Source organism: Haematobia irritans, chromosome 3, assembly GCF_050003625.1.
Source record: "Haematobia irritans isolate KBUSLIRL chromosome 3, ASM5000362v1, whole genome shotgun sequence".
Lineage (NCBI taxonomy): Eukaryota > Metazoa > Arthropoda > Insecta > Diptera > Muscidae > Haematobia > Haematobia irritans.
Window position 1 is genome coordinate 78832289 of NC_134399.1, and position 72089 is coordinate 78904377.

The 72089-nt window shown below is 33.8% G+C and overlaps 4 protein-coding genes and 1 long non-coding RNA gene across 5 annotated transcripts in view; 2 read left to right on the forward strand and 3 right to left on the reverse strand.

Moving 5' to 3' along the window:
* Positions 1-2325: 2325 nt before the first annotated feature.
* Positions 2326-8936, forward strand: LOC142231007 (uncharacterized). Its single transcript, XM_075301626.1, has 4 exons — positions 2326-2490; positions 2586-2826; positions 2894-3660; positions 8806-8936. Exons 3-4 carry the CDS (start codon positions 3063-3065, stop codon positions 8934-8936), a joined length of 729 nt encoding a protein of 242 aa, XP_075157741.1. The 5' UTR covers positions 2326-2490; positions 2586-2826; positions 2894-3062.
* Positions 8937-17162: 8226 nt separating this feature from the next.
* Positions 17163-29447, reverse strand: obst-A (obstructor-A). Its single transcript, XM_075298972.1, has 4 exons — positions 29241-29447; positions 18310-18504; positions 18040-18243; positions 17163-17965 (listed from the first exon to the last, which is right to left on the reverse strand). The coding sequence occupies exons 1-4, from the start codon at positions 29293-29295 to the stop codon at positions 17703-17705; spliced, it is 717 nt and encodes a 238-aa protein (XP_075155087.1). The 5' UTR covers positions 29296-29447; the 3' UTR covers positions 17163-17702.
* Positions 29448-55646: 26199 nt separating this feature from the next.
* LOC142228149 (uncharacterized) lies at positions 55647-56122 on the forward strand. Its single transcript, XR_012720081.1, has 2 exons — positions 55647-55864; positions 55927-56122. It is a non-coding gene; the product is annotated as an uncharacterized LOC142228149 (long non-coding RNA).
* Positions 56123-65249: 9127 nt separating this feature from the next.
* Positions 65250-66465, reverse strand: LOC142229013 (succinate dehydrogenase [ubiquinone] iron-sulfur subunit-like). The gene has a single exon (XM_075299546.1). It carries the CDS (start codon positions 66417-66419, stop codon positions 65502-65504), a length of 918 nt encoding a protein of 305 aa, XP_075155661.1. The 5' UTR covers positions 66420-66465; the 3' UTR covers positions 65250-65501.
* Positions 66466-71387: 4922 nt separating this feature from the next.
* The window catches only part of mmm (missing minor mitochondria), a 22719-nt gene continuing 22017 nt past the window's right edge, over positions 71388-72089 (reverse strand). The window contains exon 9 of the mRNA XM_075301303.1: positions 71388-72089. This exon is cut by the window's right edge and continues 11 nt beyond it. Within this exon, the coding sequence (XP_075157418.1) occupies positions 71452-72089 (638 nt within the window). The 3' untranslated portion in view covers positions 71388-71451.

Consider the following 72089-nt stretch of genomic DNA (forward strand, 5'->3'; position numbering starts at 1 on the left):
AATTGTACTTTTTCACCGGGAACATGTAATAAATTTCAGACAAGCAATTCGACAATTGCCTCTATTATTGCTATTTGCTTTTAAAAAAAAGATTTTCCGCTTCAAAATAAAATTGGAACGTAGCAAAAAAACCGTGTCGATCCAGCAATGTCCGTCCGTCTGTTGAAATCACACTAATTTCCGAACAAAACAAGCTATCAACTTGAAACCTGGTACAAGTGGTTGTCATTGATATAGGTCGGATGGTATTGCAAATGGGTCATATCGGAGTACTTTTAGGTATAGCTACCATATAAACCGATCCCCAAATTAGACTTGAACGGTTGAAATTTGGCACGTTATATTAGTACATTCCCTCTAACAACCATGCAAAAAATGCTCCACATCGATTTATAATTATATATAGCCCCCATATAAACCGATCCCCAGATTTTACCTATTGGAGGAGAGAATTTCATCCGAAAAGGTTGAAATTCAAGACGTTTAAGATGTTTGTATATGCTCTCTAACCACCATGCATGGGTCATATTGGGTTATATATAGCCCCCATATAAACCGATCCCCAGATTTCTCTTCAGTAGCCTCTTGGAGGAGCAAATTTCAGATCGGAAGAAAATAGCTCCTCCAAGAGGCTTTGCAAGCCAAATATGGGGATCTGTTTGTATGCGGGCTACATATAATTGTGGACCGATATGGACCAACTTTTGCAGGGTTATTACAAGCCACAGAGTAACACTACGTACCAAATTTCAACCGGTTCGGATGCAATTTGTTTCTCCAAGAGATCCGCAAACAAAATTTGGTGATCGGTTTTTATGGCGGCTAGATATAATTATAGACCGATATGGACCAATTTAAGCATGGGTGTTAGAGGTCATATACGAGTAACACCGCATACTTAATTTAAACCGGATCGTACTATATTTGCTCCTCTAAATGGCTCCGCAAGCCAAATCTGGGAGTCGGTGCGCGCCGCAAGCTATGCTTTATTAATATAACTTATATGGATAGTTAGCTATTCATGACAATAACAGCTACGTAGCTCAGTGGATAGTGTGCTGGCTTACAAATTGTATGGTCCGCGGTTCGATTCTCCGTCCAGGCGAGAGGTAAAATTTTAAAAATTTATAAAATCGTATAATTTCTTCTATACGCAAAGAAAAAAAAACGTTTTGAAAACGTGTACCGAAAACGTTTTTCTTTTGTTAGAGTTTTTTGAATTGCTTCGAAAATTTTAAACTTTTATCACCAAAAAAATTCGTTTGTTACAGAATTTTTATTTTTTCAATAAAAAAAGTTATTTTTGAAACAACAACACAGTCCATTTCGTTTATATCAAACACTGTTCTTGTCTGACTTTAGGTCTTTAATAAGACACATTTTACAGTTCAAAATTTAATATACTACAATGCAATGTTGAACATTTTTTCGGAATCTTCCGAACATATTTGGAATATATGTACAAAAAAAAACTTTGGTCGAAGCAGGGATCGAACTCACGACCCTTCACACAAAAAATTGTCACCAACATTTTTTCAATTAAACACTTAATTGAATTTGGAAACGGATTCAATTAAAATGTTAATTGATTCAATTAAATATTTAATCAAATCCGAATAAAAAACAATTAAAAAATGATTGATATTTGTTACGTTTCCAATTAAAATATTAATTGATTCAATCAATTTGTTAATCAATTCGGAAATAATTTTCAATTACAAACGTGATTGAAAATTTTTCCGTTTCCAATTACACATGTGATTGATCCAATCATCTTTGTGATTGAAATTGAATAATTTTGAGCTATGGAAAGAGCGAAAAGAGAACAAGAGAATGGGTATTTATTCACATTGTTGAATGATGGAGAGATCAGTCTGTGGAAGTAACTCGTAGCGAACGGTTGGGTTTTTCTTTTTCGCGTAAATTGAAAAACATGATTGGCGACATTCTGTCTGCTGCGTGCGAAATGTGTGCATAAATGCATTGAACGCAACAACAAATCATAGCAAAGGGTTGAAATAAATAAAGTGTGCAACAACAAATGGCCACGTGGTAAAGGTTTGAAAAAATATATGGCAGAACGCATTTGAAATTACCTGTGTGGTATTGTAAAAATGGAAAACAATCTACGGTTATTGAAGGTAAGCAATTGTGAAATGTGAATACCATTTTCTATTTAAGTCTGTTTACATTAAACGGACTAAAATAATATATTTTTATTCATTTCTTTTAACATAGTAAGCAATTTTATTTCGTGAAATTGACCAATCAACACCATCGTTTTATCAAATATGTAAGAATATAAGAATATGTTTGCAATCAAAGGAACTTTTAAAATTGTATGGGTTTGTTGGAAGATTCACCTTGATGTTGCGAAGTAGCGTTTGGATTAAATTGCAGTTTTGTTTTACCTGCCTTTTTCAGTTTGTACCCAAGTAGAGAGCAGTATACCTATCTGGTATATAAACTAATGAGCTCAATTATATAATGGTAAAAAGTTCTCTTTTGGATTTAAAAATATGAAAAATATCCGAAAATAATAAAAATATGTATTTTCCATTTATATATTTTTTTTCTATTTCCAGAATTTCAAAGTATCATCAATATAATACCAAATATTACATTGCTTTCCTATTATTTTTGTCTTTGATTGATTCAAATTTTAATAGACGATTTCAATATGTGGACATTTTGCAAAGGAATTGTTACTAAAATTAAATTACCGAGCTCCTTAATACACCTTTTTATGCTAAAAAACTACAACTCCAAAGGAAGATTATAAATCTGCAACCTGGAACTAAGAATTGAACTTGATATTCTATGCAGGTAATGTTAAACAAAATTAACTTTTAATTGAACAAAATTAAATTCGAATTATTCTGTTTACTTTCAGAAAAACTAATTTAGCTTACAGGCTGCTGATTTATTGCGCATCTAAATATGTTATTAAAGGGTGATTCTTTTGAGGTTAGGATTTTCATGCATTAGTATTTGACAGATCACGTGGGATTTCAGACATGGTGTCAAAGAGAAAGATGCTCAGTATGCTTTGACATTTCATCATGAATAGACTTACTAACGAGCAACGCTTGCAAATCATTGAATTTTATTACCAAAATCAGTGTTCGGTTCGAAATGTGTTTCGCGCTTTACGTCCGATTTATGGTCTACATAATCGACCAAGTGAGCAAACAATTAATGCGATTGTGACCAAGTTTCGCACTCAGTTTACTTTATTGGACATTAAACCAACCACACGAATGCGTACAGTGCGTACAGAAGAGAATATTGCGTCTGTTTCTGAGAGTGTTGCTGAAGACCGTGAAATGTCGATTCGTCGCCGTTCGCAGCAATTGGGTTTGTGTTATTCGACCACATGGAAGATTTTACGCAAAGATCTTGGTGTAAAACCGTATAAAATACAGCTCGTGCAAGAACTGAAGCCGAACGATCTGCCACAACGTCGAATTTTCAGTGAATGGGCCCTAGAAAAGTTGGCAGAAAATCCGCTTTTTTATCGACAAATTTTGTTCAGCGATGAGGCTCATTTCTGGTTGAATGGCTACGTAAATAAGCAAAATTGCCGCATTTGGAGTGAAGAGCAACCAGAAGCCGTTCAAGAACTGCCCATGCATCCCGAAAAATGCACTGTTTGGTGTGGTTTGTACGCTGGTGGAATCATTGGACCGTATTTTTTCAAAGATGCTGTTGGACGCAACGTTACGGTGAATGGCGATCGCTATCGTTCGATGCTAACAAACTTTTTGTTGCCAAAAATGGAAGAACTGAACTTGGTTGACATGTGGTTTCAACAAGATGGCGCTACATGCCACACAGCTCGCGATTCTATGGCCATTTTGAGGGAAAACTTCGGAGAACAATTCATCTCAAGAAATGGACCGGTAAGTTGGCCACCAAGATCATGCGATTTGACGCCTTTAGACTATTTTTTGTGGGGCTACGTCAAGTCTAAAGTCTACAGAAATAAGCCAGCAACTATTCCAGCTTTGGAAGACAACATTTCCGAATAAATTCGGGCTATTCCGGCCGAAATGCTCGAAAAAGTTGCCCAAAATTGGACTTTCCGAATGGACCACCTAAGACGCAGCCGCGGTCAACATTTAAATGAAATTATCTTCAAAAAGTAAATGTCATGGACCAATCTAACGTTTCAAATAAAGAACCGATGAGATTTTGCAAATTTTATGCGTTTTTTTAAAAAAAAAGTTATCAAGCTCTTAACAAATCACCCTTTAGAAGGAACATTCTGACATGGTTATTATGATAAGGAAGATATTGATTTATATATTTTATTTTTTCACCCTTTAGTTGTATTGATAGTAATTGTATGTGTTATGTTAGAACAAAACACACAAATAACAAGAACCAAATTTATTTGTCTATTGCGTAATCCAAAAAATAATAAAATATTAAATATGTTTTATAAGAAACACATATTTTCTTTTGTTTCAAATAAAACTAAATACGATTTGCAATATATAAATTTTTTTATTGAAATTTATAGCCAATTTCAATTAATTATTTAATTGAATGAATCAAATAGTTGATTGATTTTTGTCGCGAAATTAATTAAAACTTTAATTGATTCAATTAAAACTGTGATTGAATTTTATGTTAAAAATCAATCACGTTTTTAATTGATTCAATCACACATTTAATTGATTCCGTGACAAAAGTCAATTAAATTTTTAATTGAAAATCGTGTTGGTTTTCAATCAAAATGGGTGATTGATACTATCATTTTCGTGATTGAAGACATTTCAATTAAAAAAATGATTGAATCCGCGATTTTCGTGATTGAAATCAAAAATTTTTTTTTTGTGTGTTGGCATGCACGTCGGACGTAGCAACCACTGATCCACGGTGCCAAACTAAATGTTTGTTTCTGTTAAATAAACTTTGTTTATTCGGTTCGTGGGCGCCGCAAGCTATGCTATATAAATATAACTTATATGGATATTTATCTATTGATGACCATAACAGGTACATAGCTCAGTGGATAGTGTGTTGGCGTACAAAGTGCATGGTCCGCGGTTCGATTCTCCGTCCAGGCGAAAGGTAAAAAAAAATTGAAAAATAATAAAATCGTATAATTTCTTCTACATTTTTGGTATTACAGGAAATGGTGTTAAGAACTAAAAAAACACGTGGATATGAGAAAGATGTGAGGGAAAATGCAATTAGCAAGAAAACAATGTTCTTTTTTTTTGAGTTTGTCTTTATGAAATTGTTTTTGCATCCTGGAAAAGAATAAACGTTTATCACAAAAAGTATATACTTTTCTTCCAAATACACTTCCTTACAGCGAAAAGCAAATGAGAAACGAACTTTGTTTGTCTAAAATTTCGTTTGGGAATAAAGAATTATTTTCGAATAGTTTCGATAGCTTGTTTCGTTTGGAAGTTAGTGTAATTTCAGTAAAAGGATGGATATCGCCAGATCGACACAGAATTTCACAACGACCCCGTTGCGGATCTTTACCAATTCGCATTCGTATTTTAAGGACAAGAAATGTGTGCTTAAGACAATAGTTTCTTCAGCGTACCTCCATGATATGGTGAATGATATAAAGTACAATAATATTAACAGACTTATACTATGATTGCCTTTTATTTTTACGGATTAGAGAACAAAAACAAATATTAATAATTGAAAATCGTTTTATTCTTTTTCAAAATATTCCCCATTAAGACACTTTGAATGCGTTTGAACCAATTGTCAAAGCACTTTTGTCATGATCGAGGTATTTCCAAAATATACATTCTGAACGCATCAACCGCTTCTTCGGGTGTGAAAAACGTTAGGTTAGGTTAGGTTAGGTTAGGTGGCAGCCCGATGTATCAGGCTCACTTAGACTATTCCGTCCATTGTGATACCACACTGGTGAACTTCTCTCTTATCACTGAGTGCTGCCCGATTCCATGTTAAGCTCAATGACAAGGGACCTCCTTTTTATAGCCGAGTCCGAACGGCGTTCCACATTGCAGTGAAACCACTTAGAGAAGCTTTGAAACCCTCAGAAATGTCACCAGCATTACTGAGGTGGGATAATCCACCGCTGAAAAACTTTTTGGTGTTCGGTCGAAGCAGGAATCGAACCCACGACCTTGTGTATGCAAGGCGGGCATGCTAACCATTGCACCACGGTGGCTCCCAAACGTTAACCTCTCATTCTATTTTTAACGTACAGGAATAAATAGAAGTCATTCAGGCCAAGTCAAGACTATACGGCGGATGACCCATCAAATCAACGTTTTGAGTCAGTGATGTCATGTGTAGAGAAAAATCCTCCTGAGTCGATCTAGCCCTTGGTGTCCGTCCGTCCGTCGTCAGTCCGTCCATGTATTTGGTGTCCGCAGGATTCCGGTCGCATTTATTAACCGATTTTGATGAAATTTGGTACACGTTGTTGTTTTGACACAAGGACGAACACAGAGATGAACGAATCAAATTTAGATATGGCTCCCATATATATGTATCGACAAATGGGGTCACATGGCGCTGGTTTACTAACCGATCGTCGTCAAATTTGGCACAAAGTAATCTAATGTACCACCCTTTAAATGTGCAAAATTTCATCGAAATCGGTTCAGATTTAGATATAGCTCCCATATATATGTATTGCCCGATTTTCCCAAATTTGGGCTTAAACCCCTTATTTATTAACCAATCGTACTCAAAGTTGGCTTGCTATAATCTCCTGTAGTACTAACTATATGCGCAATCGGTTCAGATTTAGATATAGCTCCCATATGTATGTATTATATGTATTATGTATTATAAGAAATTGAATTCAATATAAAATATTTGTAATTTTCTTGCCATATTTGTTAGCATTTAGTCATTTTTTTAACCGTAGGGAATGTTGGGCGTAGGGAAAAAAGGAAGTTTTTAGGAGCCGCGTAGGTAATTTTGAAAAAAACTTCTTGGCATCACCGTTTTGAGTGCTCAACAATGTAGTTTTTTAAGCCCATAGATAACTAACATCTAGATGATTCATGGGTGTCAAACACAGTTTGACAATTCCCAAAATGAAGAATATACGAAAAAATATGGGGAATTCAACATTCTTTTTATACCCTGCACCATAGGATGGGGGTATATTAACTTTGTTATTCCGTTTGTAACACATCGAAATATTGCTCTAGGACCCCATAAAGTATATATATTCTGGTTTTGAGTCGATCTGAGCATGTCCGTCAGTCCGTCCGTCCGTCCGTCTGTTGAAATCACGCTAACTTCCGAACGAAACAAGCTATCGACTTGAAACTTGGCACAAGTAGTTGTTATTGATGTAGGTCGGATGGTATTGCAACTGGCCATATCGGTCCACTTTTACGTATAGCCCCCATATAAACGGACCCCCAAATTTGGCTTGCAGACCCTCTAAGAGAAGCAAATTTCATCCGATCCGGCTGAAATTTGGTACATGGTGTTAGTATAGGGTCTCTAACAACCATGCAAAAATTGGTCCACATCGGTCCATAATTATATATAACCCCCATATAAACCGATCCCCCGATTTGGCTTTCGGATCCTCTAAGAGAAGCAAATTTCATCCCATCCGGCTGAAATTTGGTACATGGTGTAAGTATATGGTCTATAACAACCATGCAAAAATTAGTCCACATCGGTCCATAATTATATATAGCCCCCATATAAACCGATCCCCAGATTTGGCTTGCGGAGCCTCTAAGAGAAGCAAATTTCATCCGATCCGGCTGAAATTTGGTACATGGTGTAAGTATATGGTCTCTAACAACTATGCAAAAATTGTTCGAAATCGGTCCATAATTATATATAGCCCCCATATAAACCGATCCCCAGATTTGACCTCCGGAGCCCCTTGGAAGAGCAAAATTCATCCGATTCGGTTGAAATTTGGTTCGTGATGTTAGTATATGGTATCCAACAACCATGCAGGAATTGGTTCATATCAGTCCATAATTATATATAGCCCCATATAAACCCATCCCGAGATTTGGTTTTGGAGCCTCATGGAGAAGCAAAATTCATCCGATCTGGTTGAAATTTGGTACGTGGTGTTAGTATATGATATTTAACAACCATGCCAAAAGTGGTCCATATCAGTCCATAATCATATATAGCCCCCATATAAACCGATCCCGAGATTTGGTTTTGGAGCCCCTTGGAGGAGCAAAGTTCATCCGCGTCAGTTGAAATTTGGTACATTGTGCTAGTATATGGCAGTTAAAAACCATACCACATCGGTCTATAGTTATATATAGCCCTCAGATAAATCGATCCACAATCACACAAAAATTGGTCCATATCAAGTTCATAATTGTAGCCCCCATATAAGCGACCCCCATATTTCAATTCTGGGTCTCCACGTACCGTGCAAAATCCATATCGATTCGTAATTATTTGTAGAATTACCTATACATACCTTTTTTGTCTAATATATACCACGTATGGACTAACTCACAATTTAGAAAACGATGTTAAGAAGTTTTAAGACCACACAACCCAAGTAATTCGACTGTGGATGACAGTCTTTCGTAGAAGTTTCTACGCAATCCATGGTGGAGGGTACATAAGATTCGGCCTGGCCGAACTTACGGCCGTATATACTTGTTTTATTTTTATTTTACATCATTTAATCACAAAACTGAGTGGTTAACTGCAAAATTATTACAGGAAAAAAATTATTTATATACCATTATTTATATATATGTGTATAAGATAAATGCTATAAATAAATAAATGTGATTTTGTAATAATTAGATGGATATTTAGGTGTATTTTCTATTATCAATTTAGATTGTCAAAATTGCATAAACAATTATGTTACAGATTCCTCTGTGATATCCCTACTCATCAGTCCAGTAGGACGAATTACATTATGCAACATTTACGGAAAGTCTAACCAGCCATGGTCACTATACAATTAGTGTACAATGTAGTAAAAAAAATGTCTTTGATCCGCATGAAACTGTGTCTCCGTCTATCTAATTTTGTTCACACGATGAAGATCGTAGATTTTATTACTAGATTTAAATATGATTTGCAATTTCTCGGCATATTTTATTTTTATATTATATTATAAATAGTATGTACAAAGGTTTAAAACAAGAACAGAGCAATTTAGAGAGGAAGAGGACAACAAAAATATATATAATTAATTCTTGGGAAAATATTACAAATACTGAATGACAAAATCACCTCCTGAGTCTAACACATGGTAGTATGTAATTCTTAACCGAAGGGAAATGGCTAGATAGTCCAGAATTTCATCACGATGAAGAACATTTCATTTATTGAAAAAGAAACTAAACATTAAAATTATTGAAAAGTAAACGACAAATTAATAAAATAAAACGAAAAAACATGGGAAAATCGAGAAGAAAGGCAAAAAAGAAAGCGAAGGTATAGAAAAAAACAATGGAAATATAGAAAAGAAAATTAAAAAAATGAAAAGAAAAAGAAAAAGATATAAAATAAGAGAAATGAAAAACTAAATAAAACCAAAAGAAATAGAAGTAGCGGAGATAATAAAAGAGGGGGAAAACTAGAATGAATTGATATTAATTTTTAACCAACGAAAATAGATAGATCGACTTTCACTAGGATAAAAAATGTTAATACAGTAGGTAACGGATATAAGCACATCTCATATAAGAAACTAATGCATATAAGAAAGTCATTAAAAACACCATACCCTCTTTTTCTTGTGAAAAATAATTGCCTATAAGAAAAAAAACGCATATAAGAAACAAAAACTGCGTATTTTAAAATGAAAATCTAAGAAAATTAAATTAATTTAAAAAAAAACGAAAAAGAGCAGAACAAAGAAGAAATGTGAAGAGAAAAGGAAATATAACGGAAGAGTTAAGAAACGAAATGAAAAGTAAAAAAAGAACAGAAATCAAAAGAAAAGAAACGAGAAAAAATAATGTAAAGGAAAGGAAAGTGAAGTGAAGGAAAAAGTATTATAAGTAAGACATAATAAAAGTTAAAGAAAAGGATAATAATTAAGAGAGGTGAAGAAGAAGGCAAATTTATATTAAATTAAAGGAGAGGAATGGCGTGACAAGGAATTGAAAGGAAACAAGTATATACGGCCGTTAGTTCGGCCAGGCCGAAGCTTATGTACCTTCCACCAAGAATTGCGTAGAAACTTCTTCTAAACACTGTCATCCACAATCGAATTACTTGGGTTGCGGTAACGCTTGCTGATGGCAAGGTATCTTAAAACCTCCTAACACGTCTTCTAAATTATAAGTAAGTCCATTCGTGGTATATATTAAATTAAAAAAGACCGCTTAAATACGTTTGACAAAATTTTCTATAGAAATAAAATTTTAACAAAATTTTCTATAAAAATAAAATTTTAACAAAATTTTCTATAGAAATAAAATTTTGACAAAATTTTCCATAAAAATAAAATTTGTGTAGTTTATTTTTGGCTCGAGTGGCAACCATGATTATGAACCGATATGGACCAATTTTTGTGTGATTGGGGATCGGCTATATATAACTATAGACCGATATGGACCAATTTTGGAATGGTTGTTAGCGGCCATATACTAACACGGCGTTCCAAATTTGAACCGGATCGGATGAATATTGCTCCTCCAAGAGGCTCCGGAGGTCAAATCTAGAGAACGGTTTATATGGTGGCTATATATAATTATGGACCGATATGGAGCAATTCTGGCACGTTTGTTAGAGACCATATACTAACACCATGTTCCAAATTTCAACCGGATCGGATGAAATTTACTTCTCTTAGAGGCTCCGCAAGCCAAATCTGGGGATTGGTTTATATGGGAGCTATATATAATTATGAACCTATGTGGACCAATTTTTGCATGGATGTTAAAGACAATATACCAACACCATGTACTAAATTTCAGCAGGATCAGATGAAATTTGCTTCTCTTTGAGGCTCCGCAAGCAACAACTGGGAATCGGTTTATATGGAGACTATATATAATCATGGACCGATGTGGACCAATTTTTGTGTGGTTGTTAAGGACCATATACCAATACCATGTACCAAATTTTAGCCGGATCTGATGAAATATGCTTCTCTTGGAGGGTCTGCAAACAAAATTTGGGGGTCCGTTTATATGGGGGCTATACGTAAAAGTGGACCGATATGGCCCATTTTCAATACCATCCGACCTACATCAATAACAACTACTTGTGCCAAGTTTCAAGTCGATAGCTTGTTTCGTTCGGAAGTTAGCGTGATTTCAACAGACGGACGGACGGACGGACGGAAGTGCTCAGATCGACTCAGAATTTCACCACGACCCAGAATATATATATATATATATATATATATATATATATATATATATATATATATATATATATATATATATATATATATATATATATATATATATATATATATATATAGATATATATATACATACATATATGTTTTATGGGGTCTTGGACCAATATTTCGATGTCTTACAAACGGAATGACAAAGTTAATATACCCCCCACCCTATGGTGGAGGGTATAAAAAAGAACAGAAATCAAAAGAAAGGAGAAAAAATAATGTAAAGGAAAGGAAAGGAGAGTGAAGTGAAGGAATAGGTATTATAAATAAGACATAATAAAAGTTAAAGAAAAGGATAATAATTAAGAGAGGTGAAGAAGAAGGCAAATTTATATTAAATTAAAGGAGAGGAAAGGCATGACAAGGAAATGAAAGGAAAAAAGATAATAAGTAAGTTAAAAGAAAAAGAAGCGGAAGGAAAGAAAAAGGGAAACAAAGGAACCGAATAAGGAGAAGTGAAAAAGAAGGCAAATTTAAATTAAAAGCTGCGAAAGAACAAACGAGAAGAAAGAAGAAAAAATAAAGAATAAAGAGAGGTGAAAAAGAAGGCAGATAAAAATAAAATCAAAGGAGACGATGGAATGGCAAGGAAAGGGAAGGGAATGAAAGGAAAAAAGATAATAAGTAAGACACAAGAAAAGTAAAAGAAACGGAAGAAAAAAAGGAAAAGAATAAAGAAGAGTGAAAAAGAAGGGCTATTTAAATGAAATTAAAAGAGAGGAATATAATGGTAAGGAAATGAAATGAAAGGAAAAAGGATAACAGGTAAGACAAAAGAAAAGAAAAAAAAAATAAAGAAAGGTGAAAACGAAGGCAGATTTAAATGAAATTAAAAGGAACGAAATAACAAACAAGGAGAGAAAAATAAGGAGAAGCGAAAATTGTCGTATATAATAGAAAGAAGGAAAACATATTTTAGAGCTTTTTTATAAAGCGTCTTTTGAAGTGTCACTCAGTTTTTGGAAAAGGAAAACACATTTATATATTAAGAAAAATTCACATTCATAGTTTAAGGACTTGAAATCTATAGCCTCACGGTAACATTTTTTTAGTGTATGTATCCAAGGTCTGCTACACTTTTTATACAAAAAGTTAAGAAATGCGATTTCTATATTTCGAACAACAAATAGACAGACTGACGGTTTTGGAGTGATTAAAAATAAATTAATTAAAATAAATGAAATGAAAGGAAAAGAAAGGATAGGAAAGAAAAGAAAAGAAAAGGAAATAAGAAATGAAATGAAAAAGGAAATGAATTGTAACATAAAGGAAAAGAAAAAAAATTAAAATAAAAAGCAAGGGAAGGAAAAACAAAATAAAATATCAGAGGCGATAATAGAAAACAAATTTGAATGACACTGACAGAATGGAATGAACAAAGAAAACGGAAGAAAAAGAAAAGGGGAAAAAGAATAAAAGAAAACATCAGACAAGACAATAAAAGAAATATCTTACCCCCATTTTCATCAAGCTCCGTTAGTGTTCCGTTAACTAACCAACTTTTAAACCGTATTATTGACGAAGCTGTCATCTTGCCTTTATATTCCATAGGCCAGTTAGGAACTTAACTGACGAAAATTTTTCAGTTAAAGTTAACCGGAGAGAAGATATTTGCATTTTACTTTCTGTTAACTGGCAGTTAAAGCCTAACGGAGCTACATGAAAATGTCCGTTAATGTCGGAACTTAGAATTTGAAAAATTGACTAAGTTATATGTAATCGTTCAATATATAATCTGAATTCGTTTAGACTTACAGCCATATGGTTGGTGGTTGTTTCGAGTACAGTTGTCTATTCTAAAAGAGGAAATCTATCCAAGAAAAAACACAGGATGACAGGATAGATTCGTCACATTGATAGAGAGGCCCTAAGGTTTTACAAGGTGTACGTTATAAAGAGGCAATATTCTGGGGTGTCTGTAAAAGCAAGTCCAAAAAACACAATAAAAGTACATGGATGGAGAAATAGAATTCCTGATAGTTACTCTGCGTAAAAGAAATTTCTTTCTATAACGCATTTCTAATGAAAATTCTATGTTTTTTCGAGCTTGAGATCTATATGTTTTTTATTTATATTTTCTTCAATATGCATTTCTTTGATATACCCAGAGAAAAAATATGATCACCTCAAACATGTTTCCAGAACAAAATGTAACGGGAAACATGTAAACATGGTTTGAACGTAGTATAACTCACCACTATGTGTGTAAATATAACCATAACGATAGGTGGTAGGCGAAACATTTTTTCCACGACGACAAAAACAATAAGCTTATCGTCATGTAATATCTTGTTATTTGTTGAATTATGTGAATGTCCAAGTGGCCAGGCAACAACAATGCCTAGTGGTGAATCAAGATCGATGGCAACACTATTCCATTTTCCGCCAAGGAATTAAAATACATTTATGTTAAATATGGCGACACACCGCTAGCCGTCACGATATTCCGTCGCGGATTTTTGGCTACCAATAAGAAATGCATGTAAACAAGTGTTCACCTATCGCTATGGTTATATTTACACACTATGCCTTCTTAATGTCAGAAAGAAGTTTCTGGGAAGAAAACAATTATTACACCGATCGTTCCAAGTTGAGTGAGAGAATGTGATTGGGCGAGATTCCCAGACCGAGATTTTATGGCGATTGATCACAGCAGAAGTGCGGGGGCCTATGGAATGCGTTAATTTGCTCCGTAATAATACAAGGAAAAGAACCTGAACGTATTACGGTTCCATCATGAAATGTAACAGTCGGAAGGGCGACGATAATACTATGGACTGGGCCGGACAACGAAAGCCTAAGAACCACTAACGAAGATAATGGCGATAATCTTAATGCCATGCACAGACAACTAGAGTAAAAGCCAAATCTGAATCAGATAGGAAATAAGAAGACCAGCAGCAAATAAGAAGACCTTGACGCACTATCTATGTCACTATATGAAGAAAGCTAAAATGTGGGACTTGGACGAACTTGGAAACAGGGACATTCGTGATGTCTGGTTTAGGCACATGCCACGAGAAAGGGAATCTTGATCATCTTTTCACCTTAGGAGGTTTATCCTTTTTGAAGACGCTGTTTGAAACAGAAGCTATTTGAAACAGTGAAAAAAAAACTTTTGGGGGAACCAAACAGGAAACTACTGAAGATGAATAGTTCGATTTTGAGGATGATCTTGGGAGGGTTAGCAGAGTTCAGGACAGATCTGAATTGAATAGCATCAGCGGAAGATAATGTCTGTAGGATGTGTTGTAAGGATTAGAAGTCCACTTGTGTCAGAACTCTCTTCTTCTAGAAAAAAAAAAACAATACATGAAATACATATGAGGAAAGTGTTGATTCAGAGTAGGGATTGGGTAAAGTTTGGCAATACGTTAAGGATAGAATAAAAAAAGGCTATGATGAATTAGGTAAAGCCCACAACAAGCCGAATATTTGCCTAAGTGTACACCAGCCAACATGAGTCGTGGAAAATGAGATCTTCTGTTCATCTAGGTTAGGAATAGTGGCAGCCCGACATTTCAGGCTCACTTAGACTATTCAGTCCATTGTGATACCACAGTGGTGAACTTCTCTCTTATCACTGAGTGCTGCCCGATTCTATGTTAAACTCAATGACAAGGGACCTCCTTTTTATAGCCGAATCCGAACAATCAGTAATATCACCAGCATTACTGAGGTGGGATAACCCACCGCTGAAAAACTTTTTGGTTTTTGGTCGAAACTGAATTTGAACCCACGACCCTGTGTATGCAAGGCAACTTTTGGGGGCTTATCGTTTTATAGAGGAAAATTTTTAATTAAGTCAGAAAAATTTATTATGGCCTAAGAGTTCCCAGAATAAGATAATATTGACCTATTTGTATGTCAGCAAACACGAGACGCGGAAAATTGAATATTCCGTTCAACAGAACCAATTTTAGGGGGGTATTTAAAGAACTAAGCCAGTGTGGACGAGTAAAGTATAACATAACCTAATTTATTTAAATTTTAAAGATATATGTTTTCGGTTAGGAAAAGACGAATAAAGCGTGAGAGTTCCTAGAATAAGATAATATTGACATAGTTAAATGTCATCCGAAATGAGTCTGGGAAAACTGGATCATATGTTCAGCTAACCCAATTTTGGAAGCTTATCTTTTTAAAGAATTAAGGTACATGGAAAATGCTAACCTAAGCTGGGTTGGAAGAATAAATTAATGTGGATATGAAGTAGCAGACAGTCGAATAAAGCTTGAGAGTTCCTAGAATAAGATAACATTGACATAGTTAAATGTCATCCGAAATGAGTCTGGGAAAACTGGATCATATGTTCACCTAACCTAATTTCGGAAGCTTATCCTTTTAAAGAATTAAGGCACATGGAAAATGCTAACCTAAGTTAGGTTGGAAGAATAAATTAATGTGGATATGAAGTATCAGGCAGTCGTTATACGACAAGCTAAATTGAGATTTTGACGATATATGGAAATAGGAAAATATTATTATAGCTTGAGAGTACCTAAAATAAGACAATATTGACGTAGGTTTATGTAAGCAAAAGTGAGATGTGAAAAATGGGATCTTCTTTTTAGCCGAACCAAACTTTGGGGAACTTCTCGATTTTAAAAACTAAGGCACTTAAGAAATATTAACTTAGGGGTGTAAGAGTAAAGCATAAGATTCTGAAGATATATGTTCTCAGCCAGGAAAGGATGAATATAGCAGAATATTGGCTTAGGTGTAAGTCAACCGACATGGGAATGGGAAAACTAGATTCTAACCTAACGTAACCTAACCATAGGTCCTTATCTTTCTAAAGAACTAAGGCAAATGGAAACTTAAGATTTTGAAGTTATATAGTTTCATTCTAGAAAAGACAAATGAGGCTCAAGAGTTCCTAGAATAAGATAAGTGGATGAGCTAGAGCGCAAAACAATCCCAATATTGGCTTAGGTATATTTCAGGCAACATAGCACTTAGAAAACTGGGTTCTGCGTTGACATAACTTAACATTGGCGACTTATCGCTTAAAAGATCAAGTCATTTGGGTTTGGTCATTTGGGACTATAACCTACCCCAACTCAAGAATTTGAAGATATATGTCTTCAATCATGGAAAGATTATTGAAGCTTCTGGAATACGGAATGTGTATAATGAATTGGATTAGCTAGATCCCACAATAAACCGATTAATAAACTAAGTGTATCTCAGCCAACATGAATACGTAGAAAATTGTATATCCTGTTCACCCTATCCAAACTTTGGGGACGTGCTGTTTTACAGAATGAAGTCATGTGGAATATGTTAACTTAAGCCAGAATGGAAGAGTAACTTAAGTACATCTGAAGTATCAGGATGTCAATATAATCTATTGGAACTTAAGAATTTGAAAATATGAATAAAGCTTGAGAGTTCCTGGAAAAGGAGTATCATGAATTGTATGAGTTAGCGCTCAAAACAAGGCGACTATTGGCTTAGGTGTATGTCAGCCGACATGAGACTGGGAACGTTTTCAATAATTAAGGCACGTGGAAAACTTAGCATCAGACTGGGACTATAACATAACCTTACCTAACTTGAGAAGTGTATACATTCTTAATCTGCAAAATCTTATTAAATCTAAATCGATAGGGATATAGTAAACAAATCTTAGCATAGTATTTATAAATTATTTTAATGTGCATTAGCGAAGAATTGTGCAACTTAAGATGGCTATTATTTCATATTCGAAATTAGTGAAATCCCATGTATGTAACCCATAAACAAGCACCATAGAAAGTGTAGATAGAAATGATCCCAGGAGGAGAAAGAAATAAGAAAGAAAAGTGTACAGCAAGTATTTGTAATTAAAATTTAAATAGTTTAATGAGATTTTATGTGTTTTGTTTTATCTTAAATATTTACAAAAAAAAACAATTTTTGATAAGACAATAAGGAGTACATAATGTATATAAAAGCTTTGACTTGGTACGTGAATTAAACAGAATCAAGTGTATAATGAATACAGAGATGAAGAGAAAAAGACTTTTAAATTACATCTCACAATTAGTAGATCAGTCAAAGTTTAAGTTAAATGGAACTTTTTTTCTCTGTGTGTTGGTTGTTTTGTGAATCATCGATTGAACTATGAACTATGTTCTGCGATGTGGCAAAGATGTATGCACCATTCCATTCAATAAGTGAAATGTATATAGGTGGACGAGTTGGTCTATGTATATATATATAATTTGGAAATACTACAAACTATAGGAATAACCTAAGTGACTACTAAATTTGTATGCAAAACCAAACATGCACACTCTAAAATAGTCTCGAGTTGATGATTTTAGTTTACTAATCTCTACTCTTCTATAAAAGACTGGGAGAGTGAGTTCATCGTTTAACGACGAGTTTTCTTATCATCGGTATCTTTGTACCAATCTTCACAGCCGGGAACATTTTCGGGAGCATCACACATTTCAGTTTCATCATTGTAAACTTCACCAGTTTGACAACCCAAATCACGAGGATCTTCACCATTTAAGCAGACATAGAATTTCTGGCAATCGGTGGGATGAGGATATCTAGGATGAGTAACAGCTTGACCACGGGCATCAGTCTTTGGTTTATCCTTGGGGCAAGTGAAGCCACTGGCTGATTTCTCTGCAAGATGCAAGAAACAATAACATTATGAATTACTTTACAATCTACTAAACAATAACAAAATTTTCACATACTGGCTTCATCAATGCAGTTTTCACGTTTGGCTGTTTCGGGCCATACACAGGTTCCGCTGTATTCATCGAAATACAAGCCCACGGTACACTTGGTTTCCAAAGCATCACCATCAATACAATTGTAGAAGATATTGCAAACAGTTTCATCAGGATGGGCAAAGAAACCATTCTTACGTGGGCAGAATTTGGAAGATTTTGGCTCTTCTGTATATGCAATAAAAAGAGGATATGTTAGTATGGCCTACATTTGAAATAGTTCAGGCTACTTACGTAATTCAACACGATCACCACAATCAACATTGAAGGGTTGGTCACATTTGTTGATTTTTCGATTCAATGGATCAAAGACCAAACCGTCGGGACACAATTTCTCTTTGGCAACACCATCTTCACATTCGTAGTATTTATCACATTGAAGTTCATCTTCGAATTGTCCATTGGGTTTGGGACATTGGAAGGCGGCATCTGGAAAAGGAAAAGAAGTGAAACAATTAGTAATTAATTTACATTGATATTGATTTTGAAATTAAATGTCTATATAGTAAATGTCTGAGCTAAGCGGCGGAACTTTAAGAAAACTGAAATATGACTGAAATATATCGATTTAACATACTAGATTTTTTGATGTATAGACCCAAAATTCCTGGCCAACAATATATTTTAATTTGATAAATTGAAATACCTACACCAAAAAAAGTGAACTCACAATGAAAGAAAATCTAGGTTTATTTTAGAAAATTTTAACTAAACTAATTTTCTAATTGCAAAATTTATTAAAAAATAATTTTTTTCTCTTGTTTAAGAAAATGTCATATGTTGAAGGAAAAAATGGGATTTGTGCTATACGAAGTTGGTAAAGTTTACTAATTTGAGAGATATACAAACTCAATTTAAGCAAACTTCTCCCATTTTAGGAAAATATGAACTATTTTATTTTTTAGTAAAATTGTGCACTATATTTGTATGCAATTTTTTTCTTAATTTTAATACCGTCATTAAAGATAGCAAAAAAATATTCAAATTCAAACATTTGTTCACATTTAACTAAAATCAACTAATCTTCATGAACTAAAATAAGGTTCAGTTTGAGTGTAGGACTGGATAGCTTCATAGATGCTGGGCGCAGTTCCGTAGGTCAAAAATTGCTCCTGAATCCAATGATGTTTTCTTGGATAAACATAAGCATAGATAGGCCAATGCAGACATACTATCCACCTTGATAATCTCTGGAGAACAAGGGCAACATGAGATTATTTATATAAGGACCAGTCGAGGCAAACAGAGAATATTATGGAAAATAGTTGGAGAGTTCGAAAGACAGATACAACCTAATAGATATAATTATAAAGGTGGAGAAAACATGATTGAGCACATATCATAATTCAAAATTAAAAAATATTCATCACTTACTTTAACTGACTTAGTCTTCCGAATTTGATTAAAAAGTTAATTGTATTAATTAATTTTTTAATTAAATTTTTTTTAAATTTTCAATCATTGACTTAATGAACTTAATATTTCTATCTTGATTAAAAAGTTAATTGTATCAATTAATTTATTAATTGATTTTTTTTTCAACTTCAATTAACTTTTTAATTGGAAATATTTTCGTGATATTTTTTTCTGTGCATTTAATTTAATGGTATGTAAATAATTCAATTTAATTTATTTGGTTAATAATGGTTTAGTTAATTTAATTAACTTTATTTAATATTTTTTAATATTCAATTTGATATGATAAATATATTTAATTTATACTTTTTCCAACTAATATATATTTTAAAGTTAAAGTTTTAATGGTAATATCATACGTTTTACTATATTTAATCTTTCTAAGAGCTTAACTCATTTTTAGCATTTCACATACTTTCATAAATATTCACCTAATATATTAAATTTAATATTATTTAAAACAATAACATTAGTTCTATTTCAAATCGTATGTTTTACTAAGATCTTAGAAATTGTTTCTAACTATCAGTATATAAAATTATATATACAAGTTTATTGAAAACTCAAAGTCATTTGCATAAACAACTAAATTTCACTTTCTTTACTATACAAGCAAAATAGATAAATATATATACTAGATATCGATATTTTTTAACTAACAATTTGTACTGGCAACAAAAAGTACATTAACCTCAATTGTTATTCAGTTTCCAGCTAAAGAAAAACTAAACGGGCTAAATGTGTCTGTATGTCGGGGTGGAGAGTTGGAGCAACAATGAAAACTGGTATTGATATGCCATATGTACTCACGATACCACTGTCATGTATGGCAGTGCATTCGACTTCATTACCGGGTCCGATGACTAAACAAATACCTCACTTAAGGTGTGGGTAAGTGGATGAAATTCATTATTAAATCAATGTAGTAAGTAGTTTTGACTACTTACCATAATTGTATATGGTGTAATGGAATAATTTCTATGTTTTTGAACTTTAAGGAAAACAAATTAATTATAAAGCAAACTATGTAAGTGGTAAGACATACACACATACACACCTTGAAAGGCTACCAATACCAAAGCAAATTGCATAACCAGACATTTTCTTAGGTGGCAATAGATAAGACGGGCTAAGACCATCACGAGAACAAGTTATGACTCAGAAATGGTGAAACATTTCTGGTTTATGTGCTTTTACGACAATTTATTATTCTATTATTGTTATTTATAATATTTCTTCGAATTCCAAGAAAAAAGGTTAGCATTTATATTGCTATCGGTATATTTACAGACGAGAATTTCAAAGAATTCTTCCGCACTTGATACTGACTACTGAGTACAATACAAGTTAAATAAATTAAACTTATACAAAAACTAAATTAAATGAATTTTCAAATGATTAAATGAATGAAATAATTTTAATATTAACTTTATTTGATTAAATTTAAACTAATATAATTAATTAAAAAAAAATAGATTAAATAATAATTTACACAAAATTGAATCAAATACAAATAAATAAAATTAAACTGAAATATTTTAAATTAACTCTCACGAAGCTTCGTTCGAGTAAAGTTAGCTAACCAAATTTTAAACCGTATAGCAATATGTAATCCAGCCTATATACGTAAAATATATCACCAAAATTATTCCAATTATATTTTTAAACGAATATTAAAAACAATTGATACAATTATTTTTTTTTATTAAAAATTTAAAACCATAATAAACTATAATAGTAAAAGTGGAAGGTACTAACAATAAAGGTATTGGACCTATATTAATTTTTTAGCTGACGTTGATATTATCATTTCTATGATTAAGGAAATTAAAATTAATTTCGAGATCGAAAACAACAAATATTTTTTCTATGTAGGGAATTGGAACCGTACACAGAAAAAATATTTTATGATTAGATCTCAAAAATGCCTTTTTTTAGATCTCAAGAGATATACATAGATATTATGAGATGCCTCTTTAATTCAATAAAATCGAGAACATTTCTGAGTGTAATGGGAAAATCGGTCCTATAAAAAGATGGTAGACTTTCTGATTGTTTTTTTAGACCCTGCGCCACACTGTGTGGAACAGGGTATTATAAGTTAGTGCATATGTTTGCAACACCCAGAAGGAGACGAGATAGACACATGGTGTATTTGGCAAAAATGTTCAGGGTGGGCTCCTGAGTCGATATAGCCATGTCCGTCTGTCCGTGAACACATTTTTGTAATCAAAGTATAGGTCGCAGTTTTAGTCCAATCGACTTCAAATTTGGCACAAGTATGTGTTTTGGCTCAGAATAGAACCCTATTGATTTTGGAAGAAATCGGTTCAGATTTGGATATAGCTCTTATATATATATATATATATATATATATATATATATATATATATATATATATATATATATATATATATATATATATATATATATATATATATATATATATATATATATATATATATATATATATATATATATATATATATATATATATAAGAGCAATATCCAAATCTGAACCGATTTCTTCCAAAATCAATAGGGTTCTATTCTGAGCCAAAACACATACATATATATATATATATATTCCGCCCGATATGGGCTTATATGGCCCCAGAAGCCAGAGTTTTACCCTAATTTGCTTAAAATTTTGCGCAAGAAGAACAATTAGTACTATAGTCAAGTGTGCCAAATTTCATTGAAATCGGTTCAGATTTAGATATAGCTCCCATATATATCTTTCGCCCGATATGGACTAATACGGTCCCAGAAGCCAGAGTTTTACCCCAATTTGGTTGCAATTTTGCACTAGGAATACAACTAGTAGTGTAGTCAAGTGTGCCAAATTTTATTGAAATCGGTTCAGATTTAGATATAGCTCCCATATATATCGTTCGCCCGATTTACACTCATATGACCACAGTGTCCAATCTTTTACTCCGATTTAATTGAAATTTTGCACAGGGAGTAGAATTAGCATTGTAGCTATGCGTGCCAAATTTGGTTGAAATCGGTTCAGATTTAGATATAGCTCCCATATATAGCTTTCGCCCGATTTACACTCATATGACCACAGAGGCCAATTGTTTGCTCCGATTTAGTTGAAATTTTGCACAGGGAGTAGAATTAGCATTGTAGCTATGCGTGCCAAATTTGGTTGAAATCGGTTCAGATATAGATATAGCTCCCATATATAGCTTTCGCCCGATTTACACTCATATGACCACAGAGGCCAATTTTTTGCTCCGATTTAGTTGAAATTTTGCACAGGGAGTAGAATAAGCATTGCAGCTATGTGTGCCAAATTTGGTTGAAATCGGTTCAGATTTAGATATAGCTCCCATATATATATGTTTTTCTGATTTCGACAAAAATGGTCAAAATACCAACATTTTCCTTGTAAAATCGCCACTGCTTAGTCGAAAAGTTGTAAAAATTACTCTAATTTTCTTAAACTTCTAATACATATATATCGAGCTATAAATCGTAAATAAACGTTTGCGAAGTTTCCGTAAAATTGCTTCAGATTTAAATGTTTCCCATATTTATACCCTGCGCATTATTTTACTAACATTGTTTTGTAGAAGTCTATCAAATTCTGTCCTGATCGAGTGATATTTAAATGTATGTATTTGGGACAAACCTTTATATATAGCACCCAACACACGGACGGACGGTGATATGGTATCGAAAATTTAGATCTACAAAGTAGTGCAGGGTATAATATAGTCGGCCCCGCCCGACTTTAGACTTTCCTTACTTGTTTTTTACTAACATTGTGTTCCACCATAGTGCATTAGCCGACTTAAAATTTTGACGGATGTGATATGGTATCGAAAATTTAGATCTACAAAGTGGTGCAGGGTATAATATAGTCGGCCCAGCCCCACTTTAGACTTTCCTTACTTGTTTTTTTTTCACAACATCAATTTTTTAAAAGACTTTAATCTTTGGTCAGTATGCCTTTGCTCAACATGATTATCTGTGACTGGAACTAAATTTTTTGTCCGATTTTTCTAACTACTTTAACGTTCATAATATTATTATTCAAATAAATTGCTAACTTTAAAACCAAAAATATTTGGTTATAACAGCAGAGAATTTAATCTTTTCTCCTTGTTGTGATGCAGTACACTGGTGGAAAAAAGGCGGTACGTGGCCATTACCATTTGCTATTTATAGTTTAGTTCAAGTTACTTTTCAATTTTGACACCACATTATATCAAATCATTTACATCTGGTATTATTATGGTATTAACTATCACATCTCCATAATATATGATATGTCGCCGTTGCTAAAAACTAATTGGTCGCCTTGGTAGTTTATTTTCTTCACATAAAGTAAGTAGGCGAGCAAATTACAATATTTTCTTGGAAAACGTGACACCAAAAAACTAAATTTGTGAAGCATTGGTAAGTATAATATGTTTTAACATTATTAATTTTTGTTAATTCGGCATTCTTCTCTCATTAGATGCGTAAGAGACATACAAAAGATTTCCAAATCTCACAGCAAACAAGTTGAGACATGCAGTGCCTGCGATGGGGCAGATAATTTAGTGAATAACTTGAGAATAACTTTTAGAAAATTATAAGATGAAAAAAATGAGGTATATGTATGTATTTTATATATTAAATACATTAAAGAAAAAAGTCTTTGTTGCGTGTGTTTTATTAAACTAACATATATTAAAAAATACCGGGTTTGTATTAAACCCAATACCGTTTTTGTATTATTTTTTAATACCGCACTATAATAATTTTTCTATGGGTGTATTTATTGAGGCAGGAATAGTTTAAATTTTTGAATTCTTTGAAGACTTAAATATGTTCATAGTTACCGGTAGCAAGCATTTCTATTTGAACGATAAAAACTCTAACATTAATAAAAGCTAATGGCAAAGACAATGTTCATTGCTGTTGTATTAATAACAACAAAAACTTGTTTAGGTAATTTAACATTAATAAGTTTAAACTTTGGCATTTAATGCAAGTTTTCTAGCACAACGATATAAAAAGCAAATCAATTGCATTCTGTTAGCAACCACCAATTCGTTGGATCAACTTAAACATTTATGAGCTTTTATCGCTTTATGCAGACAGAATGACACCTTGTCATAACTGAAATATGTAGACTCTGTAATGTTTGTTTGTTTTTTGAATTTAACGGGTGTGTAAATTTACCGGTTGCATTCCATGAAAATACCATATGGTTATTACACACACAAGAATACGTTTTTTTTTTGCCGGAAGCGAAATTTTAGTCAAACAATGATCACAGACAATAGTAAAATAACGGAAGGGAATTTATGGAAACATTTATATGCTATAAGTACCTCCACTACTATGAATGACTGTAAACTAATATAATTTTTTATTGTTTTTTAATTGTAAATGATAAACCGAAATAAACTTCGTTTATCTAAAATTTCGTTGTGAGGAAAATAAATAATAATTACAAAGAAAAATTTCGTTTCGGAGAATGTTTTTTTTTGTTCTTAACCAAGCATAAAAAATCCAAAAGAAAACTTGGATATTATATTACTCGTATTTTTTGAGTGTATTTGTACACTGAAAAAATTGTGAACCCACCAGGAAGAAAATTTTGAATATTTTTAGAAAATTTTAACTAAACAGTATTACAACCGCTGGTATCACGCCGATATCACAAAAATAAGTAAATATTTTTCGACAAATTCAAGAAAATTTATTAGACATAATTAATTCTTTTCACTTGTTAAAGAATATTTTGTAGTTTGAAGGAAAAAATTGGAGTTCAAAATTGCAAGAATGTCTTTAGTGACATACGAAGTTCATGATACACGCATTTGTATTTTACAAATTTTAAGAAATAATGAACTATGGAAATACGAATTTAGTAAATCTTTATGCTTAATTTGTGTATAATTTTTTCCAGTTTTTTTTTAGTTAAGTTAATTAACGTACGCAAAAATTATTAGAATAAAGGAAACTTTCTGCAAACATAATAATTCCATGAACTAAAAAAAAGTTAAATTGGCTTTAGTGAAATAGAGAGTTCAAAATTTTTTTGAGTGTAAAAAAATAATTGTATTTATTTTGTTGTTGTTTATTATTATTACTCCTTCAAATGCCATTCAATGATGTGGGAATTTTTTATCTTTTGTTTTGGTCCATTATTATTGAAATTTGAATCTATTTTGTTTTCACTTGACTGGTATTATATGAAATTGGTTTTTATGTCTATGGGCACTGTGAAAGATTGAGGCCAATGTCAATCTGATTAACATAAATTTCTTTGATTTATTTGGGCCAAAATAAATAAAACCGAACTACCAACAAAAAAAAATACACTTCCAGTATTCAAGTTCATTATTGCGAAATATAGTTTAACGATGTGCATTTTTAATTAGCATAAATTTAAGATCAGTTAAAGTAGTGGCAACCGGTTAGTAATTAAATGTCATATAACCAGAAGTCATCTTATAAATAGTTTTTATGTATTTTTATTCATTAATTATAGATTTTCGGTAGAATTGAGAGTAATCTTCCATAGAAATAAGCGAATCTGTTGGATTAAAAAATTAAAAATTTAAATGCATATGTTATATACTGATGCTATAGAGGAAACTAATGTATATTTAATCCAATTATACGATTATTAATTGAAAGACAATAATTTAAAAAAAATGTCATTTATCAAGGAAGTTTGCCTTGCCGAATCTCGTACATTTAGAAAATTATATGTCAAAAATTTAAAAAACATACATACACTGAAAGAAGAGTTTTTTTCTGAGGCACGAAATTTTAGACAAGCAAAATATTTTCTTAAAATCATATAAAACATTTGAAATACAATCTTTTCATCATACAAACATAAAGGCCAGAGTTGATCGAAATCCATGCCGCAATGGTAGAAAACTTGCTCGTGAGCTGAACATAACGCAAGAACGGAGGCAACACCGTTTGACAAATGAAATTGGACTAAAGCCATTAATGTTTCAAAAAGAGCAAGAGTTCAGTGAAGCACAAAAAAGAGCCAAGAAATTACTTCGATTCACCGATCATAATAAATTCCGAGGGATCAAAATAAATGCCGAATATTATCGGGAAAATTTCCTAATTGAAGTATGCATTCCACCAAAACTCAGCACCATTGCACTCAACACGTGTTAATCAAGAACTCAATCCGTTGGTTCATTTTGGATAGCATGGTTGGTACTAATAATAAAAGGGTCGATCATCTTCGCCATCATCTTCAAAAAACCGCAGAGCTACTTTCGTGCAGGATGTGATGGTTTTGTGGGCTTTATAAAGTCCATAATTGGGAGCTCGCGTGGAGCAATGGTTATGCCCGTTGCCCGTCTTGCATACAAAGAGTCATGGCTTCAATCCCAGTTTCGATCAAAAACCAAGAAGTTTTTGGCGTTGCCCTCTCAGTTTCAAAACTTCTCTAAGTGGTTTCACCGCAAAGTGGAACGCCATTTGGATAAGGCTATAAACAGCGGAGCCCTTGTCATTGAACTAAACATAGAATAGGGAAATTCACTACTGTAATATCACAATGGACTGAATAGTCTATAGGTTAGGTTAGGTTAGGTGGCAGCCCGATGTATCAGGCTCACTTAGACTATTCAGTCCATAGTGATACCACATTGGTGAACTTCTCTCTTATCACTGATTGTTGCCCGATTCCATGTTAAGCTCAATGACAAGGGATCTCCTTTTTACAGCCGAGTGCGAACGGCGTTCCACATTGCAGTGAAACCACTTAGAGAAGCTTTGAAACCCTCCGAAATGTCACCAGCATTACTGAGGTGGGATAATCCACAGCTGAAAAATTTTTTGGTGTTCGGTCGAAGCAGGAATCGAATGGTTAGCATGCAAGGCGGGCATGCTAACCATTGCACCACGGTGGCTCCCAGGAATAGTCTATGTGAACCTGGAATATCGGGCTGCCACAACACCTAACCTAATTCGTGTCAAAGATAGGCAATTCCAACAAACTGATTCTAAAATTTTACGTTATTTCGGATTTGGAAAATAATGCAAAAATATAGCGCTTTTCTTTGTGGCATTACTTATCAGTCACCTTGTATATACAAATTTCAAGCCTGTAACTATGACGCCATTGTATGAATTATTCAGCTTTTTCGTGTTTTTCCAGACTTTGAAGACCCTATCCGAGTTAAGTCCAACTTTTAATTTTAAACATAGAACGCATGATATGTTAGACGAGGACACATGATAGTTCCCCTCTGTGCAGCAAAATAGTTTCTTGCTCTCCTTACAACATTAATGGAAACCAATGGTGGCATACTCTTTTTTCAATATTTTATTTTAAAGACGATTTTTGCTTGAAACATTGCATAATTTGTACTTGAAGTCCTGTCTGAGTTTAGAAATTTGAAATTGTGCTTTTGGGGTCTTTAAACCAATAAAAAAATTATCAATTACGCAAAAATCAAATTTAAAAGAGATTTATAATTTAAATTAATCTTTGGCTCGGGAACAATACCAAAATAATTATTCTAAAGGCAAATGTCCATATTCAAAATAATTTATTGAAAGTTTAAGGAAAATCTTTGGAATTTGACCAGATTTTTCAGTGTAGCTGATATGTAACACTTCTGCACAGAAAAAAAAATCCGTAGTTAAACTAACGCTAAATTTAATTTATTTTTATAGGAAAAAATTTATTTGCTTGTAGTTATATTTTATAATTTTTTTCGAAATTTTCCAAAGCTTAATGAAATCTTACTTTTTTAAGTATGTCTCAAAATTTTTATGAACTAAACGTGAGTATAAACCTCAATGACCGTACACATAAGTTCAATATGAATTAAAGCAAAATAAGAAATCTCAAAATGTGGAGTAAAATTTAGTTCAATTTTCGTGCGAGGTAGTACATTCTTCCTATAAAACAGTTCACTTTTTTTTCGGTGTACAAATATTGGCAAAATTATATATTCAGAAAGACTCCGTGGCCTCTTCGGTCATAGACTGTAGCAAATTTCTCAACGATATGACTGAACAGTTCAATATTTATACAAGGCATAGAAACATGACAATAGGCTGCAGAGCAGATGACTTGGCAAGGAACAACCGTACACTTTACAGAATGTTTATAATCTGTAGGTATATCTGTTGCAACCTGGAAACTCAAATTGTGTGAAATGCTATTTGAATGGCAAATAATTGATGTCCTTTTAGAATTGAGAAGACACCGAAAAAATTGTTGATTATTGTTTTCAAGACGTCAGCTATCTCTGATATGATAATGGGGAGATCTCTAACAAGTTAGGATTGAAGTATAAATACTTCCCAGCAAGCTTAGTGTTTAATATCCTCAGAATGTGACATAACAAAAAAATTCCCGATCAATATTATGACAGAAATCTTAGCTTTATTCTTAATACTTTTCAAGCATACACAGTGAAAAATATTAAAAGGAATATATAGTTCATCGCTTCCGATAATTGAGTAACAAATTATTATAAAACTGAAAAGCCACCACAATTTCCTTATTCACATATTTATCTGCACTTTCAAATTGTCCATCCACATTGATTGATAAAAATGTGCAATTATTTTCATTAGAAAAATAAAAATTATACAAATTATGTGGTAATCCAAAATTGGTAAAATGTTTTTGTTTTTCTCAACATCTTCGTAACTTCAGTTGCCATTGATGCAATTCGCAAAGGAAGCCACCACATCACAATCAAAAAATCAAAAAAAAAAATTGTACAAAATTTCTTAACACTCACTTGCAGATGCAACGCACAAAGCGGCCACAATGGTACACACAATAAATTGCCTCATTTTGTGTTGATTTGTTTTGTTTATATTTTGGCACGATTTGTCCTTAAATTAAAATTTTCCACCACACTGCACACTCTAGATTTTTGCGAATCAGTTTATACAAAACGACGTCCTAACTGAACGATGGTTAAACTGAAACTACAAATTGACATGCAGCAACTCTTACTTTTGAAGACTCAAAAACTTTGCTTTTGCTGCTACTGCTACTGCTAGTGATGGGGTGTAAGTAAGCCGGGACTGCGCGTGCGCATGCGCATATTGAAAAAACCACAATACCGGGTTTAATTGCTAGATCGTCCGTCCGCCCATTCATTTGAACGTATGTGTATGCATTTGATTATCGTTGTTTTTGCAATGCGGTTCATTTTCTTCTTTTTACTCTGCGGTTTACTGGTTTCTTCCAAGCAAGTCTTTGGGGCTTGGGACTTATGGGGTCTTGTCAGCCAACACCAGACGACAGACAACTAGCGTTTTTTTTTTGTTTGTGTGTTAACGTCAAAAGTGTGACTTGGCATATCAAAATCGTTTTGAGAAGCGAGACAAAGGTGAACACATAAAGTTAAGAAAAAATCTGCATACGACCATATCTTTAGGCATAAAAATGCACAGAGACACCAAATGCAAATTCAATGATACCTCCTGCCATTAGTATTGAGCTTATTTTGATGGGTTCATATTTTTATTGATGTTGTTTTTTTTGTGTGTTTGTTTTTGTTTTGACCAAAGATAAGCATCATTAAGATGTGTCTTTATATACAATTTTCATAAATTACTACTCCTTTGTTTGCGAGGTGCTTCAAATGCATAATTTAATAGAGTAGTTCTCGGAGTTTTCTTAAAAGTTTTACTTAAGATTATTATCAAAATGAGACCAGAGATATATAAATATGGAATAATCAGTAAAGTAGATTTTTCTTTTTTTTTTGAATATTTAACATGATTCCAAAAATACAAATGCATTTGTTGAATATTTACAACGAACAAAATTGTTATAATTGGGCATATTTTCATAACAAATATATATTATTATTGCAACGAAAATTGTTTATTCCTGCTTTTGTTGCATACAAAAAATGGTAAATATAAAATATTGTGATCAAAGAATGAAACCGACCCATTTTTGTCAGCTACGGTGGTACCCGTAGTTTTATCCTCCGGCGGCGGCTTGATGCACTGAAAAAAATATTGTCGTGAGGTCAAAGATTTCATGTCTTTAAAATACGAATACAAATTTTGCATAGAAGACGCATTTCTCTAAAATAAAGTTATTTTCCTTGTCCAAAAGTCGATAAACTTTTCAATGAAGGCGTATTGTCCTTATAATTAAGTGATTTGACTTAAAAATGGGTATCTTAACACGAAAGAAAACATTTATAGGCTAAGGTCAACTTGACTTTAATAATTCAGAAAAATTCTTTAAATTTAATGAAATTGTGTTTAAATGTGTTGTATTTTTGCATCTTGACAACAAAGCAAAAAATCGTTCAAATATAGGACATGTTTTTCAAAACTTTATTTTAAAGAAGTTTTTTACTTCAAACATAGCATAATTTCTACTGGAAGTCGAGTCCTAATTTGGAAAATAAAGTTGCCGTTAACTCGTTTTTAAAGGACTTTGATATCATATGAAGAAAAAAGCTGAGAAAGAAGCAAGTACACAAAACCTAAATTTAAAAGAGAATTGTGTCTTAAAAGTATCCTTACTTGTATTCTCCGCTTCTTTGGCTCGGAATCAATACCAAATTTTTTAAAGTAAAGACAAAATCTTTGGAACCGAGTATGCTTTTTTTTCAGTGTGGCTAAGCCGATATTAATTTGTCTATTCGGCGGCGGAAAATTATTCATTATAAAATAAATTTGATTAATTGGCGGCTAAATTTGAGTCGATATGAGTCGACATATTCGGCGGCGACGTCGACTGGTAAAAAATGGTCGGCGGCGGCTAAATTCGGAGGCGGCTTCATTCTCTGATTGTGATCTAAAAGGATAATATTTTTCATAATAAAAATAATACAATGAAGTAAACCTGGGTACACTGAAAACAAATATTAATCTTAATTGAAAGATTATGCAACTTTAGGACACGCAATTTGTTCAATGTTAATGACAAATAAAGAACTTTCAATTAAAAGAGAGTTCATAATCTTTGTCTTAACGTTTTTTTTATTAAATTTAGTATACAAAAATTTGCTTTCTTTCGACAAAGCTGTATATCTTCGATGAAATATGTATTTGTTTTAACGATATGATTTTCGAAGAAATTATGAAAAATACATTCTATAAATTAGTTAATATTTTGCTGCATATGCGGTACATAAATGTACACTGAAAAAAAAATGTTTACTTGCTATTAAATTTTAGGATGCGCAATTTACAAAATATTAAGGACAAATTTCTTTAAAATAATGATGATTAATTAAAATGAAGTTTGTAATCTTTGCTTCAAAAATTTTTTTTATTAAATTTAGGACACAAAATTTGGAAATTTACGTCCCTCCGTTAAAAGCGTATGTCTTTGAACTAAGATAAATTTTCCTTAAAGTAAACTGAAATTAAATTAACTGAAATATTAAATTTTTTTAATTAATATAAATATACATCATATATACACAGAAAAAAATTTCACGAACATTTTTCCAATTAAAGTCTTAATTGAGTTTTAAAAAATATTCAATTAAAAATTTAATTGATTCAACAAATTTTTTAATTGAAACTAAAATCAATCACAAAAAATAATAGTATCAATTAATGCTTATATGCAAAACAATTTATTGACAGTTTATCGAATGAATTTATATGGTAAAAGTAGGCTTGAAGTTTTCTTTAGCTTTTTTGCATATGGGGGTAAATTTTTAATTGTATCAATTAATTCTTTAATTGACTTTAAATTAATTTTTAATTAATACTAACATTTCTTTATTTTGAGGATTTAGCATCTTTAGTTTAAAGTGTTTCTTGGAATTAAGAAAACCTTATTTATTTTGAAGAATCCGTTATATAGAACATTCGATAAATGGGATCTCTATCCTAATTCTATTGATCCAGATAGGTAGCTAAAAAATGTCTTTATTTTTAAAGAAGTAGCATATTTGGTTCGGAATCAATACAAAAATCCTTAATGGGAGGTCAAAATCTTTGGATCCATGTAATTTTTTTTGAGTGTTGGAAAAAATGTAACTGAATTGGATTGATGTATGGAATAATTTTATTGAAAATGTTTCATACATCTGGACTACATTAAAAATAACAAGTGTATACGGCCGTAAGTTCGGCCAGGCCGAATCTTATGTACCCTCCACCATGGATTGCGTAGAAACTTCTACGAAAGACTGTCATTCACAATCGAATTACTTGGGTTGTGGTATCTTAAAACGTCTTAATATCGTTTTCTAAATTGTGAGTTAGCCCATACGTGGTATATATTAGACAAAAAAACTTATGTATAGGTAAGTCTACAAATAATTACGAATCGACATGGACTTTTGCACCGTACGTAGAGAGCCAGAATATAAATATGGTGGCCGCTTATATGGGGGCTATATAGAATGATGAACTTGATATGGACCACTTTTTGTGTGATTGGAAATCGATTTATCTGAGGGATATATATAACTATAGACCGATATGGACCTAGTTACGCATGGTTTTTAACGACCATATACTAGCACAATGTACCAAATTTCAACTCACTCGGATGAAATTTGCTCCTCCAAGTGGCTCCAAAACCAAATTTCGGGATCGGTTTATATGGGGGCTATATATGATTATGGACTGATATGAACCACTTTTGGCATGGTTGTTAAATATCATATACGATCACCACGTACCAAAATTTCAAGCAGATCGGATGAATTTTGCTTCTCCAAAAGGCACCGGAGGTCAAATCTGGGGATCGGTTTATATGGGAGCTATATATAATTATGGGCTGATAGGAACCAATTCTTGCATGGTTGTTGGATACCATATACTAACATCACGTACCAAATTTCAACCGAATGGGAAGAATTTTTCTCTTCCAAGGGGTTCTGGAGGTCAATCTGGGAATCGGTTTATATGGGGCCTATATATAATTATGGACCGATACCGACCAATTTTTACATGGGAGTTTGAGGCTATATTTTAACACCACGTACCAAATTTCAACTGAATCAGATGAATTTTGGTCTTCCAAGAGGCTCCGGATGTCAAATCTGGTGATCGGTTTATATGGGGGCTATATATAATTATGTACCGATGTGGACCAATTTTTGCATGATTGTTAGAGACCATATACTAACACCATGTACCAAATTTCAGCCGGATCGGATGAAATTTGCTTCTCTTAAAGGCCTCTCAAGCCAAATCGGGGGATCGGTTTATATGGGGGCTATATATAATTATGGACCGATGGGGACCAATTTCTTCTTGGTTGTTAGAGACCATATACTAACACCATGTACCAAATTTCAGCCTGATCGGATGAAATTTGCTTCTCTTAGAGGCCTCGCAAGCCAAATCGGGGGATCGGTTTATATGGGGGCTATATATAATTATGGACCGATGTGGACAAATTTTTGCATGGTTGTTAGAGACCATGTACTAAATTTCAGCCGGATCGGATGAAATTTGCTTCTCTTAGAGACCTCGCAAGCCAAATCGGGGGATCGGTTTATATGGGGGCTATATATAATTATGGACCGATGTGGACCAATTTTTGCATGGTTGTTAGAGACCATATACTAATACCATGTACCAAATTTCAGCCGGATCGGATGAAATTTGCTTCTCTTAGAGGCCTCGCAAGCTAAATTTGGGGGTCCGTTTATATGGGGGCTATACGTAAAAGTGGACCGATATGGCCCATTTTCAATACCATCCGACCTACATCAATAACAACTACTTGTGCCAAGTTTCAAGTCGATAGCTTGTTTCGTTCGGAAGTTAGCGTGATTTCAACAGACGGACGGACGGACGGACGGACGGACATGCTCAGATCGACTCAGAATTTCACCACGACCCAGAATATATATACTTTATAGGGTCTTAGAGCAATATTTCGATGTGTTACAAACGGAATGACAAAGTTAATATACCCCCCATCCTATGGTGGAGGGTATAAAAAGCATACCGGTTCCAAAGATTTTGTCTTTACACCCATAGAAAAAATCATGACAACGTAAAAATGACACCATAAGTTTTCAAAACAACGACCAGCGTTCATGATCTGAAAACGTAATGGTTACGAATTTATAAACAAAATTAAAAAAAGATTTCCCCTACCGTGACTCGAACCTGTGTTGCCTGCACGATACACATTAACAGTCGCCTTAGCACATTGCACCAACGGCGGAGTTGACATAACAACGTCTAACGATTATTTTAAGACATTTCATGACCAAAGAAAAACGAATGCCGTTCATGAAATCGTGAACGCCCGTGGACGAAATCGTGAACATTCCGTTTTGATTTTTTGTGAACGTTTCCGTTTCATTTTGACAACGTCCGTTCACGATTGTGAAACGCAATTTTTTCTATTAGTGTACTTTAAAAATTTTGGTATTGATTCCGAGCCAAAGAAGCGGAGAATACAAGTAAGGATACTTTTAAGACACAATTCTCTTTTAAATTTGGGTTTTGTGTACTTGCTTCTAGGAAGCAAATTTTAATTTTTCGTTTTTTTTTGTCAGCTTTTTTTCTTCATAAGCCATTTTAACTCGTTTTTAAGGGACATTTAAGAACGAGTTAACGACAACTTTATTTTACAAATTCAGACTCTACTTACAGTAGAAATGTTGCTATGTTTCAAGTAAAAAACGTCTTTAAAACAAAGTGTTGAAAAACATCTCCTATATTTTAACGATTTTTTGCAAAAAGATAAGAAATTTAAAGACAATTTCATTAATTTTAAATAATTTTTCTGAATTATTAAAGTCAATTTGACCTTAGCATAACAATTTTTTTTTTCATCTTACGAATCATACCAGTATTTGTTTTGTTTATTTATCGTCACGCATAGAATCATAGAGTTTTTTCATTGATTTGCAATAACTTCCAAATAAAAACCCAAAAATTTACTCACTAATTTAAAACAAAAAATATTTGATATGTTTTATTTGTACGAGTATTTTCCCAAATAATACGGACACAAACTTATATGCGGACATTGAATTCAGAATGGTGGTAAAGTACTTTTTGATGTAGAAAAGTACGTTTATCTGTCGTTACCGAGTCTTTTGGGGTGGGGGGGACGAAATAGAGTCGTCAGTATATAAAAAGATTTTTAAAATTATGAACAAAGTCTCACATTTTTTTACCACCACAGTATTACAGAGTTCCATGTTTTTAGCCATTTGGTTGCTACAATGGCATGTATTTCGGTGAATAACAATTTTGCTGATTTTCCGAACTATTTCAGGTATTCTACGCCACTACTGTGGTACATGGTATAATCAGAGATGGTCTGTATCAAGCTATTTTAGGTTTTAACGAATTTAAAAAACTTGAGAATAGAGTTATTTCGATTGGAGACTCCAAGCTAAAATTACTATGAAATACTTGATGGTACAGTAAACGTGACGGTCGGTATTCGCTCATCCTTTCTTTCCAAAATTTCTGCATAAACTGGAAGGAATGAAAACTACTTAAGTTTTGCATAAGAGATTTTTTGTTTAGAGATAATTTTATAAAATCACTTTTTGGCTTAGCAGAGCCAATTTCCATACTAATAAAATTTTTCAAAATTGTAGTTAGTCATTCGCTGGTGGATATTATGGACCACGCAAACCAAGAATAGTTTGAAGTTGCGAATGAGAGATGCAGGTTAGACTATTCAGTCCATTGTGATACCACATTGGTGAACTTCTCTCTTATCACTGAGTGCTGCCCGATTCCATGTTAAGTTCAATGACAAGGGACCTCCTTTTTATAGCCGAGTCCGAACGGCGTTCCACATTTCAGTGAAACCACATAGAGAAGCTTTGAAACCCTCAGAAATGTCACCAGCAACGTTTTGGTGTTCGGTCGAAGCAGGAATCGGGCCCACGACCTTGTGTATGCAAGACGTGCATGCTAACCATTGCACCAAGGTGGCTCCTTGGGAGATAAAAAACTAGTAGAGTTTTGAATAAATACAATATAAAGAATTTTTTGCATCCCTTCTATCGGGAAGCCTAACTAAATAAAATTAAAAAATAACAGGTTGGCTGATAAGTCCCCGGTCTAACAAAGAAAAACACATTGTTTTTTGTCAAAATTCGTTTTTATTATTCAACATAGTTCCCTTCAAGAGCTATACAACGATTATAACGACCTTCCCATTTTTTGATACCATTTTGGTAGTACTCCTTCGGTTTTGCCTCAAAATATGCCTCAGTTCCGGCGATCACCTCTTCATTGCAGCGAGCATCCTTTTGAGGTCTGAGAACAAGAAAAAGTCGCTGGGGCCAGATCTGGAGAATACGATGGGTGGGGAAGCATTTCGAAGCCCAATTCATGATATTTTGCTATCGTTCTCAATGACTTGTGGCACGGTGCGTTGTCTTGGTGGAACAATCCTTTTTTCTTCTTCATATGGGGCCGTGTTGCCGCGATTTCGACCTTCAAACGCTCCAATAACGCCATATAATAGTCACTGTTGATGGTTTTTCCCTTCTCAAGATAATCGATAAAAATTATTACATGCGCATCCCCAAAAACAGAGGCCATTACTTTGCCAGCGGACTTTTGAGTCTTTCCACGCTTCGGAGACGGTTCACCGGTCGCTGTCCACTCAGCCGACTGTCGATTGGACTCAGGAGTGTAGTGATGGAGCCATGTTTCATCCATTGTCACATATCGACGGAAAAACTCGGGTATATTACGAGTTAACAGCTGCAAACACCGCTCAGAATCATCAACACGTTGTTGTTTTTGGTCAAATGTGAGCTCGCGCGGCACCCATTTTGCACAGAGCTTCCGCATATCCAAATATTGATGAATGATATGACCAACACGTTCCTTTGATATCTTTAAGGCCTCTGCTATCTCGATCAACTTCATTTTACGGTCATTCAAAATCATTTTGTGGATTTTTTGATGTTTTCGTCGGTAACCACCTCTTTCGGGCGTCCACTGCGTTCACCGTCCTCCGTACTCATTTCACCACGCTTGAATTTTGCATACCAATCAATTATTGTTGATTTCCCTGGGACAGAGTCCGGAAACTCATTATCAAGCCAAGTTTTTGCTTCCACCGTATTTTTTCCCTTCAGAAAACAGTATTTTATCAAAACATGAAACTCCTTTTTTTCCATTTTTTTCACAATAACAAAAGTTGCTTCACAAAAGATGCTCTATCTCACAAACTAATCGACTTACAGACGTCAAATTTTGACACGAATCATTTGAAGGTTGGTACTATATAAAAATAATATGGATTTAATACTAGCGACGCCATCTATGTGTCAGACCGGGGACTTATCAGCCAACCTGTTATTCACAATTTCTTTAATTCAAAATGAGGGGTTTTACATTAGGTTTATGACTCTTGCGACATAAGTGTTATACCATCGAAAACGTATGTCGCAAAAATCACAGTTTTCGACAGGCCAACCCCGGGTATAATAAGTTTGTGGATTTGTAAGTTACGCCAAGAAGGACCAGTTTGAAACTCAGCTTTTAGTATAACGGTCGTCTTTGAATTAAATTTTGAGTCGATGTATCTATGTCCATCTGTCATGTGTTTTTGTGTGCAAAGTACAGCTCGCAGTATAAATGGGATCGTCCTCAAATTTGGCATAGGATCTTATATCGGCTCAAAGACAAACGCTATTTTGAAAAAAAAAATCGTTTAAAATTTACATATAGTTGTCATATAATTTATCACCGATCTTTTTATAATTGTCTCGTTTATTAACAGATATACTAGTTCAAATTTCACTCCTGATATCTGCTATAACGGGTCGCTGCAAAAATTTTGCAAAAACTATTGGCGCGAAGTATAATGTCTATTGTATGAGCTGTCATGATGAGGAGGAAACGGAATCAATTAAACACCTCTTGTGTGAGTGTCCTGCATTTTGTGTAAGGCGTAAACAAATTTTAGGGGCCTATAGCTTCAGCTTACTGGCGGATCTGGAAAACGTTAACTTAAGCTGTCTGCAAATGTTTTTGGAACAATCTGGTTGGTTCAACAAAGGAAAATAATCGAGAAGGTTCAGCTGTTAAAACTAGAAGTTCCCATATGTAATAGGCACTTTTAGTTAATGTGGTATCACAATGGACTGAATAGTCTAAGTGAGCTTGAATCTTAATCGGTCTGCCACTTTAACCTAACCTAACCTACTAGTTCAAATTTCGGACCTCGGAATATTTTGTGCAATGTTATATGAAAAAAAAAAATCAAATCAACTCCAAACACTTCTTCTGTAATTGTTTTCTCTACAAAATCAACACCCTTTAACATTATTAGGTTTCAATCGCAACGGTATTAAAATATCGTTTATTATATTGTCTCCAAACATAAGCAGAACGGCTTATCTAGATTCACGATAGAAAGGTGAAACCACTTAACATTCATGGCATTTAAGGCTTTTGTAAATTCATCAAGTATTCCCAAACCTTATCTTACTAAGAAATTAAAGAAAAAAATGTTTTGATTGATCCCATTTCTTTTACGCTTCCCTAACGTTGGCTGTACTGCATTCAATATTAGCTTCTCAATTCAAAAATTAATAAAACATATACGTGACGCCAGTATATTTTTTTCTAGCTTTCTTCTTATGTAATTTTTCTGTTGTTTTTTATATTAAATGAAAAAAAAGTTTATAAATGTCAGAATGTTTATTTCACAAAACAAATTGAATTGAATTATAAATATATGTCATTACCTTTACTGTTTACTATTGGGATTAAATTTTCTAAACCACTGATTAAGTGCTAATTTCTTAGAAATCTGAATACTTTCTAAGTAAATAACAGGGATCTTTACTTTCATTTTTTGCCAATCATCGTAAATATATTCTATAATTAAATTATTTGGACTAAATGATTTATTGGTTCTAAACTTAGCTATTAATTATAAAGACAGCAATATTGGCCTAAAGCATCTTTTATTAGAGGATTAGGGAACAAAAGCAAATATTAATAATCGAAAAACACTTTATTGTTTTTTTTTTAATATTCCCCACTAAGATTTATACACTTTCGGTGTCAAGTCAGGATTGTACGGCGGACAAGCCATCAAATCGTTCTTTTGAGTTCTATAAATTGGAGTTATTTGAGCCGATATATTAGAGTTCGCATTTGCGGGTTGAAGAATTATCCGTATTCGGCGGTTGATTTTTCTGATTTCTTAGAACACAACTGGCAAACAAATGGTTGCTTACCACTCAGATTTGACTGTGCTGTGTTGTTCTACACGGGCGAAAAATCCTGTTTTCACATGCTTCAGTGTAAAATATATATGTTTGAAACTCAATTTTTTAGCACAAAGTGCAAGTATATAATGATCATAAACTAGTATAACATGTTTGGGATATATATATTAAAATAGAATAGAAGTTAGGTTGCTGAGTAAACGTTCGTGATTGCCTATCAACTTACCTACAGCGTTTATTGTGAGCCATCATTTATCCAAAAACTGACCAAAATTCTTGCCAGCGGACCATTTTTCCAAATTTAAGAAAAACAACATTTAAAAGTTAGTTTTTGGTTGTACAAATCCACTGTACGTTATATTAATATCCATCATACAATCTTAGACAAAATTATGCACCTCAGCCGGTAATATAAAGGGTGATTCTTTTGAGGTTAGGATTTTCATGCATTAGTATTTGACAGATCACGTGGGATTTCAGACATGGTGTCAAAGAGAAAGATGCTCAGTATGCTTTGACATTTCATCATGAATAGACGAACGATCTGCCACAACGTCGAATTTTCAGTGAATGGGCCCTAGAAAAGTTGGCAGAAAATCCGCTTTTTTATCGACAAATTTTGTTCAGCGATGAGGCTCATTTCTGGTTGAATGGCTACGTAAATAAGCAAAATTGCCGCATTTGGAGTGAAGAGCAACCAGAAGCCGTTCAAGAACTGCCCATGCATCCCGAAAAATGCACTGTTTGGTGTGGTTTGTACGCTGGTGGAATCATTGGACCGTATTTTTTCAAAGATGCTGTTGGACGCAACGTTACGGTGAATGGCGATCGCTATCGTTCGATGCTAACAAACTTTTTGTTGCCAAAAATGGAAGAACTGAACTTGGTTGACATGTGGTTTCAACAAGATGGCGCTACATGCCACACAGCTCGCGATTCTATGGCCATTTTGAGGGAAAACTTCGGAGAACAATTCATCTCAAGAAATGGACCGGTAAGTTGGCCACCAAGATCATGCGATTTGACGCCTTTAGACTATTTTTTGTGGGGCTACGTCAAGTCTAAAGTCTACAGAAATAAGCCAGCAACTATTCCAGCTTTGGAAGACAACATTTCCGAAGAAATTCGGGCTATTCCGGCCGAAATGCTCGAAAAAGTTGCCCAAAATTGGACTTTCCGAATGGACCACCTAAGACGCAGCCGCGGTCAACATTTAAATGAAATTATCTTCAAAAAGTAAATGTCATGGACCAGTGTAACGTTTCAAATAAAGAACCGATGAGATTTTGCAAATTTTATGCGTTTTTTTTTTTAAAAAAGTTATCAAGCTCTTAACAAATCACCCTTTATTATGAAAAAAATACTTGTTAAATGTATGATAAATGACAATTCGAGCATTCTTAAAAAATTTAATATGGTGGATAATTGAAAATAGTAACTCAAATTATAGTCTTAGAAAAAATTTAAAAAATTACCCCTTTGATAAAATTGAACCAAAATCAACCAAAATCGAGCCACCGTACACCGTACAATGGTTAGCATGCCCGCCTTGTATACACAAGATCGTGGGTTCGATTCTTGCTTCGACCGAACACCAAAATGTTTTTCAGTGGTAGATTATCCCACCTCAGTAATGCTGGTCACATTTTTGAGGGTTTCAAAGCTTCTCAAAGTGGTTTCACTGCAATGTGGAACGCCGTTTGGACTCGGCTATAAAAAGAAGGTCCCTTGTCATTGAGCTTAACATGGAATCGGGCAGCACTCAGTGATAAGAGAGAAGTTCACCAATGTGATATCACAATGGACTGAATAGTCTAAGTGAGCCTGATACATCGGGCTGCCACCTAACATAACCTAACCTAAAATCGACCAAATTTTAAAATTAAAACTCTTCTTTCTGTAAGAAATTTTTGCAAAACTTTATTTCTATAGAAAAATTCGTCAAGATTTGTCAAAATTTTGTCAAAATTTATTTTTATAGAACATTTTTTCAAAATTTGATTTCTATAGAAAATTTTGTACAAATTTGATTTTTATAGATATTTTTGTTAAAATTTGATTTCTACAGAAAATTTTGAATAAAATACCAATTCGATGAAAATGGACCAAACTCAACTAAATTCCATTTGGTCCGGCCATCGGACCAAATTTAAAAATTAAACATTTTTTGGGCCAATTTTTTGGCCCGAACGGACCAAAATGGCAACCTAGCTTACCTATTTTGTATTAAAACAAATGTTTGGCGTATAATATTCAAAAAAATTATTATGCGTCAGGAATGGAAAATTCAGTAATTTGGTAACTTTTTCAGTACTTTTAAAAATGCCAAAGTACCGCAGTTCCGCCACGAGCTAAAAACTTCATTTTCGAATACTATAATAAAATCAAAAACAATTCTATTTAGTTTCTCATTCAGTCAAATTTTTTTCTGCGAGCTCCATTCAAAAAAAGGAATGTTTAAAAATTGTTTCAATGCAAGTCACTTTCTTCAATACACCAATGATTCGTGTACATGATTTTATTTTTTTGTGGCTACCCCTTCACCATAGTGTATCATCTCTGCAGTTTGCTTAAGAATGGTATTCCGGAGTCTAAAATTGTTCAGGAAGTTATTTTAAACCGCCTAAAGCAGTGATGTCAGATGTTGGGAAAAAACCTTTTTTGTAGGGATTTTTTCCTAGATTTACACACGTAGGTAAAAACAGACAGATTTTAATTTTTTACAACAATTGTAGAAAATTTTTCCTATTTCCACAGTTTACTAAAATTTTACACAAAATACTATATTTGTTTAGTATTTCAGATATTTTAACAAGTATATAAAGCAGTAAATTTGGCCGGGCCGAATTTTAAATACCCACCACCATGAATCAAGTATAATAGTTTACTATGAAAACTCTTCGTCGTAGTGGGTTACTTGATAATACATAGAATTGTAGGGGGTTTGATGACAAATCATCTCCCAAACGAGCCATCTCCCGAAGACAAACTTTAAAGATTCTACCTATGAAGACCAGATAAGATTCTGGATTAATGAGAACCAATTTTGTTTGAGTTTTAGAGAAAATATCGTGTATATGTTGAAATTAGGCCTTGATTTAAAATCTTAAATCTGTAGATTTTTCCGCATTTATTTAAATACGATGAGTAAAATCTGGAACTTTTACTTTCAGTTTGAAGCAATTTTCATGATCAGTGCGCCTGCTATACCCTGAAAGAAGTGTTTTCTTTTTTGAGAAACGTAATTTTAGACAAGCAAAGTTTTCTTTTGACACAAATTTTAGAGACAATCGTTGAATAAACGAAACACTTTATAAGAAAAAGAAATTTCGCTTGTCTAAAATTTTATTATAGATTACTAATTTCCAGCAAATCGGATAAAAACTACGTATTCTAAAAGCCCAAGAAATAAAGCCAGGAAATCGGGGTATATGGGGCTATACCAAAACATGGACCGATAGGCACCATTTGCTACTCACATATTTGTGATCTTAAAATACCTCCAGATTTTAAATTTCAAACAAATCGGCCAAAAAATATAGTCTCTAGAAGCCCAAGAAGTAAAAATCGAGAGCAGTCTGGGGGTTATACCAAAAAATGGACCGATATATCTCAATTTCGGCACTTTTATTTGTGGTCTAAGAATACCTCTAGATTTCGAATTTCAGGCAAATCATGTAATAAATACAATTTATTGTAGCTCAAGAATTTCAGGCAAAGCGGATGGTAAATAAGTTTCTAGAAGCCCAAGAAGCAAAATGGAAGATAGGTATATATGGGGGCTATACCAAAAAATGGACCGATGGGCACCATTTTCGGCACACCTTTTTATGGTCCCAAAAGAACTCTAGATTTTCAATTTCAGGAAAATCGGATAGAAAATATAGTTTCTAGAAGCCCAAGAAGCAAAATCGGGAAATCAGTCTCTATGGGGGCTATATCAAAACATGGACCGATGAGCACCATTTTCGGCACACTTTTTTATGGTCCTCAAATACCTCCAAATTTTCAATTTCAGGCAAATCGGATGGTAAATATAGTTTCTAGATATCGGTCTATATGGGGGCTATACCAAAACATGGACCGATGAGCACCATTTTCGGCACACCTTTTTATGGTCCTCAAATACCTCTATATTTCCAATTTCAGGCAAATTGGATAAAAACTACGGTTTTTATAGGCCCAAGACTCCAAATCGGGAGGTTGGTTTATATGGGGGCTATATCAAAACATTGACCGATGCGGACCACTTTCGACAAACCTCCTTATGGTCCTAAAATACCTCTAGATTTTCAATTTCAGACAAATCGGATAGAAAATACTGTTTCTAGACGCCTAAGAAGCAAAATCGGGAGATCGGTCTATATGGGGCCAATACTAAAACATGGACCGATACGGACCATTTTCGACACACCTCTTTATGGTCCCAAAATACCTCTAGATTTCCAATTTCAGGCAAATCTGATAAAAACTACGGTTTTTATAGGCCCAAGACCCCAAATCGGGAGGTCGGTTTATATGGGGACTATATCAAAACTTGGACCGATATAGCCCATCTTCGAACTTGACCTACCTGCAAACAAAAAACTAATCTGTGCCGAATTTCGGGACGATAGCGCCATTATTGAAGGCTGTAGCGTGATTACAACAGACAGACGGACATGCTTATATCGTCTTAGAATTTCTCCCTGATCAAGAATATATATACTTTATATAGTCGGAAATCGATATTTCGATGTGTTACAAACGGAATGACAAACTTATTATACCCCGTCACCATTTTATGGTGGTGGGTATAAAAATGATACTAAAAGCGTTACTAATACAATAGAAGCAACAATCTTTATTTTTTTAACTGGGACACAATTTCATAAAAAATCTAAATTTAAATAAAATTGCAATGTTCAGTCGGCTATGTTATCTTGATAATAGTTATTATAATAGAATGAATTCGAAACGTTTTAGAATAATACCCGAATTAAACCCCTTATGTTGATATTTTTATGTATACCATTAATGTATGAAAATCCCCCACCAAATCCCCAACTCCAATTTCGTACCCATCCCCGACAAAATATTCGCGATTTGAGGGAAAATCCCCAATATTGGGAGTCGTGGGTTCAACCCCGAACACCAAAAAGTGTTTCATCGTTGGATTATCCCGTTTCAGTTATGCTGGTGACATTCTGAGTGTTTCAAAGTTTCTCAAAGTGGTTTCACCGCAATGTGGGAACCCCTTCGAACTCGGCTATAAAAAGGAGGTTCCTTGTAAAAATAGAATAGGGCAGCACTCAGTGATAAGAGAGAAATTCACCACTGTGGTATCATAATGGACTGAATAGTCTAAGTGCGCCTGAAATATCGGGCTGCCACTATACATAACCTTACCTTATATATTTGTTGAGCGTTGCATTCACTAAACAAACATTATTGCCATGAAACCTTTATGTGATTGCAGTAAAAAAAATTACTAGTATTAATTTTTCTTATCGAATATGACCACAAAACTATGTTTCGTCTCTGCTAAGCAAATTTTCCCCCATTTCCAAGTTTCTCAAATTATTTGAAATAAAATGGTAGTATATAAATTTTAATAAATTGTTGCTACTAGTAAAACGACCAACCATTAAATCCAGTTAATCCAAACCCCATCATTAAAAATTAAACCAATGCAAACCCTTCGTCAGTTGTTGTATTAAGATGCTCCAAAATGTCACATTCTACTTGACAGCAGCTATGATGTTGCAATTGTAATCAGTAGTAGTCAGCAATAGCAAGATGCTACCTAGTCGATCAGGTTGGTGTCCTTGAAAGCTAAAAAAACCGGCATTTTTGAAAATGGGTTGATAAACTGGCGATTTAGTTATGGTGGCGTTTTGTTTTATTTTCTTGTTTAAATTATGTATAATTGAAAATAAACCATCAACATATCGAACATAAAAAAGAAGTCCCACCTGCCATAGCATTGAAGTGTAATAATTTTGTTGATACGTTTGTAACAAAAGAATGTATTATGCTGAAAGCAGAAATAATGTCAGGTGGAACAAACTATATGATACCCTAAACTAAGACCAAATTTTTTAATCGGATCGAATGAAATTTTCTCGTTCAGAAAGCTCTACCAGCCAAATCTGGGGATCAAATTATATGGGGGCTATATAAAATTATGGACCGATATAAACTAATTTTTTTATGGTTATTAGAAGGCACGTACTAAAATTTAAACCGGATAATATGAAATATTATCTATTATAGTTGTTCTTCATTTTGAAATATGCTCTTGAAAGAATCTCCAGTTCTCAATATCCAGTATGAGCCACTGTGGTGCAAAGGTTAGCACCCCACTTCCTTACATAGGTTTGTGGGTTCAGCCCCAGTTTCGACCGAACACCAAAAACAGTCTTTAAGCTGTGGATTATCCTCTAACAGAAATGCTGGTGACATTTCTGAGTGTTTCAAGGCTTATCTAAGTGGTCTCATTGCAATGTGGAACGTCGTTCGGACTCGGATAAAATGGAGGTCACTTGTCAATGGGATATGTGAAAATAAAGAAGTTCACCACTGTAGCATTACAAGGGACTGCATGGACTAAGTGAGTCTGAAATATCGGGCTCAATGACAATGGACCTCCTTTTTATAGCCGAGTCCGAACGGCGTTCCACATTCCAGTGAAATCACTTAGAGAAGCCTTGAAACCCTCAGAAATGTCACCAGCATTACTGAGGTGGGATAATCCACCGCTGAAAAACTTTTTGGTGTTCGGTCGTAGCAGGAATCGAACCCACGACCTTGTGTATGCAAGGCGGGAATGCTAACCATTGCACCACGGTGGCTCCCCTAGCCGCCATATAAACGGACCTCAAGATTTGGCTTGCGGAGCCTATAAGAGTAGCATATTTCATCCGATCTGGCTGAAATTTGGTACATGCTGCAAGTATATAGTCTCTAACAATCATGCAAAAATTGGTCCATATCGGTCCATAATTATATATAGCCCCCATATAAACCGATCCCCAGATTAGGTTTGCGGATCCTCTAAGAGCAGCAAATTTCATCCGATCCGGCTGAAATTTGGTACATGGTATTAGTATATGGTCTCTAACAACCATGCAAAAATTGGTCCATATCGGCCCATAATTATATATAGCCCCCATATAAAACCATCCCCAGATTTGTCTTCCGGAGCCTCTTGGAGGGTTAAAATTCATCCGATCCGTTTGAAATTTGGAACGTAGTGTTAGTATCTGGTCTCTAACAAACACGCAAGAATTGGTCCATATCGGTCCATATTTATAAAGGGTGATTCTTTTGAGGTTAGGATTTTCATGCATTAGTATTTGACAGATCACGTGGGATTTCAGACATGGTGTCAAAGAGAAAGATGCTCAGTATGCTTTGACATTTCATCATGAATAGACTTACTAACGAGCAACGCTTGCAAATCATTGAATTTTATTACCAAAATCAGTGTTCGGTTCGAAATGTGTTTCGCGCTTTACGTCCGATTTATGGTCTACATAATCGACCAAGTGAGCAAACAATTAATGCGATTGTGACCAAGTTTCGCACTCAGTTTACTTTATTGGACATTAAACCAACCACACGAATGCGTACAGTGCGTACAGAAGAGAATATTGCGTCTGTTTCTGAGAGTGTTGCTGAAGACCGTGAAATGTCGATTCGTCGCCGTTCGCAGCAATTGGGTTTGTGTTATGCGACCACATGGAAGATTTTACGCAAAGATCTTGGTGTAAAACCGTATAAAATACAGCTCGTGCAAGAACTGAAGCCGAACAATCTGCCACAACGTCGAATTTTCAGTGAATGGGCCCTAGAAAAGTTGGCAGAAAATCCGCTTTTTTATCGACAAATTTTGTTCAGCGATGAGGCTCATTTCTGGTTGAATGGCTACGTAAATAAGCAAAATTGCCGCATTTGGAGTGAAGAGCAACCAGAAGCCGTTCAAGAACTGCCCATGCATCCCGAAAAATGCACTGTTTGGTGTGGTTTGTACGCTGGTGGAATCATTGGACCGTATTTTTTCAAAGATGCTGTTGGACGCAACGTTACGGTGAATGGCGATCGCTATCGTTCGATGCTAACAAACTTTTTGTTGCCAAAAATGGAAGAACTGAACTTGGTTGACATGTGGTTTCAACAAGATGGCGCTACATGCCACACAGCTCGCGATTCTATGGCCATTTTGAGGGAAAACTTCGGAGAACAATTCATCTCAAGAAATGGACCGGTAAGTTGGCCACCAAGATCATGCGATTTGACGCCTTTAGACTATTTTTTGTGGGGCTACGTCAAGTCTAAAGTCTACAGAAATAAGCCAGCAACTATTCCAGCTTTGGAAGACAACATTTCCGAAGAAATTCGGGCTATTCCGGCCGAAATGCTCGAAAAAGTTGCCCAAAATTGGACTTTCCGAATGGACCACCTAAGACGCAGCCGCGGTCAACATTTAAATGAAATTATCTTCAAAAAGTAAATGTCATGGACCAATCTAACGTTTCAAATAAAGAACCGATGAGATTTTGCAAATTTTATGCGTTTTTTTTTAAAAAAGTTATCAAGCTCTTAACAAATCACCCTTTATATATCCCTCATATAAACCGATTCCCAGATTTGACCTCCGGAGCCTCTAAGAGGAGCAAAATCCATCCGATCCGTTTGAAATTTGGAACGTGGTATTATTATGTGGTCTCTAACAACCATGCAAAAATTGGTCCATATCGGTTCATAATTATATATAGCCCCCATATAAACCGATACCCAGATTTGACCTCCGGAGCCTCTAAGAGAAGCAAAATTTATCCGATCCGGTTCCATATCGGTCCATAATTATATATAGCCCCCATATAAACCGTTCCCCAGATTTGATCTCCGGAGCCTCTTGGAGAATCAAAATACATCCGGTTGAAATTTGCAACGTGGTGTTAGTATATGGCCGCTAACAACCATGCCAAAATTGGTCCATATAGGTCTATAGTTATATATAGCCGATCCCCAATCACACAAAAATTGACCCATATCGGTTCATAATCATGGTTGCCACTCGAGCCAAAAAATAAGCTACCAAAATTTTATTTTTATAGAAAATTTTGTCAAAAATTTTATTTTTATGGAAAATTTTGTCAAAATTTTATTCCTATAGAAAATTTTGTCAAATTTTATTTCTATAGAAAATTTTGTCAAATTTTATTTCTATAGAAAATGTTGTCAAAGTTTTAATTCTATAGAGAATGTTGTCAAAATTTTAATTCTCTTGAAAATTTTATTTCTATAGAAAATTTTGTCAAAATGTTGTTTCTATATAAAATTTTGTCAAAATGTTGTTTCTATATAAAATTTTGTCAAAATTTTATTTCTATATAAAATTTTGTCAAAATTTTATTTCTATAGAAAATTTTGACAAAATTTTATTTCTGTAGAAAATGTTGTTAATATTTTATTTCTATAGAATATTTTGTCCAAATTTTACTTCTATATAAAATGTTGTCAAAATTTTATTTTTTCAAAATTTTTTTCTATAGAAAATTTGGTCAAACCTAATTATATAAGTATTTAATCGGCCTTTTTTAGTTTAATATATACCACATATGGGCTACCTTGCAATTTAGAAGACGGTGTTAGGAAGTTTTAAGATACCTTGCCATCGGCAAGTGATACCGCAACCCAAGTAATTCGATTGTGGATGACAGTCTTCAGTAGAAGTTTCTACGCAATCCATGGTGGAGGGTACATAAGCTTCGGCCTGGCCGAACTTACGGCCGTATATACTTGTTTTTATTGAAATATACTTTCATTTCTGTGATTGAACAGAAATGAAAACATTAATTGAAAGTCAATTAAAAAATTAATTGATCCGGTTAAAAACTTAATTGATACTATTAATTTTCGTGATTGATTTTTGTTTCAATTAACAAATTTGTTGAATCCATTAAATGTTTAATTGAATATGTTTTAAAACTCAATTAAGACTTTAAATTGAAAAATTTTCGTGAACAATTTTTCTGTGTATGTATAGTCTCAAAAATGTCAAGCTTTACGATAAAGCCGTCAGTTGGCAGATTGCAATACTAGGGTCGCCCAATCCCGCCAAATTAATGGTAACCCTTTCAAAATTGATTTAATCAACATAAAACAATTATTTTTTTATGCAGTCACTACTTAATTCTAAAATTGCAATTCAATTGAGTAGATGAGGAGGAAGTACTAACTGACTAAAATAAAAAAAAAAATTGTTAATACAAAAAGGGTGCTTCTATTCATAAATTTATCTTCATCAATCGTTCCACTATATTTTCAAATAATATGATTAAATTTTGTAATAATATGAACAAAGTAATAATTTAAAGTTAGTTAATATAGCCCAAATATACATTGGAGATCTTCATTAATCAATACTTGTATTAACAAATTGTGTTTTTGTTGCATAAAACCCTATTACTCGTCATTGTATGTTATTTATTTGAAGTATCATTTATCATATTATTTATGTCAGATATACCTGAGGCGACATTAACATGGGTAATAAGTGCATGTACAGTGTACGACAACAAATGAAATTGTAAGGAAGGATAAACAGTGTAACTTTAGCGAGATGACGAGTTAATAATAAAAACAAGAGAAAACATGTATATAGGGCCGTAAGTTCGGCCAAGCCGAATCTTATGTACCCTCCACCATGGATTGCGTAGAAACTTCTACTAAAGACTTTCATCCAAAATCAAATTACTTGGGTTGCGGTAAAAATGGCAAGTTATCTTAAAACTTCTTAACACCGTCTTCTAAATTGTAAGTTAGTCCATACGGGGTATATATTAAACAAAACAAGTATATACAACAGTAAATTCGGCCGGGCAGAATCTTAAATACCCACCACCATGAATCACATATTAGGGTTTCCTTTGAAATTTCAGGGGGGTTTGAGGACAGATCAAGCAGAGCAGTTCAACCAGTACATTTCCCGAAGATAAATTTAAAGATTTTACCTATGAAGACTATATCAGATTCTGCATTTATAAGAACCATTTTTGTTTGAGTTTTAGATGAATCATTAACATCTCTTGTAAGTGTGCAAGAAAATTATAAAATAACGTCTTGATTTGAAATCTTAAATCTGTAGATTTTCACCCGAGAAGTAAAATCTGGAAATTTTACATAGAGTTTCAAGCAATTTTCATGATCAGTGCGCCTTCTATAACCTCAATAAGTGAAATCGGTCTATATGGAGGCATTACCAAATGGATCGATAAAAACTTAATCCGATACACGCTTTTGTGAGACTAAAATACCAGAATATTTACAATTTCCGGCAAATCGGATAAAAACTACGGTTTCTAGAAACCCAAGGAGTTAAATCGGGAGATCGTTCTTATGGGGGCTATACTAAAATATGGACCGATACTTACCGCTTTCGGCACACCTTTTTATGGCCCAAAAATACCTCTAGATTTCCAATTTCAGGCAAATAGGATAAAAACTTCGGATTCTAGAAGCCCAAGAAATAAAATCGGGAAATCAGTCTATATGGGGGCTATACTAAAATATGGACCGATACTCACCATTTTCGGCACACCTCTTTATGGTCCTAAAAACATCTAGATTTCCCATTTCAGGCAAATTGGATAAAAACTACGGTTTCTCTAAGCCCAAATCGGGAGGTCGGCTTATATGGGGACCGTACCAAAACATGGACCGATACTCACCATTTTCGGCACACCTTTATATGGCCCACAAATACCTCTAGATTTCCAATTTCAGGCAAATTGGATAAAAACTACGGTTTCTATAAGCCCAAGAAGTAAAATCGGGAGATCGGTCTATACGGGGACTATACCAAAACATTGACCGACACTCACAATCTTTGGCACACCTATTTATGGTCATAAAATACCTCTAGATTTCAAATTTCAGGCAAATTGGATAAAAACTACGATTTCTATAAGCGCCAGACCTCAAATCGGGAGGTCAGTTTATATGGGGACTATATCAAAACCTGGACCGATATAGCTCATCTTCGAACTTGACCTGCATGCAGACAAAAGACGAGTTTGTGCAAAATTTCAGCACGATTGCTTCATTATTGAAGACTGTAGCGTGATTACAACAGACAGGCCGACAGACGGACATGGTTATATCATCTTAGAATTTCTCCCTGATCAAGAATATATATACTTTATATAGTCGGAAATCGATATTTCGATATGTTACAAACGGAATGACAAACTTATTATACTCCCGTCACCATTCTATGGTGGTGGGTATAAAAACAGGCCGATTTCTATAGAAATAAAATTTTGACAAAATTTTCTATAGAAATAAAATTTTGACAAAATTTTCTATAGAAATAAAATTTTAACAAAATTTTCTATAGAAATAAAATTTTGACAAAATTTTCTATAGAAATAAAATTTTGATAAATTTTTCTATAGAAATTAAATTTTGACAAAATTTTCTATAGAAGTTAGATTTTGACAAAATTTTATATAGAAATAAAATGTTGACACTTTCAATAGAAATAAATTTTTGGTAAATTATTTTATGAACCGACCAATTTTTTATTATGAACCGACCAATTTTTGTGATCGGCTATTTATAGCTCAAGACCAATGTGGACCAATTTTGGCATGGTTGTTAGCGCAATGTACTAAATTTCAACGTAATGGGATGAATTATGCTCCTCCAAGATCTCCGGAGGTCAAATCTGGGGATCGATTTATATGGGGGCTATATATAATTATGGACCGATATGGACCAATTTTTGCATGGTTGTTAGATACCATATACTTACACCTCGTACCAAATTTCAACCGGATCGGATGAATTTTGCTCCTCCAAGAGGCTCCGGAGGTCAAATCTGGGGATCGGCTTATATGGGGGCTATATATAATTATGGACCGATATGGATCAATTTTTGCATGGTTGTTAGGGACCATATACTAACACTACGTACCACGTTCCGAAAATTTTTTCGGAAGTTAGCATAATTTCAATAGACGGACAGACGGACGGACATACTTAGATCGACTCAGAATTTCACTTCGACCCAGAATATATATGTGCTTTATGGGGTCTTAGAACAATATTTCGATGTGTTACAAACGGAATGATATATAATATGCCCCCATCCTATGGTGGAGGGTATAAATACTAGCGCCAAACGAGTATTCACCTACAGAGTTCGGTCCCGTTCAGTATTCGATAACACTTGGGAAATCGAATAAACAATAACTTTTGGAATATATCATCATCATAACTTCCCCGCTTGTATCAACCATATATCGGTAGTCTGATTGTGATAACGTTAAGCGGCGTGAAAATGTGTCTACCATAAATATTGGTCCTAGGACCCTACATTATACAGAATGGTTGATCCGAATTTCAAGCGGATCGGATGAAATTTGCTCCACCATGAAGCTCAAGAAGTCAAATTTAGAAATTGGTTGACATGAGGATATAATCAATTATGGTATGATTTGCATAAATTGTTCATAGTTATTATGGGATCGGATGGATTTACCCACCATGAGGTTCAAGAAGTCAAATCTAGGGATCGGTTCACATAGGGATATACATCACAGGTTGGCTGATTTTTTTTGTCAAAATTCGTTTTTATTATTCAACATAGTTCCCTTCAAGAGCGATACAACGATGATAACGACCTTTCACTTTTTTGATACCATTTTGGTAGTACTCCTTCGGTTTTGCCTCAAAATAGGCCTCAGTTTCGGCGATCAGCCAAATTCTTTCCCTGCGAATTGGCGATTGCAGCCAAATTCTTTCCCTGCGAGCATCCTTTTGAGGTCTGAGAACAAGAAAAAGTCGCTGGGGGCCAGATCTGGAGAATACGGTGGGTGGGAAAGCAATTCGAAGCCCAATTCATGAAATTTTGCCATCGTTCTCAATGACTTGTGGCACGGTGCGTTGTCTTGGTGGAACAACACTTTTTTCTTCTTCATATGGGGCCGTTTTGCCGCGATTTCGACCTTCAAACGCCCTAATAACGCCATATAATGTTGATGGTTTTTCCCTTCTCAAGATAATCGATAAAAATTATTCCATGCGCATCCCAAAAAACAGAGGCCATTACTTTGCCAGCGGACTTTTGAGTCTTTCCACGCTTCGGAGACGGTTCACCGGTCGCTGTCCATTCAGTCGACTGTCGATTGGACTCAGGAGTGTAGTGATGGAGCCATGTTTCATCCATACCTAGTGATCCGGTTCGGCCCGACCTCAATCAATAACAACTACTTGTGTCAGGTTTCGAGACGATAGCTTGTTTCGTTGCTAAATCAAAGGACATCGCAAGATTAATTCAAATTTCACCTCAACAAAAAATATAACAATATACGTTTTGGGATCTGACACCAATATTGCTGATTTATTTCAGTAATTCGACTGCAAGAAAGCGGCAGTCGGTGTTTACTATTATTAGCAAAGTTTTTTTCTTATCTATAAAAGCATTTCGTTTTGGCAAAAATCTAACTAGCCACATAAATAATGGTGTAGGGTACAATGGAGTTGCATTTAACAACCTCCCGCTGAGCAGCATGCAAACAATTATTATTTACAACACATAAAGATTCCGCAAAAGTTTGAAGCGTAATGATCAAATGGTAAATGGATGGCCAAGTTTTGATGGTAGAATTTGGAAACTATAATCGATCTTTAAAAGAAATGGTCAATAGCTCAAATGTACAATTTTTCGGTTGTGAATTGTGGCAGTTTGCGTTTTTGTCTGTCGTTGCCAAACGAGAGTAAAGTTGTAAACCTTGAAATAAAAGCAACCGAAGAAAAAACCAAACTGAGCAGCTAATTTTCGTAAAAGTGACCACATTGGTGTAAATACGGGCATGTAGGCACAAATTAAATGCGTCTGTGTATTAAATATGCTGTGGTGTATAGTATGATGCTATACATAAAACCACGAATGTGGTTCAGCTATTAATTTGAACTTGTTCCATTCAATTCGCATAAACATCAACGGGTCTCTATTTGGGAACAATTTATAAAAAAAACAACATGCGCTTAAAGGTCAACGACGGCTATTTGTTATATGCTGTATAATTTTCTATGTAAGCACAAGGAGAGATTTTTTTGAGTATTGTATTTTCATAGTGAAAAAATATAGTAGTAAACAGAAAGGTTTCTTGTCCTTCAAATACGAATGCAATTTATGCATAGCATAGAAGACGCATTTCTCTGATACAAGTCTTTGTTACTTTACCAAAAGTATATGGTATAACATAAATTAGCGTAGCTAGACAATTTTTCTAGGGGGGTGGGGGGCTATAGCCTCCTTAGCTAAAATTAATAGACTGCAGTTATAGATGCAATTAATGTTTTTATTTTATAAAAATGAATAAACAATCAGGCTTCAACATAACTAGACAATAAATTTATTATAAAGCAACTACACCCAGAAAAAAGTGCCTTCGAAACTAAAGGAAAAAATTTTCATCAATATAGGTTATCCATTTTATTTCCATTAAGGTAAATTTTTGTGAAAAATAATAAAATTTACTCGTTTCAGTAAAAAAATCCTAAACTGTAAGCAGTTAGGAATAGTTCATTAACTAGAATAAGGCATGGAATTTTACTCATACTATTTTCTTCGCTGGGTATAAGAATTTACTACTGAAAAAGTAAATTTTATTCACCGATAACAAAGCATTCGTAAAAATAAACAAAAACCGAACTAAAACCAAGTTTCCTCAAAATTACTAAAATTTCTTATAAAATGATAATTGCGACTTCCTTTATAATAGAAAGTTTTTCATACATACGAACAACACTTGGCATAGAAAAATATTTTAGTTCATTCGTACTAAGAAGTATGCAATCCTTTCAAAACTTAAGGAAACGCACTTGTTAGAATATAGGAAATTTTCCTAAATTTCTATTGTCTACCTGTAATCGATACCTGTCATCGTAATCGATGTGTTTGCGCGTGGGTGTAATCGATATATTTGCGCGTCGGTTGTTTTTTAGTTGGAATCGCGTTGTTTTGGTATACGGAGAGATTGTTAAAAAATAATATGGTAAAATAATATAATAAATAACAAATAAAATATATAAAATATTTGTTATTTTAAATTAGTGAGAAAAATTTTCGTTTTTTTTAAATAAATCTATCAATGTTCGTGATAGTGTATAAAGAAAGAAAACACCAGCAGAATAACAACCCTTTCATTTGTCTTCATTTTGGAATCTTCAATTATCAGGTAATATTCAGTGACGCTAACCTTTTGCAACAAAAATGTTTTATGATTTTTTATATTTGCAGGTATTGAAATTGTAAAAGGAGGACAAAATCGTTAGGCAGCAACTTATTAAAAGTGAAAAGTACAAGAAGAAGAAAAAGTGCGTTTTACAGTTGATAATATCACACGGAAATTGGAAATAGTGGAATAATAAACTAATATTTCAAAGAGATTCGATGCTGTTGATTCCTAATAAATATATTCAATATATTAATAAAACATATCTTTTATTGAAGATAAAATTGCTTATAGAAATAAATAAAATTGTATTTAAAAACGAAGGTAAGCAGTTCTAATTATGAAGTAAAAGTTTTACCACAAATGTGTAAGATTTGTCGAAATGAATGAAAAAATTTCAATAAAATCATTCCATACATGAATTCAAATTAGTTAAATTTTTTCATTCTGTAGTATAGTGGTATATAAATATAGGAAAATGTTAACTAATATATGGAATGCATTATTCCTAATTTCTACGAAAATCACATCGTTCAAACAAATAAAAATGTCTTTGGCGCTATACGAAGTTCAACTTTCTTCACAATGAGTTCATTTTAACTTAAAGAAGGGGTCACTTTTTTCTGGGTGTAGTGTATGGCCGATAACAACCATGCCAAAATTGGTCCGTATCGATCTATATTATATATAGCCCCCAAATTAACCGATCCCCAATCACAGAAAAATCACGATTGCCACTCGAGCCAAAAATTAACTACCAAAATTTTATTGCCATAGAAAATGTTATCAAAATTTTATATTTCTATAGAAAATTTTGTCAAAATTTTATATTTTTATAGAAAATTTTATTTCTGTAGAAAATTTTGTCAAAATGTTATTTCTACAGAAAATTTATGAAGCATTTCATAGTTGGAGAGGAATATTTTGCAAAATCTTCCAAAAAAATCTTATTTCTGTAGAAAATTTTGTTAAAATGTTATTTCTATAGAAAATTTATGAAGCATTTCATTGTTGGAGAGTAATATTTTGCAAAATCTTCCAAAACATCATGAATTCTACCAATCTACCAAACCGTAAAAAACCTGCCACTAATGCAAATTTTGCTTAGCATAGAAGACGCACTTCTCTAATATAAAGTTTTTTTCTTGTCCAAAAGTCGATAAACTTTTCAATGAAGTCGTATTGTCCTTATAATAAAGTGATTTGACTTAAAAATGAGTATCATAACATGAAAGAAAAAATGTTTGGGCTAAGGTCAACTTGACTTTTATAATTGGGAAAAATTCTTTAAATTTAAGGAAATTGTCTTTAAATTTGTTGTCTTTTTGCATCTTGACTACAAAGCAAAAAATCGTTCAGATATAGGACATGTTTTTCAAAACTTTATTTTAAAGAAGTTTTTTACTTCAAACATAGCTTAATTTCTACTGGAAGTCGAGTCTTAATTTGGAAAATAAAGTTGTCGTTAACTCGTTTTTAAAGGACTTTTATAGCATATGAAGAAAAAAGCTGAGAAAACGAAAAATTAAAATGTGCTTCCTAGATGCAAGTACACAAAATCCAAATTTAAAAGAGAATTGTGTCTTAAAAGTATCCTTAGTTGTATTCTCCAAACTTTTAAAGTAAAGACAAAATCTTTGTAACCGGGCATGCTTTTTTTAGTGTAAAATTAGCATCTTCACATAAAAGAAATTTATTTACAAATTAAGTGATCTTGGCTATAATACATTCAAAATCATTTATAATAATTATGAAATCAAAACAACAAAAATAATTAATATTTTATAGTCATAGTTCCTTAAGCTTTTAAAAATACGATACGACTTCAAAATTTTATTTTAAAAATACTTTTATTTGAAACGTGGCATAATTTATTTATAGAAGCCTAGATTTATATTGTAATTTTAGGCTTTTTTTAGTGTAAAATTAGCTTTTTTTAGTGTAAAATTAGCATCTTCACATAAAAGAAATTTATTTACAAATTAAGTGATCTTGGCTATAATACATTCAAAATCATTTATAATAATTATGAAATCAAAACAACAAAAATAATTAATATTTTATAGTCATAGTTCCTTAAGCTTTTAAAAATACGATACGACTTCAAAATTTTATTTTAAAAATACTTTTATTTGAAACGTGGCATAATTTATTTATAGAAGCCTAGATTTATATTGTAATTTTAGGCTTTGGCTTACACGTTTAGGAAGCACATTTTATAACTTAAACCACATAGTGGTTAGGGTATAATAACTGCAAGAAATTGAGCCTACCAGAAATATCGATTTTGGACATCTTAAAATATATACCAATCGGCTCAGAATCACCTCCTGAGTCGTTCTAGCCCTTCGTATCCGCCAGTCTGTCCATGTAATTGTTTTTCGCAGGATTCCGGTCGGAATTATTAACATTTTTATACCCTTCACCACTACTGTGGTACAGGGTATAATAAGTTTGTGCATTTGTATGTAACGCCAAGAAGGAAAAGTCTGAGACCCATCGTTTAGTATACCGATCGTCTTAGAATTAAATTCTGAGTCGATTTAGCGATGTTCGTCTGTCTGTCTGTCCGTCTGTCTGTTGATGTATTTTTGTGTGCAAAGTACAGCTCGCAGTTTTAGTCCGATTGTCCTAAAATTTGGTATAGGGTCCTGTTTCGGCTCAAAGACGATCCCTATTGATTTTGGAAAAAATCGGTTCAGATTTAGATATAGCTGCCATATATATTTTTCACCGATCTGGTCATAATTGGCGTGTATATGAACCGATCTTCCTCAAATTCCGTACATCCGAATATTTTATGAGTCTCGAAAAACTTACAAAATATCAGCCAAATCGGTTCATATTTAGATATAGCTCCCATATATATCTTTCGCCCGATTTACACTCATTTGCCCACAGAGGCCAATTTTTTGCTCCGATTTAGTTGAAATTTTGCACAGGGAGTAAAATTAGCATTGTAGCTATGTGTGTCAAATTTGGTTGAAATCGGTTGAGATTTAGATATAGCTCCCATATATAGCTTTCGCCCGATTTACACTCAAATGACCACAGAGGCCAATTTTTTGCTCCGATTTAATTGAAATTTTGCACAGGGAGTATAATTAGCATTGTAGCTATGCGTGCCAAATTTGGTTGAAATCGGTTTAGATTTAGATATAGCTCCCATATATAGCTTTCGCCCGATTTACACTCATATGACCACAGAGTCCAATTTTTAACTCCGATTTAGTTGAAATTTTGCACAGGGAGTAGAATTAGCATTGTAGCCATACGTGCCAAATTTGGTTGAAATCGGTTCAGATTTAGATATATCTCCCATACATAGCTTTCGCCCGACTTACACTCATATGACCACAGAGGCCAATTTTTAACTCCGATTTAGTTGAAATTTTGCACAGGGAGTAGAATGAGCATTGTAGCTATGCGTGCCAAATTTGGTTGACATCGGTTCAGATTTAGATATAGCTCCCATATATATGTTTTTCTGATTTCGACAAAAATGGTCAAAATACCAAAATTTTCCTTGTAAAATCGCCACTGCTTAGTCGAAAAGTTGTAAAAATGACTCTAATTTTCCTAAACTTCTAATACATATATATCGAGCGATAAATCATAAAATGTCTGTGGTATTAATCAAACCCGAAAAATATTATGCAAATTGGTTCAGATTTAGATATAGCTTCCATAAATATGCATCGCTCTATTTTCCCAAATTTGGCCATAATACTCTTATTTATTAACCAATGTTACTCAAATTTCAAATTTTGATGTACTAGCCGATCGTATTTATACGTACCCAGCAAAAACTAGGTAACCACATCTCATTACAATTGACATTACCAGGAGTAAAGCTGTCATTACACGTTGCATTATATTGCGGCGAGTTATAATGACTAACTTGTAATGACAAAAATAAATACTTCTCGGTAATTTTCGAATTGTTATTCTCAAATTTTTAGGCAGTTGTAGTTAACGAATTAATAAAATAGAATAAATGTTGGTACCATTAGGTATAATTATTAACATAATCGAGCACTTACATTAAAAATCAAAAAGAATATGTAATGTAACGGTAATTCTGAAAATTTTTCCGTTAAGAAATTTTTATCACAAATATTTCATAATAATAAAGGGTGATTTGTTAAGAGCTTGATAACTTTTTTTTTAAAAAAAACGCATAAAATTTGCAAAATCTCATCGGTTCTTTATTTGAAACGTTAGATTGGTCCATGACATTTACTTTTTGAAGATAATTTCATTTAAATGTTGACCGCGGCTGCGTCTTAGGTGGTCCATTCGGAAAGTCCAATTTTGGGCAATTTTTCGAGCATTTCGGCCGGAATAGCCCGAATTTCTTCGGAAATGTTGTCTTCCAAAGCTGGAATAGTTGCTGGCTTATTTCTGTAGACTTTAGACTTGACGTAGCCCCACAAAAAATAGTCTAAAGGCGTCAAATCGCATGATCTTGGTGGCCAACTTACCGGTCCATTTCTTGAGATGAATTGTTCTCCGAAGTTTTCCCTCAAAATGGCCATAGAATCGCGAGCTGTGTGGCATGTAGCGCCATCTTGTTGAAACCACATGTCAACCAAGTTCAGTTCTTCCATTTTTGGCAACAAAAAGTTTGTTAGCATCGAACGATAGCGATCGCCATTCACCGTAACGTTGCGTCCAACAGCATCTTTGAAAAAATACGGTCCAATGATTCCACCAGCGTACAAACCACACCAAACAGTGCATTTTTCGGGATGCATGGGCAGTTCTTGAACGGCTTCTGGTTGCTCTTCACTCCAAATGCGGCAATTTTGCTTATTTACGTAGCCATTCAACCAGAAATGAGCCTCATCGCTGAACAAAATTTGTCGATAAACACATTTCGAACCGAACACTGATTTTGGTAATAAAATTCAATGATTTGCAAGCGTTGCTCGTTAGTAAGTCTATTCATGATGAAATGTCAAAGCATACTGAGCATCTTTCTCTTCGACACCATGTCTGAAATCCCACGTGATCTGTCAAATACTAATGCATGAAAATCCTAACCTCAAAAGAATCACCCTTTAATTGTGTTTAATGACATTATCATATTATGTTTTAAATAAATGCTTTTTTATACCTCATTCACATTACACTTCCAAAATGCGCTTAAACTAAATTTCATATGCCATTTGCCTTATAAAATAGAGACTTAAAATCCACTTTTAGTAGATTTCGAACCTTATGTGAATAGGCTATTGGATATATTATAACGTAATTTACGAATCCAACTCCCTTAAACAACCTACATTTATTTATATTTTAAGTGTGAAATTAATTTGCGTGTAATCTTATTTAGATTATTTATTAGATTTTTTGTTTATTTATATAATATTCGTTTCTATTCAAGTAGTTCTCCTATTACAGCATAACTCGCCATATTTTGATCCATTGTAATCGGCGATAGAAATCAATATTTTCGAGATTTGGTTGGCTGAGACAATAAGTGGCTATTTTGCAAACTTTGGTGTATCTACGAATAAGTCATTACATATTAGGTGATTATATGCTTTAAATGAACTACTTATTTTATGGCCGAAAGTATGCCTGGGGAGAAGTACTTTCCTTCTAGGACATGCGTATGTAAATGTAATCCGAAGCGATGCCAATTAATAAGTGGTTATTAATTACCTACAAGATTACCGGGTAATGAGAGTTTTTGCTGGGTACTTGTAGCTCTTACATAATAATATTGCTCAATTTTTACAAATTTGAATTTATTACCCACACTAATTGAACAATTTTCTCTTTTTTAATAATGGGCTCAATATTAGTGGAATACTAACTCCGTAGGTGCAATATCAACTACAGCCAGTGTTGCTAGAAGTAGGGGAAATTCCATATATGTAGGGTTTTTCTAATATTTAGCGTCTTGTAGGGACGTAGGGCCACAATGTAGGGACATTTTCAGTCAACACAATTTGTAATAATTTTTACATTTTGGTGGCTCTAGAGGAGGAAATTAGAAGCCGGCAAGGTTTGATCTTTAACAATGTGTGGTAACAAAAGTTACCACTCGTGCCAAAAAAAATCTAACAAAATTTGAAGATTACCACATATTACCACAAATCTACCAAACAAATATTTCTATAGAAATTTTTGTCAAAACTTTATTCCTGTAGAAAATTTTGTCAACATTTTATTTCTATAGAAAATTTTGTCAAAATTGTATTTCTATAGAATTTTTTTTTCAAAATATTATTTCTATAAAAAATTTCCTCAAAATTTTATTTCTATGGATTTTTTTCTCAAAAATTTATTTCTATAGAATTTATTGTCAACATTTTATTTCTACAAAAAAATTTCTAACAAAAATTTTTTTATAGAAACTTTTTCCAAAATATTATTTTTATAGAGATTTGACAAAAAAGATTACTTTTTTGGGTAGAATTCTTCCAACTGTGGCAACCGTGGTGGTAATACACATTTATATTCATATACGTTCCGTATTCATGTTTTAAGATAATAAAGTACTTAGAACCATTTTTGTTTTGTAATTTTTTTTAAATTTAACGAAAAATATTGTAGGGAAAATTGTATGGGAAAGTAGGGAACTTTTTTGTCCTTGTAGGGTAAACCGAACATTTTCCCTGGCAACATTGACTATGAGCTATAGTCAGATTGAGACAAAGCACCCATAAACATGTACCCCTTAATTTTCTTAAATATGCAACTGCGGTTTATCTCCCAGACCTATATCAATGTTACCCCACAAATGTTTATGATTACTAATTCAGTAAGGGTGGTTTAGGGTATGATATAGTCGGCCCCGCCCGACTTTCTACTTTACTTACTTGTTTAATTGATAGTTAACAACATATGTAAAACAAATTCTAAGATAGAATGGAAATTTAGGGATCAATTTTTGTTGTTGTGATAAGTCCTTAAAGCCAAGATCGATCAAATAAAGCCTACAAAATATTCGATAAAGTCTTACTGTGTTTTCTTTTAGTCCCTGGCGACTTATTTATCCAGTACTAATACAAAACAAGCCTAATTTTAATAACAATGATATAAAACTCTGTCCTAAAAATCTTATGATACCCAAGATTACAAAAATGCAGAAATGCATTTTTATTACGATGGTAGTTTTACTACATAATAAAAATATATAATAAACTAAACACGCAGAGAAAGAATATGATCACCTCAACCATGTTTCAAGAGCAAAATGTTATTTTTGGATGGTGACCATGTAACATGTTTCTGGCAAAAATGTTCTTTTCTCGCCAAAAATATTATGCTTACCGAAATCAGACACATAATCTCCGAGAAAATAACATGGTTGCGACAAACATTTTACATGGTCACCATTCAAAAATAACATTTTGCTCTTGAAACATGGTTGAGGTGATCATATTCCTTCTCTGGGTGAAACAAGTATATATGGCCGTAAGTTCGGCCAGGCCGAAACTTATGTACCCTCCACCATGGATTGCGTAGAAACTTCTACTGAAGACTGTCATCCACAATCGAATTACTTGGGTTGCGGTAACACTTGCCGATGGCAAGGTATCTTAAAACTTCCTAACACCGTAATATATACCACATAGTCCATACGTGGTATATATTACACTAAAAAAGCCCGATTAAATACGTATATAATTAAGTTTAAAGTTTCTATAGAAATACAATTTTGACAAAATAAAATTTTGACAACATTTTCTATAGAAGTAAAATTTTGAAAGAATTTTCTATAGAAATAAAATTCTGACAAAATTTTCTATAGAAATAAAATTTTGACAAAATTTTTTATAGAAATAAAATTTTGACAAAATGTTCTATAGAATAAAATTTTGACAAAATTTTCTATAGAAATAAAATTTTGACAAAATTTTCTATAGAAATAACATTTTGACAATGTTTTCTATAAAAATAAAATTTTGGTAGATTATTTATGGCTCGAGAGGCAACCATGATTATGAACCGATAAGGACCAATTTGTGTGTGATTGGGGATCGCCTATATATAACTATAGACCGATATGGACCAATTTTGGCATGGTTATTAGCGGCCTTATACTAACACAACGTTGCAAATTTCAACTGGATCCGACGAATTTTGCTCCTCTAAGAGGCTCCGGAGATCAAATCTGGGGAACGGTTAATATGGCGGCTAAATATAATTATGGATCGATATGGACCAATTATTGCGTGTTTGTTGGAGACCACATTCTAACACCACGTTCCAAATTTCAACCGGATCGGATGAATTTTGCTCCTCCAAGAGGCTCCGGAGGTCAAATCTGGGGAACGGTTTACATGGGGGCTATATATAATTATGGACCGATATGGACCAATTCTTGCATGGTTGTTAGAGACCATATACTAACACCACGTACCCAATTTCAACCGGATCGGATGAATTTTGCTCCTCTAAGTGGCTCCGGAGGTCAAATCTGGGGATCGGCTTATATGGGGGCTATATATAATTATGGACCGATATGGACCAATTCTTGCGTGTTTGTTGGAGACCACATTCTAACACCACGTTCCAAATTTCAACCGGATCGGATGAATTTTCCTCCTCCAAGAGGCTCCGGAGGTCAAATCTGGGGATCGGTTTATATGGGGGCTAAATATAATTATAGGCCGATGTGGACCAATTTTTGCATGGTTATTAGAGACCATATACTAACACCATGTATCAAATTTCAGCCGGATCGGATAAAATTTGCTTCTCTTAGAGGCTCCGCAAGCCAAATCGGGGGATCGGTTTATATGGGGGCTATATATAATTATGGACCGATGTGGACCAATTTTTGCATGGTTATTAGAGACCATATACTAACACCATGTACCAAATTTCAGCTGGATCGGATGAAATTTGGGTCTCTTAGAGGCTCCGCAAGCCAAATCGGGGGATCGGTTTATATGGGGGCTATATATAATTATGGACCGATGTGGACCAATTTTTGCATGGTTGTTAGAGACCATATACTAACATCATGTACCAAATTTCAGCCGGATCGGATGAAATTTGCTTCTCTTAGAGCAATCGCAAGCCAAATTTGGGGGTTCGTTTATATGGGGGCTATACGTAAAAGTGGACCGATGTGACCCATTTTCAATACCGTCCGACCTACATCAATAACAACTACTTGTGCCAAGTTTCAAGTCGATAGCTTGTTTCGTTCGGAAGTTAGCGTGATTTCAAGAGACGGACGGACATGCTCAGATCCACTCAGAATTTCACCACGACCCAGAATATATGTACTTTATGGGGTCTTAGAGCAATATTTCGATGTGTTACAAACGGAATGACAAAGTTAATATACCCCCATCCTATGGTGGAGGGTATAAAAATAAATAAAAAATATTCTACACAGTTCCTTTTAAATTGTAAAAAGTTTTATTGTAATTATATAAATTAATTATATAAAATATATTTTTCTCTAATCCAGTTAAATAATTTTAATCAAAAGTAATAATAAGTAAACATAATTTAATAGATAATTCGTATATCCAAAACGAAGGCTTTCGTTCAACTAGGATGTCGAAAACAGCTCAATTTATAAAGAAAAATCAGCTGTTTCTGGCTTTCCCGTCGAACGAAATCGTTCGTTTCGGATATGGAAAATTGGCTGATAGGACATAAAGCATTAGGATTTAAATAATTTTGCAGGATCGATTTTCGCATTTGGTTTCTTACTATATCCAGCTAGTAACTGTTTCAACTTCACAATAGCCTTCGCTGGATTAAGACCCTTCGGGCATGTATTGGTACAATTCATAATGGTATGACATCGATAGATTTTATATGGATCTCTTAATTGATTCAAACGAGATTCTGTCACTTCATCGCGTGAATCAATGACCCAACGATAGGCTTGCATTAAAACAGCTGGACCCAAATAACGATCACTATTCCACCAATACGAAGGACACGAAGCTTGACAACAACAACACAATATACATTCGTATAATCCATCTAAGATTTCACGATCTTCTGGATGTTGCAGATATTGAGCTGAACCTGTAACTTCCGTTTTGGTATTCTTTCGTTGTAGCCATGGTTTTATCGAACGATATTGTTCATAGAACTGTGATAGATCTGGAACCAGATCACGTATAACATACATATGTGGCAAAGGATATATTCTCAGGGGACGTGACAAATTTGCATCAATTTTACAAGTGCATGCCAGAGTGTTAATCCCACCAATGTTCATGGCACAAGAACCGCATATACCTTCGCGGCAGGAACGACGAAACGTTAATGTTTGATCTATCTCATTTTTAATTTTTATTAAAATATCCAAGACCATGGGACCACATTTTGTTAAGTCGACTTTATATGTTTGAATTTTTGGCTCCTCTCCAGGTTTCCAACGATAAACTTCAACTGTTTTCATTTTTGGACTTTTGGTTGTATCAACGGATTGTGGCGTAGAAACGGTTGAATAGGTAGCAATAATATTGGATTGGATGGAATTGTATGTCATATATCCCCAGATTCTTTGGATGCGACATATTTTAAATGGGTTATTGTAAATTTGTGATGAAAATCGAATGAACATTTCTATCAATATTTGAAGTATAAAATATTTTGATTAGTCGGACAGAAGTTAATAACATAAACAAAAAAGAAAACAAAAAAATAAAATTACATTTTAAGGCATATTTAGTAAGGTAGTTTTGGTATTACAAAAACAATAATGTCAATCGCTATATTGAATCTTTTCAGACAAATTAATTTAAATTTCCCACTTATTGAACGCATTAAAAATTTGAGTACGATCAGTTTATAAATAAGGCCTCTATGGTAAAAATAAAGGTTATTAGGTGCAAATTTTTCAAAATCGGGCGATACATATATATAGGAGCTATATCTAAATCTGAACCGATTTCAATGAAATTTTGCACATACAGAAGATTACATTAACACGCAGAGAAGGAATATGGTCACCCCAACCATGTTCCAAGAGCAAAATGTCACTTTTTCACGGAAAACGTGTGGCATGTTTGTCGAAATCATGTTCTTTTCTCGGAGATTATGTATCAGATTTCGGAAAGCATGTTATGTTTGACGAGAAAAGAATGTATTTGCGACAAAAATGCTATATGTTCGCTGTGAAAAAGTAACATGGCGCTCTTGAAACATGTTTGAGATGATCATATTCCTTCTCTGGGTGTAGCCACCTTTGAGTACAATCGGTTAATAAATAAGGGTTTTACGGCCAAATTTAGCAAAAATCGGGCGATACATGTATGTGGGAGTTATATCTAAATCTGAACCGATTTCGAAGATTTTTAGCACATATTGTCAGTACTATAAAAGATTAGAGTACGCCAAGTTTGAGTAAGATCGCTTAATAAATAAGGTTTTTATGGCCAAATTTGGGAAAATCGGGTTATACATATATGTATATGGGAGCTATATCTAAATCTGAACCGATTTCAATGAAATATTGCAGACTTGAAGGGTGATGAAAAAGATTACTTTATTCCAAATTTTACTAGGATCGGTTGATAAAAAAGTGCAATCTGTCCCAATTTGTCGAAATCAGGCGATACATATATATATGGGAGCTAAATCTAAATCAGAACCAATTTCAATGAAATTTTGCACCTACAGTTAATGCTACAGAAGATAACATTTAGTCACCTTTGAATACGATCGGTCGATAAATAAGGGTTTTACGACCAAATTTGGCAAAATGGAGCGATACATGTGTATGGGAGTTATATCTAAATCTGAACCGATTTCGAAGATTTTTAGCACATATTGTTAATATATACTTATAGTACTATAAAAGACCAAGTTTGAGTAAGATCGCTTAATAAATACGGTTTTAAATAATGACCATATTTGGGAAAATCGTGCGATACATATATGTATATGGGAGCTATATCTAAATCTGAACCGATTTCGATGAAATTTTGCAGACTAGAAGGGTGATGAAAAAGAGGATCGGTTAATGTGACCAAATTTGTCGAAATCGGGCGATGCATATATATGGGAGCTATATTTAAATTTGATCCGATTTCTTCCAAATTCGTTCGTCCTTGTGCCCAAAAAACACCCTCTATCAAATTTCATTAAAATCGGCTAATAATTGTGACCGGAATCCTGTGAACTACAAATACATAGACAGACGGATGAACGGACACCAAGCGCTAGATCGACTCAGGAGGTGGTATATATTTTATGGGGTCTAAAATCAATATTTCTGGTAGGCACATTTTTTTACAGATCAAAGTGGATTAGGGTATAAAATTTATGTATATACGACTGAAAGTTTGGCCAACCCGATTTTTATGTACCCTCCACTACGGATTGAATAGAAAGTTAGACTGTCATCCACAATGGAATTACATCGGTTGAGGAAAAAATTGCCGATGGCGAACTTCACAAAATTGTCTTCTAAATTGTAAGTTAGCCCATATGGAGTCTACGGTAGAAAAAAGCAGATTAAATACCTATATAAACAAATTCTGTTCTTAATCGGATTATATAGAGGAGTCCATAGATAGTTATGAACTGATATGATTTGCACATGGTAATTAGAGGGCACAATTTCAGCGGATCGAATTAAATTTATTCCTCCATTAGGCTCGGTTTATATGGCGGCTGTAATAATAATTGATCGGTATTGACCAACGTCTGCATTGCATATCTACCATCACGTACCAAATTTCAACAGGATCGGATCAATTGTACTCATTCAATAGCTTCCGTAGGTCAAATCTGTGGATCGGTTTATATGGAAGTTATATATAATTATGGAACGATATGGACAAATTTTTGCATTATTTTTAGAGGGCATGTTGGAGAGCATATTCTAACGCCATGTCCCAAATTTCAACCGGAAAGGATAAAATTTACAATTCCAAGGAACTCCGGAATTCAAATCTGGGGGGTTTTATATAACTATGGACCGATGTCGACAAGTTTTTGCGTAGTTGCAGCTATATATAAATATGAATCTGTGGGCTATATATAATTATGGATTATAGACCTATACTAATATCGCATACCAAATCGGATGAAATTTGCTTTTCCAAGAGGCTCCGCAAGTGAAATTTGATGATCGGTATATATGGGTGCTACACTTGACTGGAAAGTTTTTAATTGTTGTGTTATACCCTCCACCATAGGATGGGGGGTATATTAACTTTTTCATTCCGTTTGTAACACCTCGAAATATTGCTCTAAGACCCCATAAAGTATATATATTCTGGGTCGTGGTGAAATTCTGAGTCGATCTAAGCATGTCCGTCCGTCCGTCTGATGAAATCACGCTAACTTCCGAACGAAACAAGCTATCGACTTGAAACTTGGCACAAGTAGTTGTTATTGATGTAGGTCGGATGGTATTAAAAATGGGCCATATCGGTTCACTTTTACGTATAGCCCCCATATAAAAGGACCCTCAGATTTGGCTTGCGGAGCCTCTAAGAGAAGCAAATCCGATTCGGCTGAAATTTGGTACATGGTGTTGGTCTCTAACAACCATGCAAAAATTGGTCCACATCGGTCCATAATTATATATAGCCCCCATATAAACCGATCCCCAGATTTGGATTGCGGAGGCTCAAAGAGAAACAAATTTCATCCGATCCTGCTGAAATTTGGTGCATGATGTTGGTATATGGTCTCTAACAACAGTGCCAGAATTGATCCATATCGGTCCAAAACTATGTATAGCCCCCATATAAACCGTTCTCCAGATTTGACCTCCGGAGCCTCTTGGAGGAGCAAACTTCATCCGATCCGGTTCAAATTTGGAACGTGATGGTAGTATATGGCCGCTAACAACCATACCAGAAAATTTTGTTAAAATTTCATTTCTATAGAAAATTTTGTCAAAATTTTATTTCTATAGAAAATTCTGTCAAAATTTTATTTCTATGGAAAATTTTGTTAAAATTTTATTTCTATAGAAAATCTTGTTAAAATTTCATTTCTATAGAAAATTTTGTCAATTTAATATATACCACGTATGGACTTACTTACAATTTAGAAGACGGTGTTAGGAAGTTTAAGACACCTTGCCATCGGCAAGCATTACTGCAACCCAAGTAATTCGATTGTGGATGCCAGTGTATAGAAGAAGTTTCTACGCAATCCATGGTGGAGGGTACATAAGCTTCGGCCTGGCCGAACTTACGGCCGTATATACTTGTTTTGTTTCAATTAAAAAATTTGTTGAATCAATTAAATTTTTAATTGAATATTGTTTAAAACTCAATTACGACTTTAATTGGAAAAACTTTCGTGAATTTTTTTCTGTGATACAATAAAATAATGATGCAATAAATACAGTAAAATAAAGCTTACAATGATAATATACAATTCACACTCAAAAGCATGCCCTTTGAGGTAGACATCGGTAGTGAAAGGGTTAAGCAGGGGGAAGCAAAATTCAAAGAATCGTATCCTATAATTAATGAAAATAATTTAAATCCGCCTCATTCTTTTAATTAAAAATTTTAAATTGCGTGTCCTGAATTTTACGCAGCATAATTTTTCATATTTGGTCAATACACGCAAAGAAAAAAACTTTTGGAAAACGTGTACCGAAAAGGTTTTTCTTTTGTTAGAGTTTTTTGAATTATTTCGAAAATTTTAAACTTTTATCACCAAAAATATACGTTTGTTACAAAATTTTTATGTTTTCAGTAAAAAAATTATTTCTGAACCAACAACACAGACCATTTCGTTTATATCAACCACTATTCTTTTCTGACTTCAAGTCTTTAATAAGACACATTTTACAGTTTCATAGTACAAATTTAATATAGTAGTATGTAATATTGAATACCTTTTCGGAATCTTTCGAACATATCTGGAATATATGTAAAGAAAACTAAAAAAAAAACTTTTTGGTATTCGGTCGAAGCAGGCTCGAACCCAGGACCAGCCCCACGGTGCCTAACTAAATATATGTTTCTGTTAAATAAAGTTTGTTTAATCGGTTTGTGGGCTCCTCAAGTTATGCTATATAAATATAACTTATATGGATAATTGTCTATTGGTCACAGTACAAGAGTGCAAAATTTCTTTTCCAAATAGTTTCAAAGCTACAGCAGAAAAGTCTGCTAAAATAGCAAAAAGTCTACTGAAAAAACGAAAGCAGTCAGTGTTTGCTGAAATATTAAACATTATTATTTTATAAGAACAATAAACTAAGAATCCGATACGGTTGAAATTTGGTAGTATAGGTTCATCATTGTATATAGCCCCAATATAAACCGATCCCTCGATTTGACTTCCGGAACTTTTTGGAAGAGCGAATTTTATCCGATTCTGTTGAAATAAAAGTCGGAGAAGACACGATAAATTCTCTCAAACTCATATTATTTTAGCAGGTATGTCATATTTAAAGAACTCTTTGATAAAGTGTTTCCTTAGTTGTTATTCCTTATATTACATAATTGTTTAGATAATCACTTCTGTATTGAGATTATGTTGCATTAAACCCAACTCCACTCTATAACTTTTTCGTGGTTCATAATCGAACCACTAAAATAAAAATCACAAATAGCTTCTTTACAAAAAATGAATTTACTTATTTCACCAAAAAATTAAAAAAAATCAAACTAATTTCATCCATCCCCTTCACCATCAACTTCAACATCTCGAGTCATTGGTGCTTGGACTCCTATTAAATTCCCTTCCGATGGTGGCAACGAGCTCACATCAGTGGTATGCAATAACTCGGCAAATGTGTCAAATCCCCAATCACATTCATTAAGAAGTTTATCTTCACACATAACTTCATACCAGTGCAATCGTTCGGTGTTACCACCCACGGATTTATTGACATTCTTCCGACGTTGTCCACCACGATAAAGGAAATCCGAATAGCTTACATCTTGGAATGCATCTCCAACAGCTAATGAGCTGTTGATTTCCTCTTCAATTGTATGATAGGCGTCAACCTCCTGCAATATTGTATCCACCGACGATTTTATCATATCACTGCGCTGTAAATCAGGTATTTCCTGGGGATATATACGAAGACGTATAGCTGTTACTTCTTCACTAACTCGAGCCAGAACATTAGCCAATGATTCTTTTTTGGCAGCCTCATATGCCAGACGTTCCTTTTCCAAGATGGTTTCTTGTCTCAATTGTTTCTCATTGACACGCTTGCGCGTCATAAGGATTTTCAAAAGTCTTTTCAAGTTCAATTCATACCACTGGCGTCGCATTTGTTCGGTGAATGTTACATGGGCCGGAG

Coding starts and splice junctions, on each gene's coding strand:
- LOC142231007 (XM_075301626.1), top strand. CDS start 3,063: ATGAATAGACTTACTAACGAGCAACGCTTGCAAATCATTGAATTTTAT. Junction 3,661..8,805: donor AAAATGCACTGTTTGGTGTG/GTTTGTACGCTG, acceptor TTATCAATTTAG/ATTGTCAAAATTGCATAAAC.
- obst-A (XM_075298972.1), bottom strand. CDS start 29,295: ATGAGGCAATTTATTGTGTGTACCATTGTGGCCGCTTTGTGCGTTGCA. Junction 18,244..18,309: donor TGGTGATCGTGTTGAATTAC/GTAAGTAGCCTG, acceptor TTGCATATACAG/AAGAGCCAAAATCTTCCAAA. Junction 17,966..18,039: donor AAACTGCATTGATGAAGCCA/GTATGTGAAAAT, acceptor TGCATCTTGCAG/AGAAATCAGCCAGTGGCTTC.
- LOC142229013 (XM_075299546.1), bottom strand. CDS start 66,419: ATGTTCATTCGATTTTCATCACAAATTTACAATAACCCATTTAAAATA.